Here is a 72,089-nt window from a genome sequence, read left to right on the forward strand (position 1 = left end):
ATATTTTATGAACTTTGAAATCTGTGAATTGGTAAAAAAATAATAATAAATTAGAACCACTTTCTATTTATTTAATTTAAGTAACTTTTTTGTCTCTTTAAAAACATTGTCAAGCTAAGTTTGTAAAACAACATAAAAACAGATTATTAAAACATGAGTATTGCATTAGAACAACATAGCTAGATGTAAAACAATTGGATTGGATTTGAAAATCACTGTTAGTTCAAGTTTAATAACGCTACTCATTTTGCTCCTAACAATTCCAGGCTCACTGTTCAAGCTTAATAAAATGGTTATTCAAAAAGTTTTTACATTCACATTTACATTTTTGTCATTTAGCAGATGCTCTTTTCCAGAGCGACTTACACTTCACTCCCTTCCAAAAACCCTTCCCACTCCACCCCTCTCTTGCCTTTTCTCCACTCCACCCCCCTCCACATACTGCAAGTCCCTTTGCTCCAGTTGTAGCTCAAAGGTTTCCAAAGTGGTCTTTTATGTATCTCCAAGTACACTTTTCCATTTATACAGACCTTTAAGTGCCTGTGTCTCTGGGATCAGGCATATACTACCTGGTGGTCAGCGTACCAGCTGATGTCGTCGCGTGGGCTTGGCCAGAATAATTGGTTTATTCCATTATGGTGCATGCACTTGACCTGGATGTTATCCTCCTCCACATCTATTATGTTTCCTGGGTATGGCTCATTGTCTTAGGACACCACACACCACTGACCAATAGGCTGAGAGTGAATGGCCTCTGGTCGCCAAGGGTTTCAATGGTGGACGCAAATCTTGGAGCCTCTGCAGCTTCTAGAGTTGATATTGGAGCCTCTGCAGCTTCTAGAGTTGTTTATTTTAACTCAAAGCAGGGACAGGCCATGACCCCCTCATCTTTTTGGCAGAGAGGTTATGTCTCTGTACTTGATGTGACCTGGCAACACACATCACTTGATGCAACTTTATTGTGCCTTCCACTGCAGTTCTTGGACGATAAAAGCCCTACGGCTGTAAAGGGTGTTAGCCATGAATTGGAGATTCTCGTGAGTTTTACATAGGCACGTCTCACGGTCAGCTTCCATTGCTGCCACAACCCAAAATGGCCTATAGGTGCAAATGAAAGAGTAGGAGATCGAGTCTTCTCCTGTGTAGATTCTTCATTGTCTGTCAGCAACCTTTTTTGCATCTTCTGTTTGTTTCGCGTGACAGTTTGTTTCTTCCCTGTAGTCATGCGACTCACATCATCCCTTCTTGGATTCAGCAGTCCACACAAAGGTACAAAGATCTCCATCCAGTCTTCGACCAATGATTAATGCAACAGAAGGGTTCTTCTAATGTTTGGATGGACAAGATGATGTCTCAGCATGGCATTCACTTTTGTGCAAGGAGATTTGGAGTTTCCCTTAATGTGTTGTAATCTCTTCTATTTTTCCTTTTCTCTTTCCCTAACAAATACATGTAACCGTTTTAATATCTTAGTTTTTATATATACACTACCGGTCAAAAGTTTTAGAACACCTACTCATTCAAGGGATTTTCTTTATTTTTGTTACTATTTTCTACATCTATGAAATAACACATATGGAATCATGTAGTAAGCAAAAAAGTGTTAAACAAATCAAAATATACAGTTGAAGTCGGTTGGAGTCATTAAAACTCGTTTTTCAACCACTCCACACATTTCTTGTTAACAAACTATAGTTTTGGCAAGTCGGTTAGGACATCTACTTTGTGCATGACAGAAGTAATTTTTCCAACAATTGTTTACAGACAGATTATTTCACTTATAATTCACTGTATCACAATTCCAGTGGGTCAGAAGTTTACATACACTAAGTTGACTGTGCCTTTAAACAGCTTGGAAAATTCCAGAAAATTATGTTATGGCTTTAGAAGCTTCTGATAGGCTAATTTACATCATTTGAGTCAATTGGAGGTGTACCTGTAGATGTATTTCAAGGACTACCTTCAAACTCAGTGCCTCTTTGCTTGACATCATGGGAAAATCAAAAGAAATCAGCCAAGACCTCAGAAAAAAAATTGTAGACCTTCACAAGTCTGGTTCATCCTTGGGAGCAATTTCCAAACGCCTGAAGGTACCACGTTCATCTGTACAAACAATAGTACGCAAGTATAAACACCATGGGACCACGCAGCCGTCATACCGCTCAAGAAGGAAACGCGTTCTGTCTCCTAGAGATTAACGTACTTTGGTGCGAAAAGTGCAAATCAATCCCAGAACAACAGCAATGGACCTTGTGAAGATGCTGGAGGAAACAGGTACAAAAGTATCTATATCCACAGTAAAACAAGTCCTATATCGACATAACCTGAAAGGCCGCTCAGCAAGGAAGAAGCCACTTCTCCAAAACCGCCATTAAAAAGCCAGACTACGGTTTGCAACTGCACATGAGGACAAAGATCGTACTTTTTGGAGAAATGTCCTCAGGTCTGATGAAACAAAAATAGAACTGTTTGGCCAAAATGACCATCGTTATGTTTGGAGGAAAAAGGGGGGCGATTGCAAGCCGAAGAACACCATCCCAACCGTGAAGCACGGGGGTGGTAGCATCATGCTGTGGGGGTGCTTTGCTGCAGGAGGGACTGGTGCACTTCACAAAATAGATGGCATCATGAGGAAGGAAAATTATGTGGATATATTGAAGCAACATCTCAAGACATCAGTCAGTAAGTTAAAGCTTGGTCGCAAATGGGTCTTCCAAATGGACAATGACCCCAAGCATACTTCCAAAGTTGTGGCAAAATGGCCTCAGGACAACAAAGTCAAGGTATTGGAGTGGCCATCACAAAGCCCTGACCTAAATCCTATAGAAAATGTGTGGGCAGAACTGAAAAAGCGTGTGCGAGCAAGGAGGCCTACAAACCTGACTCCGTTACACCAGCTCTGTCAGGAGGAATGGGCCAAAATTCACCCAACTTATTGTGGGAAGCTTGTGGAAGGCTACCCGACACGTTTGACCCAAGTTAAACAATTTAAAGGCAATGCTACCAAATACTAATTGAGTGTATGTAAACTTCTGACCCACTGGGAATGTGATTTAATAAATAATTCTCTCTACTATTATTCTGACATTTCACATTCTTAAAATAAAGTGGTGATCCTAACTGACCTAAGACAGGGATTTTTTACTAGGATTAAATGTCAGGAATTGTGAAAAACTGAGTTTAAATGTATTTGGCTAAGGTGTATGTAAACTTCCGACTTCAACTGTATTTTATATTTTATATTCTTCAAATAGCCACCCTTTGCCTTGATGACAGCTTTGCACACTCTTGGCATTCTCTCAACCAGCTTCATGAGGTAGTCACCTGGAATGCATTTCAATTAACAGGTGTGCCTTGTTAAAAGTTAATTTGTGGAATTTATTTCCTTCTTAATGCATTTGAGCCAATCAGTTGTGTTGTGACAAGGTAGGGGGGTATACAGAAGATAGCCCTATTTGGTAAAAGACCAAGTCCATATGATGGCAAGAACAGCTCAAATAAGCAAAGAGAAACGACAGTCCATTACTTTAAGACATGAAGGTCAGTCAATACGGAATATTTCAAGAACTTTGAAAGTTTCTTCAAGTGCAGTCGCAAAAACCATCAAGCGCTATGATGAAACTGGCTCTCATGAGGACCGCCACAGGAATGGAAGACCCAGAGTTACCTCTGCTGCAGAGGATAAGTTCATTAGAGTTACCAGCCTCAGAAATTGCAGCCCAAATAAATGCTTCACAGAGTTCAAGTAACAGACACATCTCAACATCAACTGTTCAGAGGAGACTGTGTGAATCAGGGCTTCATGGTCGAATTTCTGCAAAGAAACCACTACTAAAGGACACCAATAAGAATAAGAGACTTGCTTGGGCAAAGAAACACGAGAAATGGACATTAGACCGGTGGAAATGTGTCCTTTGGTCTGGAGTCCAAATTGGATATTTATGAGACGCGGTGTGGGTGAACTGATGATATCCGCATGTGTATTTACCACTGTAAAGCATGGAGGAGGAGGTGTTATGTTGTGGGGGTGCTTTGCTGGTGACACTGTCTGTGATTTATTTAGAATTCAAAAGGCACACTTAACCAGCATGGCTACCACAGCATTCTGCAGCGATACGCCATCCCATCTGGTTTGGGCTTAGTGGGACTATAATTTGTTTTTCAACAGGACCCAACACACCTCCAGGATGTGTAAGGCCTATTTTACCAAGAAGGAGAGTGATGGAGTGCTGCATCAGATGACCTGGCCTCCACAATCCCCCGACCTCAACCAAATTGAGATGGTTTGGGATGAGTCGGACTGCAGAGTGAAGGAAAAGCAGCCAACAAGTGCTCCGCATATGTGGGAACTCCTTCAAGACTTTTGGAAAAGCATTCCAGGTGAAGCAGGTTGCGAGAATGCCAAGAGTGTGAAAAGCTGTCATCAAGGCAAAGGGTGGCTATTTGAAGAATCTTAAATATAAAATATATTTTGATTTATTTAACACTTTTTTGCTTACTACATGATTCCATATGTGTTATTTCATAGTTTTGATGTCTTCACTATTATTCTACAATGGAGAAAATAGTACAAATAAAGAAAAACCCTTGAATGAGTAGGTGTTCTAAAACTTTTGACCGGTAGTGTACATATACACACACACAGGAGGCTGCTGAGGAGAGGGCGGCTCACAATAATGGCTGGAATAGAGTGAATGGAATTGTATCAACCACATGGAAAACATGTTTGATGTGTTCGATACCATTCCATTAATTTCATTCCAGCTATTACTATGAGCCTGTCCTCCTCAATTCAGGTGCCACCAGCCGCCTATGATACACACACATATACATATAGTTGCTAATTACATTACAATTACTAATTATAATTTTATATACATTGCAACACAATTAACTTAAATGTAAATAGGCCTAGTCATTGTAATGTAATTAGAAACAAATATGGATCTAAATATACATTAAATATATATGTATTATGTAAATGGTAATAATATTGACATAAGTAATTCATTTTCTATATTTTTTGACAAAATGTCCACCCTGTTAGGTGCATGTTCCACCCTGTAAGGCATATGCACCTAACAGGGTGGAAATGTGGAGGCTAAGCTAGCCATAGCACTGTGAGTGATCAAGATCAAGCTAGCATAATGGTGAACACTTTGAACTTTTCTGTCAAACATATTTAGAAATTCTATAATTGCATAACATGTTCATCTAATGTAGCCTATCAGGGTGGAAATGTAAGAGTGAGACATACTGACTAACATCATGAAACATTAAAATATAGATAAAACCGAGTGTTGATAATTACTTAGCTTTGCACTATTGTTTTTCTTGCAAAAAAAGTATTGACACTTCCTGAATGTGATGTCATTGTCCGAAGGGGCTGTTTTTTAAAGTGGTGTTACTTTTAATTATTTATTTATTTCACCTTTATTTAACCAGGTAAGCCAGTTGAGAACAAGTTCTCATTTACAACTGCGACCTGGCCAAGATAAAGCAAAGCAGTGCGATTTAAAAACAACAGAGTTACACATGGGATAAAACAAAACAAAGTCAAAAATACAACTACAAACTAACAGGGTGGAAAGTGAAATCAGGGACACACAGAAAATCTTAAATACAGTAACAATAAATACAATAATCATGAGAAAAAAAAGTATCGATGATAGATATTTTAAGTAACTATAAAATAATGAATAAATATTTTGAATATGTTATTATTTAATGGCTTATATTTCTAGTAGAAGTTGATGAATAGCACCCGGGTACATGGCAAAAATGCCTACATCCACTGAAAACAAAATGGTCAAAATGCATAAGATTCCCTTTGAGATCCATATCTTTGTGTTTTTATGGTAAAGGACACCTAATTTCATATTTCAAGCCCTTTGGAAGCCACATTTTACACTAAAGAGGTGGTATTTCACACTGACATGCACAGCTGTCTGGGTGAGGTTCTGTCTCAAAGTCTCCAGTGGGTGATGAAGTCCCTTCCATCTATGTAATGTATTACAGGTTATGGACAGGTACAGTCAGGTGGCAGGAGGGGTGGAGTGCATGACACTCCATCCTGGATATGACAGAGTTTCCCTCATGGGTCCAGCAGGCAGAGTTCAATAACTACAGGCAGATGTGAGATGCAAGAGGATGGCACTCTTCTCATACTGAGAGTAGCCTACAGAGTAATATGAGAAGAATGCAATTTCTGAACCTATGTAGTGTTTTGATAACTTTCAAGTGTAACAGTTCCATGTATAATCAACCATTCTCCACATAATATTGTAGAAGCAGTGTTCTGCTAATATAACAATGTGAAAATATTACACTTGTCTTTTATATTTTATTGTAATTCACAGCCAGTACAGATACTGTACCTATCAAAATGTTGTCTGGTGGTGCTGAGGCTACCTTGCCATGTCTTTCCCAATTCAGACATCAGTATCAACCTGTCTTTCAGTCAGATGACTCCATGACCAAAGCCTCTCCTGTCCTCCATCTCTAGAAAAACTAGGTAGAGTTGATGAGTGACACGTATTGAAAGGGTGGTGTTATCTTGTCCATAAATTATGTTTATTGTGGCAGCACTATTTCAGAGTCAGATTCCTGTACATGCAAATGTATTTGGCGAATACTAAACACTTGTGATGTCATGTCTTATTAGTAATCACTTTTTGTCCCTTCTGAAGTGTTTGCCATAGCCAGTAGATCAGCTCCAGGCCCCTCTCATCACAGATACTGTTCATGAAGGAGCATGACTTACAGATCTGACCCAGCTCCTATCATAGGGAAGGAGAGGGAGGGAGAGAGAGTCATGGAAGCCAACAGCAAATACACAGTTGAACATAGCCAATCAGAGATTATGATTCACAAATGCTAGCTAGCTAGTTTGCCTGATTATTTAGCAGGGATCTTACTGTAGCTAGCCAGTTCGAGTTGAAACATTATTCAAAGAAAGCTGGCAACATGCACAAACATATCGTCACGTTTGCTTGATTATGAGCTAGCTTGCTAACGTTAGCTAGCAGGGATCAAACCTGTCTTCAGGTACAACGTTGGCTATGCAAATCTTCCTCTCACATTGCACTATAGGGAGAGGCTATGTATTTACCTAGTTACATCACAGTATCATATCCTAGTATCATAGTGGCATAGCATATCAAATAATGACGTAGCTAGCTAGTTATAAACAAAACTTAGTTACTTACCAACAACACACAATGAGTGAGCTGTCGCCCACTCTTAGCTATGATGTGGGTGTGCCCCAAGGGTCAATACTGGGGCCCCTCCTGTTCAGCCTGTACATTAATGATCTGCCTTCTGTCTGTACTGGGTCTGAAGTTCAAATGTATGCAGATGATACAGTGATATATGTGCATGCAAAGAGCAAACAACAAGCTGCACAAGAACTCACTACTGTAATGGTCCAGGTTACAAAATGGCTCAGTGACTCGTGTTTGCATCTCAATGTGAAAAAAACTGTTTGCATGTTCTTCACAAAGAGGGCAACAGATGCTACTGAGCCAGAAGTCTATGTGTCAGGGGAGAAGCTCCAGGGGGTATCTGATTTTAAGTACCTTGGCATCATACTTGATTCCAACCTCTCTTTTAAAAAGCATGTGAAAAAGGTAATTCAAATAACCAAATTCAACCTAGCTAATTTCCGATTTATACGAAATTGTTTGACTACAGAGGTAGCAAAACTGTACTTCAAATCTATGATACTCCCCCACTTAACATACTGCTTGACTAGTTGGGCCCAAGCTTGCTGTACAACAGTAAGACCTATTCAGTCTGTCTACAAACAGGCTCTCAAAGTGCTTGATAGGAAGCCCAATAGCCATCATCACTGTCACATCCTTAGAAAGCATGAGCTCCTGAGTTGGGAAAATCTTGTGCAATACACCGATGCATGTCTTGTATTCAAGATCCTAAATGGCTTGGCTCCCCCTCCACTCAGTATTTTTGTTAAACAGAAAACCCAAACATATGGCAGCAGATCCACAAGGTCTGCCATGAGAGGTGACTGTGTAGTTCCCCTAAGGAAAAGCACCTTTAGTAAATCTGCTTTTTCTGTGAGAGCTTCCCATGTCTGGAATACACTGCCATCAGACACACACAACTGCACCACATATCACACTTTCACAAAATGCTTGAAGACATGGCTAAAGGTCAATCAGATTTGTGAACATGGTCCCTAGCTGTGTGTTGCCGCTTTCCATGTCTGTTGTCTGTAACTTGTGAGGTGTGGAAACACTTTGTTGCTTTTATGAATTTTGTTTTGCTGCTTTTTGTTCTATGTTGCTCGGTCTGTATGCTACGTCTTGTTTGTCCTATGTTGCTATGTCTGTATGCTATGTCTTGTTCTATGTTGTTATTGTCTATATTGTAATTGTTTTTAATAACCTGCCTAGGGACTGCGGTTGAAAATTAGCCGGCTGGCTAAAACCGGCACTTTTACTGAAACGTTGATTAATGTGCACTGTCCCTGTAAAAATAAATAAACTCAAACTCAAACACCAGTCTCAAGTTTGACGTGACGTTGACACCCCAAGTAGAAGCTACCCTACCAAAGCCTAATACAGTGCCATGCAAAAGTATTCATCTCCCTTGGCGTTTTTCCTATTTTGTTACATTACAACCTGTAATTTAAATGAAATGAAAAAATGAAAAAAAGAACTTGTTTCCAAAAATTATTATAAATAAATAATGGAAAAGTGGTACGTGCATATGTATTCACCCCCTTTGCTATGAAGCCCCTAAATAAGATCTGGTGCGACCAATTACCTTCAGAAGTCACATAATTAGTTAGATTGCACACAGGTGGACTTTATTTAAGTGTCACATGATCTGTCACATGATCTCAGTATATATACACCTGTTCTGAAAGGCCCCAGAGTCTGCAACACCACTAAGCAAGGGGCACCACCAAGCAAGTGGCACCATGAAGACCAAGGAGCTCTCCAAACAGGTCAGGGACAACATTGTGGAGAAGTACAGATCAGGGTTGGGTTATAAAAAAAATATCTGAAACTTTGAACATCCCACGGAGCACCATTAAATCCATTATTAAAAAATGGAAAGAATATGGCAACACAACAAACCTGCCAAGAGAGGGCCATCCACCAAAACTCACGGACCAGACAAGGAGGGCATTAATCAGAGAGGCAACAAAGAGACCAAAGATAACCCTGAAAGAGCTGCAAAGCTCCACAGCGGTGATTGGAGTATCTGTCCATAGGACCACTTTAAGCCATACACTCCACAGAGCTGGGCTTTACAGAAGTGTGGCCAGAAAAAAGCCATTGCTTAAAGAAAAAAATAAGCATGTGGGAGACTCCCCAAACATATGGAAGAAGGTACTCTGGTCAGATGAGACTAAAATTTAGCTTTTTGGCCATCAAGGAAAACGCTATGTCTGGCGCAAACCCAACACCTCTCATCACCCCAAGAACACCATCCCCACAGGGAAGCATGGTGGTGGCAGCATCATGCTGTGGGGATGTTTTTCATCGGCAGGGACTGGGAACCTGGTCAGAATTGAAGGAATGATGGATGGCGCTAAATACAGGGAAATTCTTGAGGGAAACCTGTTTCAGTCTTCCAGAGATTTGAGACTGGGACTGAGGTTCACCTTCCAGCAGGACAATGACCCTAAGCATACTGCTAAAGCAACACTCAAGTGGTTTAAGGGGAAACATTTAAATATCTTGGAATGGCCTAGTCAAAGCCCAGACATCAACCAATTGAGAATCTGTGGTATGACTATTGTTATAAAAATGAACGTGGTACCTTCAGGCGTTTGGAAATTGCTCCCAAGGATGAACCAGACTTGTGGAGGTCTACAATTTTCTTTCTGAGGTCTTGGCTGATTTCTTTTGATTTTCCCATGATGTCAAGCAAAGAGGCACTGAGATTGAAGGTAGGCCAAGAAATACATCCACGGGTACATCTCCAATTGACTCAAATTATGTAAATTAGCCTATCAGAAGCTTCTAAAGCCATGACATCATTTTCTGGAATTCTCCAAGCTGTTTAAAGGCACAGTCAACTTAGTGTATATAAACTTCTGACCCACTGGAATTGTGATACAGTGAATTATAAGTGAAATAATCTGTCTGTAAACAATTGATGGAAAAAATTACTTCTGTCATGCACAAAGTAGATGTCCTAACCGACTTGACAAAACTATAGTTTGTTAACAAGAAATTTGTGGAGTGGTTGAAAAACGAGTTTTAATGACTCCAACCTAAGTGTATGTAAACTTCCGACTTCAACTGTATATTTATATATATGAGTAATGCATAGTTCATAATATATGGTGATATATGTGCAAGAAATGTAATTAAATGCATGTCAAATGCAATAGTAAAAAGGCACACAACACAAACAATTAAGAATGAGAAAATAAATTCCCCTTTGTGAGCTCAGAAAGTCACTGGAAGGTCGCACCTGAAAAATAAAATATAATGTACAAATGACCTCTGTGCACTTATCATCACTATTTGAAAATAGGCTCTTTAAACAAGTTGACAGTAACCCTGAGGATAATGTGACAGAGTCAGTGAAAAGAAAATCCACACAAGATGAAGAATTAGGGGTTAATGTGTGACCACCTAATGAGGTCGGGCTACCTGATTTGGTTGGGCTCCACTGTTAGCAACGGTTCCGTGGGCCCCAGTGGCAGGATAACTAAATTGGCAGGTTATGGATAATTACCGTAGTAGGTTGGGTGAATTAACGTGCCAGGTTAGGTGAATTCACGTGGCCGGTTAGGAGAATTAGGTTAGGAAAAGTGTAAGGGTAGCTAAGGCTTAACTACAATGCACCCTCACCAAATCAGGTAGCCCGACCTAATCAGGTCGTGACAAATGTTCATGAATATCACATTGATACTTACAATGCAGATTCCTTAACCTCCAATGTCAATTTTCAGACTCACAAGTTGGCAGTTGCCCTGTGGATAATGCAGAGACATAGTCAGTGAAACAATTCCACACAAGATGAAGAATAAGGGATTACTGTTCTTGCCTGATGACTCAAACGGAATTCTTCCAATGCTCTATCGTTCGCATACTTCAGTCAGAAACTGCCATCTTTGAAGTAATTTGTGGTTACGTCAAAATGAGGGGTGTTGAACAAAAAAAGTCATCAGCGATTGGATCATCTCTAACCTATCAAAGCAAATGACAAATTTGGAAAACGCTGCCGTGTTCTGGCTCTAGTCCAACCCATCAGTTTCTGGGACCAATCAGACGGTCTAGAATGGATTTCCAATCTAGAAATCGAGGATGTACTCAGATCCAGACTCACTGCGGAAAATAAACTAACGTCCGTGGGCGTGGTGTAACGTTTGGCCGGAGCAAGGAGTTTGGGTAGCCAGGCAATTCATGTTCAGGAACTACCTAGCTAAATGATACAAAAGACTAACTTACATTGGATGTGGTCTGTCCATAGGCAGTTGAGGCTCCAGACCAGAAGGATCCACTGCAAAGAAAAATATGATTATTTTTAGCTATAAATAATTTAGCTAGCTAGCCAGTTCTAGCTATATTGATGTCAGAGAAACATAGCCCTTACTACAAAGCTATCTATCTATCTATCTAGCTAGCCATCAAGCAACACATTCCTTGGTAAGCAACATTTAACATTAACTAGCTATATTTGGCAATTAAATTATATCTAACACATACATGACATTAACTCAGAGCTTTAATATCCAAAATAATTCTTACCTTGGTCAGTCACACTGCATGTTGTGGCGGCAAGCTAGAGGAACTAGCTAGCTAACTAGCTGTGTTACCTAGCTCGGTGAAAACTCTTGCTTGTAGGCAGTTGAGTAAAATATCTTCTTCCTCTGTCACCCGCCAGGTGAAAAGCATATTTTAAATCAATGTTATGATTATATAATCAAATAAAATGCCATTATCCATGAGAAAGCACTGACAGCTGTTCTTCTCCTTCATGTGAAGAAAATTTTAAATTGCTGCCCTGTCAGTTGGAGGCGGGCTGGGGGCGGAGATAGGGAACATTTCAAATGGTGATTGACAGCACGGGAGAAATATATTCTGGGTTCATGTGGTTCATGTGTCTCTTTTCCAAATAAGTTTAGCTAATCTTACTTTGTTTAATAAGTAGCAGGTAGCCTCAATAGCTACCAAACACAGTTTTGGACAAAATTATCCTTTGTAGTAAAGTTTGAAACGAGAATAAATGTTTCTGACTCATATCGATGGGAAAATTTGTTTTTCAAGGGCAGTTAACAATTTATTTTTTAAACCCCAATTTCGTGATATACTTTTGGTAGTTAGGCATGTCCCATCGCTGCAGCTCCCGTACGGACTCAGGAGAGGCGATGGTCGAGAGCCATGCGTCCTCCGAAACACAACCCTGCCAAGCCATACTGCTTCTTGCTGCCAAGCCACACTTCTCCTTGACACACTACTCGCTTAACCCGGAAGCTAGCCGCACCAATGTGTCAGAGGAAACACTGTATAACTGCAGACCGTGTCAGCGTGCATGCGCCCGGCCCGCCACAGGAGTCTCTAGAGCGCGATGGGACAAGGACATCCCGGCCGACCAAACCCTCCCCTAACCCGGACGATGCTGGGCCAATTGTGCACCACCTCATGAGTCTCCTGGTCACGGCTGGCTGCGACACAACTCGGGATCGAACCCGGGTCTGTAGTGACGCCTCAAGCACTGCCTTAGACCGCTGCGCCACTCGGGAGGCGGCCATTGACCTTTTTAAAGGAAATATATATATTTTGCAATTTTTTATAATAGAGTCCCAAAATGTTTTGCATGTCAGCAGTCAAGTTTTCAAAATATAGGATTTTCAAGGAGCAAAGTGTCACTTGCCACATCATCGTGTTGTGTCTTATGTAAGTGGGACCAGGAAGTAACCAGCATGGTTTATCTCTCGCATTTGGTGTTGTGTGTGTCGGCGACACTCACTTGAGATGGGAGGTTATTTATGTTAGTAATAGAGTGTCACCTGTGTTTTCTATTACCATGTTAAATCAGTTTGTAAAGACCAGGGAATCGAGCCCTTCAGATTGAATGATAATATAGAGACTGAGAGTTTTCTCAATTATGCCTCTGGCTGATAATGGCGTTTAATGCATTTGAGACCTGCACTCGTACTGGAAAATATTTTATCTCTCACACAAAAGGACGAGAAGGGTTTTGAAGTGTTAAATCTGCTGTGATGTAGTAATTAGACAACATTAACATTTTAACACACATTTGATAATTGTGTTATCCTCCTCCTTGTTTCTAAGTGATTTCTCCTACGTGGCTGACTCCTATACTGACTAATGTTATCATCACCAAGTAATAAAAGAAAACAATAAGAAAAGACTCCTTCCTGTTCAGAACTACAGCTCACCTTTCTCTAGGATACCATGTTGTGTTGTTAACCAGTAGAGAGGAATTGCCAATAAAACAAATGGTATAAATACACTTGCAACAGTGGAAAGTCACGATACTTTCTAGAAATATACCAAAGACTCTTCACCTTGTCAGTAGTTTCCCTGCACTCCTGGAGGGGTTTGTGTTGGAAGTGTTGTGTGTGTGTGTATGTGCGTCTGCGCTTGCGCGTGTTGTGTGTGTGTGTGTGTGTGTGTGTCTCCGCGTGTTGGAAGAGAGGGGTGCTGTTACTGAGTGGGAATGCCTGGTAGGATGTGTAGGCCTCGGTAACCAAGGCAACCATCTGCTGCAACGCTCAGAATGCTCTTCGGCAGCCCACACAATGTCACCACTGTGACATCCACCCTGCAGTTCTGAGAGAGAGGGGAAAACAAGAGAGACAAGAGAGAGAATGTGTATCCTCAGTGTGTGTGTGTGTGTGTGGGGGGGGGGTTATACACTACCGGTCAAAAGTTTTAGAACACCTACTCATTCAAGGGTTTTTCTTTATTTTTACTATTTTCTACATTGTAGAATAATAGTGAAGACATCAAAACTATGAAATAACACATATGGAATCATGTAGTAACCAAAGAAGTGTTAAACAAATCTAAATATATTTGATATTTCATATTCTTCAAATAGCCACCCTTTGCCTTGATGATAGCTTTGCACACTCTTGGCATTCTCTCAACCAGCTTCATGAGGTAGTCACCTGGAATGCATTTCAAATAACAGGTGTGCCTTCTTAAGTATACATTAACCCCTTCCTGTGTTCTATGTAGATGCAGGGGGACCTGGGCTCCCAGAGGAGTTTCAGTGTGTTGGACCGCCTCCTCCACACACACCCTGTCTGGCTGCAGCTGTCAATCAACGCTGACTCCGCCCTCTACATCCTGCTCAGAGAACCTGTCGGGGTGAGGAGAGCCAATCAGATTATTCCATCAAGTAATTAATTAACTAACCCTCACTCTCAGATGAACTGTATCTGTTTAGTATAGCTTTCCAATGGAGTAGTATACATGATACTCAGGAACTTACTGTACAGTTCACAAAGCACCCTCATAAAACCCAACTTCAGCCTTGACTTACTGTTACTTACTTACAGTGCCTTCGGAAAGTATTGAGACCGCTTGACCTTTTCCACATTTTGTTACTTTACAGCCTTATTCTAAAATGGATTAAAATAATGTTTTTCCTCATAAATCTACACGTGACCTTTTTAGAAGTTTTTGCAAATGTATTAAAAATTAAAAATAGATATACCTTATTTACATAAGTATTCAGACTTGATTTGGAGTACACCTGTGGTAAATTCTATTGATAGGACATGATTTGGAAAGGCACACACTTGTCTATATTAGGTCCCACAGATGACAGTGCATGTCAGAGAAAAAACCAAGCCATGAGGTCGATGGAATTGTCCATAGAGCTCCGAGACAGGATTGTGCCGAGATACAGATCTGGGGAAGGGTACCAAAAGAATTCTGAAGCATTGAAGGTCCGCAAGAACACACTGGCCTCAATCATTCTTAAGTAGAAGTTTGGAACCACCAAGACTCTTCCTAGAGCTGGCCGCCCGGCCAAACTGAGCAATCGGGGGAGAAGGGCCTTGGTCAGGGAGGTGACCAAGAACCCGATGGTCACTCTGACAGAGCTCCAGAGTTCCTCTGTGGAGATGGGAGAACCTTCCAGAAGGACAACTATCTCTGCAGCACTCCACAAATCAGGCCTTTATGGTGAATAAATGCTGAATGCCAAGCGTCACGTCTGGAAGAAACCTAGCACCATCCCTATGGTGAAGCATGGTGGTGGCAGCATCATGCTGTGGGGATGTTTTTCAGCGGCAGGGACTGGGAGACTAGTCAGGATCACGGGAAAGATGAACGGAGCAAAGTACAGAGAGATCCTTGATGAAAACCTGCTCCAGAGCGCTCAGAACCTCAGACTGGGGTGAAGGTTCATCTTCCAAAAGGACAACTAAGCACACAGCCAAGACAACGCAGGAGTGGCTTCGGGACAAGTCTCAATGTCCTTGAGTGGCCCAGCCAGAGCCCAGACTTGAACCCGATCGAACATCTCTGGAGATACCTGAAAATAGCTGTGCAGCAACTCTCCCCATCTAACCTAACAGAGCTTGAGAGGATCTGCAGAGAAGAATGGGAGAAACTCCCCAAATACAGGTGTGCCAAGCTTGTAGCGTCATACCCAAGAAGACTCAAGGCTTTAAACGCAGCCAAAGGTGCTTCAACAAAGTACTGAGTAAAGGGTCTGAATACTTATGTAAATGTGATATTTCCGGTTTTTTCTTTGTCATTATGGTGTATTGTATGTAGATTGATGAGGAGAAAAAAACGATTTAATCAATTTTAGAATAAGGCTGTAACATAACAAAATGTGGAAAAAGTAAAGGGGTCTGAATACTTTCCGAATGCACTGTACTATTGACAGCTCTTATCGAACATTTACAACAGTACTTGTTTAACGGTACATCATTATTTGTTGAAAAAATAAGGAAGGGAAGCGTTGCTAAGGTACACAATAGTAGGTCTTTGGAAACAGAAGGTGCTCTTTGTTACAAATCGTAAATTGGTCATCAAAAGAAAGGAGGACCAAGGCACTCTTCATATAATTAATTAAAATGTCTTTATTTGTATGGCATGTTCAATGGAAACAAAAATTTAACTCCATGCAACCGAAATGCGTTTGGAGTTTTAAAATCTTTGTTTCCATTGAACATGCCATACAAATAAAGGCGTTTTGATTAGGTACATCATTATTGTTCTCTTTGCCAATGTTTATGGATGGCCCCTGTAGACGTTCCTGGTGCGTAAATGCAGCTCAAGCCAGAGGAAGATGTTGTGTGTCAGAGTGACAGCTGACAGAGCAGCGTCTTCCATCAAGGAGTGTCTCATTTGTGAAGAGGACTCAAGTGAGTACCAGACACATACTTGTGTACATCAAAGTAAATACACACATACACTCTAATCCAGTGGTTCTAAACTCCGGTCCTGAAGTACTCTTAACAGCACACATTTTTGTTTTAGCCCAGGACAAACACACCTGATTCAACTCATCAAGGGCTTGTCCGGGGCTACAGTAAACATGTGTACTGTTGGGGGTCCTCGAGGACTGGAGTTAAGAACCCCTGCTCTAAACTAACAATGAAACACTTGAACAATGAAGAATGCTGCCAAATGTTACAAAGCTGTGATTGGTTTAAAACGTTCTGTCCTATCACCAGCCTTTGCCCTGGAGAGCTCCGCCCTCAGCTTCCCAGACCTCTGCCGATTGGTGGCCTTCTACTGCATCAGCAGGTGATTAACACTACCTTTAAACCCGTCTACCTGTCAATAACACTGCCACTGCTTTGGTCTGTTTTCTCGACAGACGATAAATACTCTGTAATGGCACTCCCATTACAAAACAGGGCACCCGCATGCTGTTCTAGCCCACTATGTCTTGGGAACCACCATATAATTTGATCCTAAGGACCTATGTGTGTGTTGTCTCCAGGGATGTGCTGCCTTTCCCTTTGGAGCTCCCAGAAGCCATTGCTCAGGCCTCTTCCCACAGAAAGCTGGAGGCCATCTCTCATATGGGATTAGGTAGGGATTCATTCAACGGATCTATAGCATAGCATTACATTCGCCATTGGATTAAACATATACCTATCCAATTCATTCAGATCTACACAAGTGTCTAGGGGCTGTTTTCTGGACTGGGTCTAAATGTTCAGCACAGTAGGGTATGGTCTTCAAAGCACTTCAATATCAATCTCTTTATGGCGTTAATCAATGACCTATCCTCTGAACACTGAACTATGGAAATGTTCAGTACCTGAATCTGGACTTTCTACTCCTTGTTTTCCCCACATCCCGACAGAGTTCTGGTGTTCGCTGTCTGACACCCAGAATGGACCAGGGGACATGCAGGCTCCACCCACCATCATTAAGGCCCCGCCCAGCACCACCAAGGCTCCACCCATCAGTGCCACCCAGGTCAAGGCAGGTCTGTCCCAGGACCTGTGTTACCTGCTGTCCTGCGGCAGACAGGAGTCTCTCTGCTTCATCAACCCACTCTTCCTACAGCTGGAGGTAATTCCTAAACATAACCATTGGGGGGATGAAAATTATTTCTGACCCTGAATCAGTTTACTTGCCTTCCTCCAGCTCGAGGTTCAAACTAATAGATAACAAAATGGCTGTAAGTGGAAAGTCAGCAATCCCATTGTTTAGGATGGTGTCATCTTGCAGAGTCGACCTTTAACCACAGATCTAGGATCAGTTTACCCCTACCCCCAATCCTAACCATAACCATTAGGAGAGTGAACAAAGATCTGATCCTGAATCAGTGATTATGTCTAACTTCTACCTCTACCTCCTTTCTCTCCCCCAGCAGCAGCAGCAGCCGCAGCAGCAGTCGACCCAGGGGGCGTCACACAAACGCCACCGCTTCAAACGCAGTATGAGGGTCCGTGTCTCCACCGAGAGCTCCATGACTCTGTCTGGTGGTGGTGGTGGTGGGGGGGCTGGCTCGTTCCCTTCCTCGGTCCCAGAGGACCCCCAGGACCAGGAGAGGCTCCAGCCCACCCCCCTCCAGCCCAGTCCCAACCCACACAGGAAGGTCCATCCTGGGGCTGGTGTCCTGAGGAGGACCCCTGCACTGTCCCCGACGTCGGCCGAGGATGAGGATCTCGTGCCAATAAATGTACCGCCACCGGTAAAGGTAACTTTATGAGACTTTATGAGATATGTCTCTCTTTCTTTCAATATTCCTCTGTCTTCCGTTATCTATTTTCTTTCGTCTCTCTCTCTCTCTTTTTCTCCTGCATTGACACAAACTTACATTCACACACTCATCACGCTGACAAATTGATGCATCGTATAAAGATATGACCATGACGCCATCTCCCCAGGCTCCAACAGAACCTCCGGTGGTGGAGGTAGAGGAGGACCCTCCTGCTCCAGAGGAGCCCAGCATCGAGGAGGCGTGCCAGGCCTTGGAGGGCCGCCCGGCCCCCTCTCTGGCCGAACTGGACAGCAGCAGCTCCTTTAGCAGCCTGGAGGAAGAGGAACCTGAACCAGAGGACCAGTTCTTTAAACAACTAAACCCCAACCCCCAGTGCCGCCCGCCCATGGTGCGCTCACGGGGGGGCCACGGAGGCCTGCACAGGATGAGTGCAGCGTTTGTGTGTTTCTTCGCTCCAGAGAAGAGGCTCGCCAGGCTGGTGGAGGAGCTGTCCAGGGACCGGAGGTCGGCAGAGCCATTTATAAACATATAGAGACTTTGGCCAACTTTTACATTGTCTGGTCGCCATGTTAGCACCTTTGAGCATTCAATTTGTTTATTCATGATGAGTATTTGGAATCTTGTTCGAATTCTAGACATTCATTTACATCACATTGTTAAAAATTCAGAGAATTCAGTGCTATTGGTCGATAGAACTGCTGTGGAATTGTGTAGCATCGTGTAAATGCATCATAACGTTTTTGGTATAAACTCTCTCTCTCTCTCTGTCTCTGGAGGTCTGTGTTTGGTTCCCTGGTCCAGGAGTTCATCCAGAGACAGAAAGAGGAGCTGAGAGAGGTCCTGGCCCAGGCTGCCTCCTCATCATCGTCTTTCTCATCGACTACATCCGTGGGGGTGCTCCAGGGGCTGCGGCGCTTCCTCTCCCAGGCCAATTGTTTCCTGCTGGACAGCGGAGAGCTGTCACCCCCCCTAGAGACCCTGGTGCCTGACAATGAGAAAGGTACCTTTTCGACTTTAGTTGTCTAAGTACCAACCACTACTTTGGTAATCATGAGATTGAGAGAGGTACAGAGGGGTCACATAACAGATGACAGAAACACAAATGTTATTAGATGTAAGCAGCATGTCAATTAGATACTATCCATTGGATTTACAGGATATATAATAATGCACAGTAAACCCACCATTACACAGAGGAGACAGTGGCAGAGAGATAATTCTGTCTATGGAAACAACAGACCGCCATGCTAGTAAGATGTGGAGTAGACTGTCCAGAGGATTTTAGTGAAAAGGTGTTATCACCACCATGCTAGTGCGTAGGGGTAGCTCTTCATCCAGTGGAGTTCATATTGTCACTAGGATGTAAAAAGCTTTGCTAGCCAAGCCAGAGAACCCTATCTATCACATTGAGCCAGCCAAAGAGCTCTGTATGTTGCTGGATAGGAGATATAGGGCATACGTTCATTGAGATTTCAGGGGGGAGACTATGGTTGGTGTGTGTGTGTGTGATGATACACTGTTGCCTGGTTGAGCAGTGAGTGTTGAGGCTTTTGGAGAGAGTGGAGCGGACTCCGCTGAATTCAGTTCACCATTGCTTCGATTTGCGCACACACACACATTGCGTCGGTGGAGGCATTTGCATTTTTTTCTCACTCATCATTTATCATAAAAAGATATCACAGTCCCACGCGCACTTGAAGAGCAGCACGATTCTCAGTGGCTCAGGAGGGAGGGAGATAGAGGCAGAGAGGGGGAGAGGAACAGAAAGGTAGAGAGAGAGAAAGGGAGGAAGAGAAAGAGGGAAGATGGGGGCTGGGTATTGATGTACAGTGGGGAGAACAAGTATTTGATACACTGCCGATTTTGCAGGTTTTCCCACTTACAAAGCATGTAGAGGTCTGTAATTTTTATCATAGGTACACTTCAACTGTGAGAGACGGAATCTAAAACAAAAATCCAGAAAATCACATTGTATGATTTTTAAGTAATTAATTTGCATTTTATTGCATGACATAAGTATTTGATCACCTACCAACCAGTAAGAATTCCGTCTCTCACAGACCTGTTAGTTTTTCTTTAAGAAGCCCTCCTGTTTTCCACTCATTACCTGTATTAACTGCACCTGTTTGAACTTGTTACCTGTATAAAAGACACCTGTCCACACACAATCAAACAGACTCCAACCTCTCCACAATGGCCAAGACCAGAGAGCTGTGTAAGGACATCAGGGATAAAATTGTAGACCTGCACAAGGCTGGGATGGGCTACAGGACAATAGGCAAGCAGCTTGGTGAGAAGGCAACAACTGTTGGCGCAATTATTAGAAAATGGAAGAAGTTCAAGATGACGGTCAATCACCCTCGGTCTGGGGCTCCATGCACCTCACCTCGTGGGGCATCAATGATCATGAGGAAGGTGAGAGATCAGCCCAGAACTACACGGCAGGACCTGGTCAATGACCTAAAGAGAGCTGGGACCACAGTCTCAAAGAAAACCATTAGTAACACACTACGCCGCCATGGATTAAAATCCTGCAGCGCACGCAAGGTCCCCCTGCTCAAGCCAGCGCATGTCCAGGCCCGTCTGAAGCTTGCCAATGACCATCTGGATGATCCAGAGGAGGGATGGGAGAAGGTCATGTGGTCTGATGAGACAAAAATAGAGCTTTTTGGTCTAAACTCCACTCGCCGTGTTTGGAGGAAGAAGAAGGATGAGTACAACCCCAAGAACACCATCCCAACCGTGGAGCATGGAGGTGGAAACGTCATTCCTTGGGGATGCTTTTCTGCAAAGGGGACAGGACGACTGCACCGTATTGAGGGGAGGATGGATGGGGCCATGTATCGCGAGATCTTGGCCAACAACCTCCTTCCCTCAGTAACAGCATTGAAGATGGGTCGTGGCTGGGTCTTCCAGGATGACAACGACCCGAAACACACAGCCAGGGCAACTAAGGAGTGGCTCCGTAAGAAGCATCTAAAGGTCCTGGAGTTGCCTAGCCAGTCTCCAGACCTGAACCCAATAGAACATCTTTGGAGGGAGCTGAAAGTCCATATTGCCCAGCGACAGCCCCGAAACCTGAAGGATCTGGAGAAGGTCTGTATGGAGGAGTGGGCCAAAATCCCTGCTGCAGTGTGTGCAAACCTGGTCAAGACCTACAGGAAACGTATGATCTCTGTAATTGCAAAGGTTTCTGTACCAAATACAGTGGGGGAAAAAAGTATTTAGTCAGCCACCAATTGTGCAAGTTCTCCCACTTAAAAAGATGAGAGAGGCCTGTAATTTTCATCATAGGTACACGTCAACTATGACAGACAAAATGAGAAAAGAAAATCCAGAAAATCACATTGTAAGATTTTTTATGAATTTATTTGCAAATTATGGTGGAAAATAAGTATTTGGTCACCTACAAACAAGCAAGATTTCTGGCTCTCACAGACCTGTAACTTCTTCTTTAAGAGGCTCCTCTGTCCTCCACTCGTTACCTGTATTAATGGCACCTGTTTGAACTTGTTATCAGTATAAAGACACCTGTCCACAACCTCAAACAGTCACACTCCAAACTCCACTATGGCCAAGACCAAAGAGCTGTCAAAGGACACCAGAAACAAAATTGTAGTCCTGCACCAGGCTGGGAAGACTGAATCTGCAATAGGTAAGCAGCTTGGTTTGAAGAAATCAACTGTGGGAGCAATTATTAGGAAATGGAAGACATACAAGACCACTGATAATCTCCCTTGATCTGGGGCTCCACGCAAGATCTCACCCCGTGGGGTCAAAATGATCACAAGAATGGTGAGCAAAAATCTCAGAACCACACGGGGGGACCTAGTGAATGACCTGCAGAGAGCTGGGACCAAAGTAACAAAGCCTACCATCAGTAACACACTAGGGACTCAAATCCTGCAGTGCCAGACGTGTCCCCCTGCTTAAGCCAGTACATGTCCAGGCCCGTCTGAAGTTTGCTAGAGTGCATTTGGTTGATCCAGAAGAGGATTGGGAGAATGTCATATGGTCAGATGAAACCAAAATAGAACTTTTTGGTAAAAACTCAACTCGTCGTGTTTGGAGGACAAAGAATGCTGAGTTGCATCCAAAGAACACCATACCTACTGTGAAGCATGGGGGTGGAAACATCATGCTTTGGGGCTGTTTTTCTGCAAAGGGACCAGGACGACTGATCCGTGTAAAGGAAAGAATGAATGGGGCCATGTATCGTGAGATTTTGAGTGAAAACCTCCTTCCATCAGCAAGGGCATTGAAGATGAAACGTGGCTGGGTCTTTCAGCATGACAATGATCCCAAACACACTGCCCGGGCAACGAAGGAGTGGCTTCGTAAGAAGCATTTCAAGGTCCTGGAGTGGCCTAGCCAGTCTCCAGATCTCAACCCCATAGAAAATCTTTGGAGGGAGTTGAAAGTCCGTGTTGCCCAGCGACAGCCCCAAAACATCACTGCTCTAGAGGAGATCTGCATGGAGGAATGGGCCAAAATACCAGCAACAGTGTGTGAAAACCTTGTGAAGACTTACAGAAAACATTTGACCTGTGTCATTGCCAACAAAGGGTATATAACAAAGTATTGAGAAACTTTTGTTATTGACCAAATACTTATTTTCCACCACAATTTGCAAATAAATTCATTAAAAATCCAACAATGTGATTTTCTGGATTTTTTTTTTAATTTTGTCTGTCATAGTTGACGTGTACCTATGATGAAAATTACAGGCCTCTCTCATCTTTTTAAGTGGGAGAACATGCACAATTGGTGGCTGACTAAATACTTTTTTCCCCCACTGTATTAAGTTCTGCTTTTCTGATGTATCAAATATTTATGTCATGCAATGAAATGCAAATTAATTACTTAAAAATCATACAATGTGATTTTCTGGATTTTTGTTTTAGATTCCGTCTCTCACAGTTGAAGTGTACCTATGATAAAAATGACAGACCTCTACATGCTTTGTAAGTAGGAAAACCTGCAAAATCGACAATGTCAGCCCAGTCAGTCAGGCCTGTATACCGCCACATCCCCCAGTTCCTCAGTAATTAAGAATATTTTCCTAAGTAAAGAAGTGGTTGGTGTGTGTTGTGTGTAGGGGTATGTTTATATATAACTGGTACTTTGAGATGTTTGAGATAAGAGTTTGTGCTCAGTGTGTGTGTGCATGTGCACTTGCGTGCGCGTTTGTTGGTGCATGTTCATGCGTACGTCTGTGTGTGCGTGCATACCGACGTATGGGTGTGTGTTCCCCCATGCAGACTTAGCCCTGGAGAAGGCCATGTTTGGCTGTGTGCTGAAGCCTCTGAAGGTGCTGCTTGGCCAGGCCCTCCTCTCCCTCCACAGACAGGACGGCTCCACCCAGCGCCTGGCCTGCAGTCTCCTGGACTGCCAAGAGGGGGCAATGGAGCGCCTTGGGGTGCTTGTGGGCGTGCCTGACACCCGTGGCGTGGAGAGGGTGAGGCAGAAGCTGGCGCTCATGCAGCGCACCCACTCGCCCATAGACAAGATGCTGCTGCTTCTGCAGATGTGCAAGGCGGTCCAGAAAGCCATGGGGGCCCTCCACGAAGGTGGTGAGTGGGCCTTCACTTTGCTTGATTTAATTTAATATAAAGTAGCCAAAATGAGTCATTATCTATTATAAATATAAACATTTTAATAACACAATTTATTTGCCTGTTATAAACTAGGAGCTGTTATCCAATGTAATAATCAATTAACTGTTAAATCTGTCTTGCCATCCTCTTCCTGCTACCAGGACAGGAAGTGAGCTCGGCGGACTTCCTGCCGGCGCTGTCTTATGTGATAGTGATGTGTAACACACCTCAGATCCTACTGGAGGTGGAGTACATGATGGAGCTGCTGGAGCCCTCCTGGCTCACTGGGGAGGGTACGCACTACACCCCTACTACACCTATACCCCGTCCAACTTTAACACACCTATACCTCTAACTACACCCCTAGGGGAGATGGTCAGACTACACACTTACTACAACCCTTAATACAGTACACCCCACAATACACACCTGGTTACACTTTATTGTAACACTTCATTATAAACCATTCATAAGGCATTTACAAAAACATTGCACACCATTTAGTGTTAAGGTTAGGTAAGGGTTAAGGTTAAATAGCGCTCACTTTAGATTAGGGACTGCAAAAATACTTTACTTTGATTAGTAAATGGTTTATAAATGTGGGAGTAATGATTAATAAATGGTTTATTACGGACCATTAAAATAAAGTGTTACCACACACCTTACTTCTACCCCAAAGGAGAGGGTACCACTATGAACTACACCCACTATGAACTACACCCACTATGAACTACTACACCCACTATAACCCTTTCCCTCATACACCCCTCCACCTTTAAAAGAACATGGGGGATAATGAAGATATCTGTGGGTGAATGGATATTTAGATGCCATTCAACGTCACTGTATTGACATTTTGCTGTGCTCTGTGCCCCGATCCCGTCTCCTAGGTGGGTACTACCTGACCAGCGTCTATGCCAGCCTGTGTTTGATCCAGAGCCCGGAGGCGGAGGGGGACCAAGTCCCCCCAGGAGGTCTGACTCGTGAGGCACAGGATGGGCTGAGGGAGTGGGGCCGCAGACGCAGCCTGGAAGCCAAGAGCCACCAGGAGAGACAACAGAACCAGGTAAGACACTACTTCAATCAATCAATCAATGTTATTTTATAAAGCTCTTTTCACAACAGCAGTTGTCACAAAGCTATTTACAGTTCTATTTCAAATACTTGTTTCGATATCTCACAATGGGATTGTCTCAGTGGATCACGTCTGTTGGAGACACCACCCACTGGTTATTCTCGCCTCTCTTCCTTACGGAAGCGATCACTAACCTCAGCACGACTAGATCCCTGTCTTACTACTGAACTGTTCTCAGGCAAACCGTGAGGTTAACACTGCCGAATGTAGGACGATCAGCTCCTGTCGATAGTGTTGGGTACTGACCGTAAGGAAAGTTTTGCTTCGAGTAGAATACATTTTCTACTCATCAGTCTCCGGTGGTAGCTAACGTCACACAGCTAGCTACGCCGCAAGACTTTAGCTAACTTGGCTAGCTAGCTGGAAAGCTAGCTAACCACACTAACAAAGGGCTAGCTCACGCCACAAGGCTTAAGCTAACCTGGTTACAGTGTTACCAATTTAGCGACTTTGTCGCTATATTCAGCGAGTTTTCAGACCCCTCTAGCGACACATTTTCAAAAAAGCGACTAGTGACTTTTTCTGGTGTTATTGGAGACTTTTGGAGACTCTGACGTGAAAGCACGTATCGTTCTTACTCTTCTCAACGAGCAGCGGGTGCTGCCGTGGGCCCCACCCGGGCCCCACCCCCGTCCCAAAGCACTCACAGGCGGCCCAGTCCTCGCGCAGCAGTCCCTCCCAGCTGCAGTCAGAGCAGGGGATGTTCACCCCTCCGCGTCCAGACTGGAAATTAATCACGCATGTGGGAAGCCGCCGCTGGCTGATCCCGCCCTGGCTTACATTCAGGGCGGGATGTAAATGTAGGGTGTTTTTTACTCACTTTTTGTCTCTCCCACGACGTTATTCCTCTCTCCTACAGCGTCCATCACAATTACATGCATCTGGCCAATTATGCAAATTAGGTGATGATGTCATTTAGCGACTTCTAGCGACTTTTAAGACAGCCAATAGCTACTTTTCTTACTGAGGAGTTGGCAACACTGCCTGGTTATCTCGCTGGAAAGCAAGCTAACCACACCAGTATTACTACCTACAACACGGTAATATTGCTAGCTCCCTTCTCTAGTCTAGTTTAACCTTGGTTTACTTGTTTATGTTAACTAGACCGACTGGTTAGCCTCACGGCTCTAACTGCCCTCCACGTGGTTCCCTCCGGGTAGCACTGTGCTAGCTATAGCATGCCTTAGCCACGAGGTAGCTGCTAGCTAGCATTATTGCCTCTAGGCTTGGGTGGTATACCGTATATACTGTATACCGGGGTATTTGGAAAAAGCCACGAGATAGTTTTTCAATACCGTCAAAACTATTTCTTTAAAGTTTTTTAATAAATGTGAATATTTGTAGCTACTTTTAAGTTAATACCTGCAGTCAACTTGTGCAATAACGTTAGGAGATAAAGCAGATTGCGATCTTTATTTCATCTGTCACATTATTATACATTATGAAGCTTACCGTAGTTCCCCAGAAAGGTTGAGCCAGCCACTTGTTTGTTTGTAAACAGCACAACAGGAGAAAGAGGGAGCCGGTGAGCCCATAGTGTTCTATATCTAGAGTGTTCTATAGAATTCACTACTAAATGTTTGCCATCAGATATCTTATAATGGCTTTCTGACAGAAGTCAAAGAGCTCTAGATTAGATATCTGTACAGCTGCCATTTTTTCCCTGTGCTTCCTACTAGCGTTTTTTTTTCTCTTCCATTCTTCTCCCCTCTGCTCCGTGTACACATCCTGCTCTTCCTTCAGAAAAGCATGCATCACAACTTTGTTCCTTTGCACAATTTCTCTTGTTCACTTTCACTTTTATGTGTCCACACTCACTGAAAATCACATTCGTTAGCTATGCTTGCATAACTTTATGAGCTGGATTTAGTTGTCTTTGCAATTCGTTTATGTTCGTTATCGCTTGTTAGAGTTGAGTGATTTCGCTATTAGTTTGTGCAAATTTTGTTAGCATTCTGGTAATAGAGACCCAATGGGCTTTTCTTGTGTTTTTAGCGCCCCCTTGTGTGATATGCCGGTAACACCTTAAATTCCGGGATGAGAGAAAAACTGTATGAAGATATGAGAATCTGGATACTGCCCAAGTCTACTAGCTTCGCGGCTGTAAGCGTTTTCACTGTGCACACCGTACCCAGCATTAGCCACGAGGCTTCTACTAGCTAGCTTATGCCTATCAAAAGCCCAGGGCTTACATGTTGTTTTTACAACAGGTGTCTCTGCATCAGCTATCCCTGTTCTATACAATGGCTACTGCTGCCCCATCCCAAGGCTAGCTGAGCCAAACACTCAAACCCCCACTTTCTTGCGCTTGCGGCTCCATGATTGCAGAAAAGGATTTTCACCTTCTATTTATCAATTGCCTGGGAAGGGAACATGCTCAGGAAGCACTCGACAACCCCGAGTCCTGTAATCATTGTAAATTGCTGACTAGAGCGGGTATCAGGTGGAGGCTAAAATGCTACGTTATCACTACCCCCTCCCTCACCTCGCAGCCACCGACCGAGGTTGAGGCTCAGCCCCCCGTAACCGAGCCAAGCTGAGGCGAGCCCCTCACTGTCTGACGATATGGTGTCGGGAAGGCAAGCTAGGGGATGACGTCAGGATTAATCTCTTGGGTCTCCTCGACTTTGAGACTGAGATTGAGGGTGACGACACCACTGTTTCCCACTCTCAAGTCCGTAGGTCTCCCTGGCCCCAGGACGGAAGAGCCGCAAATCTCCCTCACATGGAGTTTGGGCTCCTTTAGCATTTGCAAGTGAGCCATGGCCAGACTTGGCATCGAGTGGCCAACTCCCTTGGGGGGCCATGACCCCGGAAGGGATCTGTACGAACCATCCCGCATGGCCCCGTTAAACAACTGCTTCCTGCGGTCCCAGCTTGCCTCAGGGAGGCTAGGAGCTTATGGGACAAGCCCCTTACCAGCAAGATCCTGACTAGGAGCTCCCCTAGCCTGGACATGCACAATATGGAGGAATCTGGATTTTGCAACACTCCCATGGTGGAGCCGTCACTGGCTGATTACCTCCACCCCACACGTCGTGCTACTAGCACTATACTGGTACTTCCCTCCTTGGAAAGACGGAGCACTTTTCCGCCTGTATTTTCCCTAAGATGTACAAAACCTCAGCCCTATCAATCAGAGCACTCAACGTGACCTCTTTATTGATGGCCTACCATGCAGAGTTACTGGAGGAGGTGGGGAAGCAACTGGATTTGGATCCTTGAGATGAGATGTGTATGATTACAGATCTAAACCTACGCGCCTCCCGTATTGCCATCCAAGGCTGTGGTCGTATCATGAGCCTGGTGGTGGTGGGAGAAAGGGCACTTTGGTTAAACTTGTCCAGCTTAACAGACAAAGAGAAAGTGAACCTCCTGTGACACCAATACGTTTTTCGGGCCCTCTGTCGCAACCAGCCTTCAACTTCTGCCTGCCCCACAAACCCAGGCCCAGTGGCAGCCCATTGGTCACTGCAACCAGCCCCAGCCTCACAGTGGGGAAGGGGCAATGCGCTGGCCTTAGGGGACCAAAACCCCCTGCGACACAGCAGACTGCCAATACCCAGGTTAAGCCCTTGAACCAGACCAAACCTGAAGGTAAACAGTCCTTTGCTGCGGCCACAACAAGGTTCCGCCTCTTTTTGGGGAATATTGGCAACTCAATTGATAGAAAACCTTACTATCGAGCTAGAGGACAGTCAGTACAGTATTTCCTTACTTCTACTTTCAGGTCCGAGGAAAAATAAAAGAAGGGGGGCGTCGGAGCTCCAGACAGCTATCAGGTATGCCCAAGTCCACTACGCTGCAGAGTTTTTTCCTCCTTTTTATACCCCGTTTTTGGTTCGCACAGTCAGGAATTTGTCTGCTCTACTTCCCCTTTTCAGAAGAGAGCAGCTGGGGATACTTTCGCTCATGATAACCCTCCCCTCCGGGGTAGTGCCAAGACAGACCAGACACATAGCTGCTCTACTGCTTAGGGTTAGGACATCTGAGTAACCAGCATGTTTCCTTCTTCTTTTTAACTCCACCGTTTGGCGGTTTACGTCATTCCACCAGATGCTCTTTCACGCAAAGCCCCGCTCTGTGACACGGTATAGCATATGCTGGAAAACACTATGCTCATATGCCTCAGACACATTGCGAGGTATCCCAGTTAACTGCGAGATACCTCGCAATGCGCAACCGCGCATTGTCACGCCCTGGGGTGCGCATTCCGCGCGTGCTGACCAGCCTGCTTTCCGCATCTATCCAGACTCCATCCCTGCATGGTGATAAACGCACCACTAGGGGTGGAAGCACTGGCACACCCTGTCAAGGGTGATGCCCTACGCTCTTTTCTCCCCTATGCCTGGCACCCTCCACTCTGATAAGTAGAGTGAGATAACAGGCTTATCCCTCATCTTCGAGCCCCTCGATGACCAGGGACGCCCTGGTTAGCAGAGATCACTCTCCTGCTTCACAACCAGTCCTGGTAGCCACCATTACACAGGGATCTTCTGACCCAAGCGTACAGTAAGATTTGCCATGAATCTGAATGCGACAGGCCTGCCACTCAAGATTATTGACGATCCAGAGTGCCAGTGCCCCTTCTACATGCTCACTGTTTGGAAAAACAGGCGGTGCGTTTTTGAGAAGTGCTGTGACCTACACAGATATTTCCTTTAAAGCTCTGTATCCAAGGTTTCTATTCTTCATTGCAGGACCTTTTTGGACAGCGTGAAGATCTCCAAAGGTCTGTTTAGCCTCTATCTCAGCCTGTCATACAGACCTTGACAGTTACACATAGGGGAACACCCTCTGTTATGTCGTTGATGAAGGGTGCGCGTCGCTTACATTCGGTCTCCAAGCCTTTAGCCCCATCTTGGGACCTGTCTATTGTGCATGAGGCTTCCTCACGGCAGCCTCTTGAGCCGCGGGAAAGCGTTGAGATGTAATAAACCTCTTCTAAACACTTTACCATCTGCCCTTATGTCTGCAAAACGAGTAAGTGGGCTGCATGCTGTGTCAGTCCACCATTCGTGCCTACAGTTTGCCCCAGGGTTCTCCTCCCCAAACCCGCCTTTATGCGTAAGGTCAGCGGCAGCTGTGGTTGTCTTGCCTTAGAGCTTGTGGTTTCCACCTGCTGCTCTTCCCGTATACGGAAGAAGAGCGTCTCCACTGTTTGTGTCCAGTATGTGCGTTGCGCATTTGCTTGGATAAAGCGAGAGTGTTGTGTAAGAGCTACCACACCTCTTTGTTTCTTGGGAGCCTCCCTGCAAGGAGGGGGCCCCTATCTCGTTAACAGCTATCCCTATTGTATTGGAAAATGAGGCATTTCTTTACAGGAAATTTGCGTAACGCATGCTGGGCCACCCCTCATATGTTTAGGAGGTTTTTACCGGCTGGATGTCACTGTGCCTTTGTTGGTGCATACTTCCTCAGTGTCGGATCCTCTGAAGGGTGATGCTGTTGGGACTACCCTGGCTTCGGATACTGGAGTTGGCCATATGTATCCCATTGTGAGACATCGAAACAAGTATTTGAAATAGGACCTACTTGTGTAACCCCGGTTCTATGATAATATGATTGAGGTGTCTCACCGCATTTCCCTGCTCGCAAGAGTGCAAGAAAGAGCGGCATGCTTGAGAATGACCAGTGGCCGGGCGAGTGGCGCCTTATGAGGAGAGGGGCTCACCTCATTCGTCATTCGACCTGTCTGTCTCCAATCAGACGTGATCCGCTGAGCGAATCCCATTGTAAGACATCACTCATATTATCATAGAACCGGGGTTACACAAGTAACCCTAAGATACACAGCATAAAACCCCAAAGAGCAAGCAATGCAGAAGCACAGTAGCTAGGAAAAACACCCTAGGAGGCAGGAAGAAACCCAGGAGGAACCAGGCTTTGAGGGGTGGCCAGTCCTCTACTTAACACCAGACCTGAGTTCAAATAGAATTCATTTTCCTTCAAATACTTTAGCTGTGCTGGATTGTGATGCCTGGTGCAATGGAACCAATGGAATAGTCTCAAAAGAACAAACCCCGCCCATCTAGCACTCCAGACAGGCGCACCCTCCTCGTGCTTGTTATTCCCCAAATCCTGACCACCAGTAAACATAGTATGGTGGATAGCTTGTTAATGACGTGTGGTATACTCACTCCCTTCAATTAGCAGCTAGTTCTAACACACTCACACACACCATTCTCCTAGTATTTGATGCGTCCGCAAATGATGACAACCATTCATCAGATGAAATGGTACAAATACTGTGGTTAGCTATTCAGTCACGTGGGCTGCTCACTCTATTCAAATAGCTATAACACAAACACACGCCAACAGATTTGCAGTTCTGCCACTGAGGGAGATCAGTGAGCTAGCTAAGTGCTATGAAGAAGTGGGCGGTCAGATAACATGAAATTTACTGAGCAGCAGCAACCCACTGAAGATAGCAAACACAATATGCACACGGACAGCGAGGAGCTCAGTGACTCTGTAAGTTGCTGCTTTTTAATGTTGTTTAATGATGTGGTTATAATAGAGGTTCATGGGAAATGTGTTGCTGGGGGATGTATCAGGTGTGCGTGTGTGCGTTAAATGGAGCTGGTACTGTAGGTGGTTCTCCAATTATGTAAAACATTTGAACAGTACAGAACATTCAGACAGTGTTATGTGTATTATGGTATGCTGTATTTCCATTTAGTGGAGATGTATATTGTTGTACTTTCATGTATACTAGTTATGTGTAAATGTATGGATTCTTTTTGTCAAGATGAAGGGACAGTATGATTTAATGGAGCTGGTTATATGTATGTTTACAGTGTGTGTGTTTAAAGTATTTGTGTTTAAAGTGGGTGTGTTTAACGTAAAGATATAAAAGTAGAGAATTTGTTAGAATATAAAGACTATACATGTCTATGAATACTGTTGAATAAACAGTGAAGACTCTATGCAATGTAGGCTATTTTGAGAGTGGTTGGTATTGATTTATATTGAGGAATGAGGATTTATGGTATATAGCCTACAGTATGTAAAGCTGTGTTAACAAACAATGTTGAGTTAGTTTGGTTCAAATGAATGGAAGACAATCTGTTATTTTGAACCTCTGATCTTTGTGTGCTTTCTGAAGGCTGTGTTATAAAGGCTGTTTATGTGAGTTAATAAGATGATACATTTTATAACTAATTTTGTGTGTGTGCGTGTTTGTGTGTGTGTGGGGGGGTGCTTGTACGTATGTGTGTGTCTGCTTCTACGTGTGTGTTTCTGCCTGTTTGTGTGTGTTTCTGCCTGTGTGTGTGCAGAGGTGCGTTCGGATACTGTTCCAGGACGGCGAGCGCAGTGCTGTGCGGACGCTGCAGTGGAGAGCCGGCGAGAGCAGTGAGGCCCTGGCCCAGCTCTGTGCCTCCACCTTCGGCGTTTCCGAGCCCCAGGACTACACCCTCTACTGGAGGTCCGGGGGGGAAATGAGGGCCCTTCCCCCCCAGGCACAGCCTAAGGACCTGGCCAGCCACAGCGAAGGAGGCCCCTCTCTCTCCTACCTCCGCACGGACCACGACTTCAGCAAGATGCGGCGGCTGACCCGAGGGGGAGCTGTGGACCTGGGGGAGTCCGTGTGTGAGGAGTGATTGAGGGAAGGATGGAAGGAGAGAGGAAGAGGAAGAGAGGGAAGGGTTCTTCTCGGATCTCAGCGTTTTTCGATTGGTTGATTGATTAAAAAAGCTGTGTTGTGTCTTGGACGTGTTGTCATAACTACAGCCCACACTAAAGACTAAGGGGCAAGTCTCAAATGGCACCCTATTCCATAGTGGAGGTTTAAAGGTAGTGCACTGCACTACATGTCTGTTGAAAGTAGTGCACTATAAGGGGAATATGGTGCCAAATGTAGTGCACTATATGGGGAATATTGTGCCAAAAGTAGTGCACTACATGGAGAATAGGGTGTCACTTGATACAGCCTTAGATAAAGGGCAGGTTGGTTGTCTATTATTCACATCACTTCTGTGCATCAGTCTGCTGCTCCTTGGTTGGAACCATAGAATTAGAATGAATTCTATAAATTCTATGTCTATGTTCGGAACCCTGTTATTGAGGGTTGGGGGGGAGGGAGGGAGGGGGGGGGGGGGGGGGGGGCTAAACCCCTAGCTACCAGTATGTCCTTTGGAAGTATTGCTACTGTACTGTACAAGCAACATACATATTTTTTACAAGACCAAACCTCAATACCAAAGTTAAGAAAGTAAAGTCATACACATAGGAATGTGTGAAGCTTAAGGGATAATATTTTCTTTAATGTAAGATGGACGTGGTTCTTTTGACTTATTTACAGTGTTACGGATATTGGCGTAAATAAGAGCCAATACAAGCAAACGCCATGAAGCCATTTTGTGATTCTGGGTCTGAGGTACTGTTGATGTTGACGCTGCCATCTCTAGTGACGTACTGTCGACAGTTGACAGGCTGGGGGAAAACATTTTAAACATCACAAATAGACAACATGTTTGAGGACTTTTGTTGAATGGCACAATATTTCCTGGTTTTGCCAACTGAATTTCACTTTATGATAAGAAAGGGACATATTTGTCAAAATAATAGCCTTTTTTCTGTTTTACTTTCAATTACTGTTTCTATAGAACTGCTATAACATTCCATGAAAAAGGGAGCTTCTCAGAGAAAAGACAATCTATGTGACAACGGCCAATAAAAATGGGACCATGCTATACCTCATGGTGATTGGTTGAATGTAAAGCCATGGTGACTCCTCCTGCTGCAGGTCATCTTTGTCAACTGACTGTTCAACTTGATGTTATTATTTTCAAAAAACACTTATGATAATGTATTATTACACTAATTGTTTAAAATGTGGAATAGTTATAATATTTAATATGAATCACAAGTTTAAGTATACGAAAGTGAAATATTTTACTTAAAGTTTTCATTGGACGCCGGTTAATTTAAAGACGAAAAATGACACGTTCTCTGAGGACTATTGCATGCTGTTTTAATTTTATGTAAAGAATTTGCGGGTTTCGTATGTGATGCATGTGTTGATTGTGTTGAAAAAGGCAACATTATGGCATTCACTATTTCTTTGAACGTATAACCAATTGCTGTGTTTTGTCCAGTAATACAAAATCGCAATAAAATTGCAATATCTGTTCATAGTGCTGTTACATTATGTATTCTTTGTTTATCAGTGTTTGCTGCCTAAAATATGTACAGTAATATCGTGAAGTTATAATGTAGAGGGAATGTTACAAGTCACCACTGGGAAACAGCTAATTACTATTCTTATATATCAGACAGGTTCTGGCAACCTCAATCCACAACGGTCACAGAATCTTTGAATAATCATATTCTCTACACTGTCAGAATGAAGAAATATGGCTATTTTCCAAATGTGTTTACATAAATGATTGATGACTTTAAAGACACAAAGATATCGTCCAGTACAAAAGGGCTATTCAGTCATCAAAGACGATGACATTCACTTTATTCAATTTGGCATTTAGTCTGTTGTATTTATTTTCATATGCATTTGAAACAATGGCATGACGAACTTCCTCAAAAGGGTTCCATTTGACACAGTGTGAATTAAAATGGTAAAAATATGAAACATTACAATTGTACTATTCTATTGTGTAACTGTATAATTGTTGTATTGTATGCAATACAATATGTCCATTTGACAATGAAAACAACTTGGAAAGTTGACTGTTACGAAGAGGAAAAATGCTATTCTATTTCATGCTTCTTATAACAGAGATTTCTAATCAGACAGGCAATGGCTGGCCCCTATGCATCCAGGAAGGCATTATATTTTCTCTATTACAGCATCACAGTTTTAAACCCAGTAGTCCCATCATATAGTCTTTGTTTTGTCTAGCTGACCACGGCCCCCATTTTATCCACTGTCATATTCATTAGAGCACAACGTTTTCTTCCGTTTGTGCCAAGTCAATACGACCCAGGACTTCCATCTATTGCCGCGCCCCAGTTTGTCCAGCACCCCCAGACCTTGTGTGTGTGTGAGAGAGACCCTAGCTAACCACTATTTCACCTTTATCTCACGCCGCCTCCCAGTTTGTCCAGAACCTTTAGGCCTTTCTCCAGGTACTCAGCCCGGCTCAGCCAGAAGGACTCCTTGTCCTTCATGATGTTGGCCAGCACTGCTCCACCCATGAACACCATGTGTTTACGCCGTGGAGGGTCCTCAATGCGGATCTTAAACTTCTGTACAGAGGGAGGGAACGGGGAAAAGGAGTGGGTCGAAAAACATATGGTAAACTAAAATGAAGGAACAGAACATTTACACAGGTGTGCGTACATATTTGTGTGTAAGCGTCCGTGCATGTCTCTATGTGTCTGTGTGCTTCCACGCATTTGTGTGTGCTTACAGAGAGCTTCTCAGTGTCCCCCTGCAGCACCCTCTCCAGGTACAGCTGTTTGATCTCTCTCTCCAGTCTGGAGGGAAGGCCGGGGTACATGGTGGTGCCCCCTGACAGCACAATGTGCTTGTAGAAGTCAGACCTTCCGGAGGGAGAGGCACATACAACATAGAATCAGACATAAACCATAATGTATGCATACAGTTCTTATTAATTTAATGGGTGGGTGAGGGAGATTGAGGTCATCTAGCTATAGTATAATATTATGGCTTCATATATTTAATACAGCTACCAAACAACTACAATAACCTACACTTACGCATGTATGTAACGACAATATATAATGTGGGTAAAAATGTGTAATATACACATTTATAAACTGGGCCGTTCAAGCCCCGAATGCTGATTGGCTGACAACCGTGGTATATCAGACCGTATACCACGGGTATGACAAAACATTTATTTTTACTGCTCTAATTACGTTGGTAACCAGTTTATGATAGCAATAAGGCACCTCTGGGTTTGTGGTATATGGCCAATATACCACGGCTAAGGGCTGTATCCAGACACTCTGTGTTCCGTCGTGCATAATAACATCCCTTAGCCGTGGTATATTGGTCATATACCACACCCCCTCGTGCCTTATTGCTTAAATATATTACAACTATGTAACAATTATTGTGCAGATCTCTAACTTTAGCATGGGCCCACAGTGTACTGTATTGTATAGCTGACCTGATGCTATAGCCTCCTCCCATTCTTGTATGGCATTAAAACAAACAATAGAAAAGTTTGCTACAACTCATACAGTATGGGACAAGGCTAGCTAGAAGCTTTATGTCCAGCCATTAAACCATGTGGAGACCAGCAGCAGGGTGGTGCATCTCTGACCTGAGATCTATGTCAGCAGCTTGGATGGTGTTGAACAGCAGCTCAGCCACGCCGGCTCCCTCTACGTTGATGAGGTGGGGCTGGAAGAGGGCCTCAGGGGCACCGAACCGCTCCCCTCCCACCATCACCTGACGACCATCAGGGAGCTAGAACAGAGAGAGAGAGTTAGTGAATAATTACAAATTCATACCTCTTTATTTTCTGAAGTATTTTATGTCGTGATAGATTTACAGTAGCTATGGGCATGGGCTAGAGAGATTCATATAAGGTTATCCTGGGTGTCAGATTGTTTCGGAGTTTTGCAACATTGCTACATTGTCGCCTTGCCGCAGTCCGTTTGTTAACAGAGAAACAGATTGCTTCCCAAGCTAAAAGAGCATTGATCACATTCATAACCATTCTCTCTAATTGACATGTGTGGATAGGGTTAGCTTTAGTACCATGTATGACTCCACTAGCACGGTGGTCTCTGTGGCCAGTTTCTGCTCCTGTTCTATGTTGTATCCCACGTAGCATAGTTCCTCCTTCATCATGCGAACGGTCTCAAAGTCAGCCGAGTGGTTGAAGACATAGCCGCGCAGCAACAGCAGCTGAGAGATGGATCAGAGGTGAAAAAATTTAAAGGAGTCTTTTATATTCATCCCCAGAAAGTAATTTTCATTACAAAATAGTCCTATAGGCTATCCATTTGCAAAAAAATTAAAAACAAAATTTTTTTGACAAAACAAAAAGATAAAAATATATAAAAAAAATGTAAACGAAGGAAATAGAAAAAAAAAAAAAAATAAGGAATACATGAAAAAGAAATTAAAAGTATTTTTTTTTTATGATGATTTAGATGAGGGACAGCATAAATATTGCCATATCCACTAAGGTTTCCTTGGATGCATCCCAGATGTCACCCTAAGTAGTGTGCTGCAGAGAGAATAGGGTGCCATTTGAGACGCAGCCCTTGTACACACCTTGATGAGGTAGCGTGTGATGTCACGTCCTGCGATGTCCAGCCTGCGTGTGAGATGGGGGAGAGAGAAGCCCTCGTACACGGGACAGATGTGGGTCACACCATCACCCGAATCCACAACCACACCCGTTAGCAACCCTGGAGACAGGACAGGGCAGGACACACAGGGTCACATAACAGACGGTATGATGGTGACCGACTGGGTTCGAACCTGCGCCCCCACAAGAATGTGTTTTCCTGTGGAGCTAAAGTCTAAGCATTACACTATAGTATGTTATTATATATTACAGGGAGAGCCATGTCTTTGGGTCTAGTCTCCCCTTACCCTGGGCATAGAGTGTGAGCACGGCCTGGATGGCCACATAGATGCCGTGGAACTGGTAGGTCTCGAACATGACCTCAGCAATCTTCTCCCGGTTCTTAGTGGGGTTCATGGGCGGTTCCGTCAGCAGCACCTTGAATCGAATTCAACTTTATTGATCCCCACACAACATCACAACATACACAGAGGGCGGAGGAATGTAAAAACAGTTTTTTAATTTAAAGATGCAATCCTAACGTTTTATGGAATGTCTAAAACTTAATTGGAAGTTTAACAGACTAAATGCACTTCATACCTAGGTCTCTCTTGCAATTAATTTTTATTTTACCTAAATTAAACTAACCTGTATAAAAAGGTTAAATAAAATTTTAAAAATTTAAAATACAATAACTGACCTTGCAGTCTGGGGGACTGATATTGAGGCGCCCAGGGCCAAAGGTGTAGTCCCACAAGTGAAGCATGTCTTCCCAGGAGCGCACTATGCCGTTGTCCATGGGGTAAGACACCTCCAGCATGGAGCGACACTCACTGGCCTCGTCACCCACCATCAAGTCCTAGGTTCAGGTTTGGGGGGTCACCAGGGGAGTTGCTTTAGATTTATTTGATTATTCCGAATTATACAGAGGCTACAGACATGGCACTTCGAGATATTACCTCTATATTGTGATTGTCAGAGAGGGAGTTTACAGTCTTGATTGCTTACATGACACTCAAAGGAGAATATGCACAGCTGAGGAGCATTCATGTTTGGAGAATAACTTTTCCCTTGACACGTAAGAGTCAGTGTTTGTCTTTAGGCTGGAAGTCAACTCTCTCTCCTTATTTAACCTCACCTTAATCTCGATGTTTCCGACCTTGGTGTTTGACCGAATGACGGGCCGACCCACCAACGCAGGGAAGATGTGCTCAGGGAAGTTGGAGCCAGCGAAGCCACACTTGACAAACTGCATGGGAACCAATACAAAAGAAACATGATGTTGGTAGCTTTCACTTTCAATACACTTTCAACATGAGAGGCTAAGGAAAGACCAGTCTGCTGAAAAAGTCATACATTTTTGTGCATTGAGTGGAAACCAAAATGTGATCACAGAGAATGTCACCCATGCTAAACTTCTGCAAAATATTTTCAGTTCAACTTTAAAGGCTGATGTGTCAAACAACTGTATCAAGTCAGCATTAACAACAGTGTGAAATGCATCATGAAATAGTAAATGATACATTTTATTGGGCTATTGCTGTCTATTTACCTGTGTACTTACAACACACACAAAAAAATCCTGTTGTTTTTAAGTAACTTATTGGATGCCAGTTACCTGTAAATTGCAGTTTAAAAAAGGTAGAAAGGTACAAAAGGTACCAAAGAAACGTTGGTTTAACAGTAAGTTTACAGTAATGTACTGTTAAACTGTAAACTTTACAGTAATGTACTGTTAAACCAAAGTTTCTTTGGTATTTACGGTAACATACAGTACCTTTTTTACAGTAACTTACAGGTAACTGGCTGCCAGTAAGTTACTTTAAGAACAAGTTATGTTTTTTACAGTGTATTTCTTTAAATGTCCTAACTTGTCTATGTGGCCAAGACACATTCCATAGCCTGAAGGTGTGCAATACATTCCAAGCATTCCCGCGGGATGCCCACAGGACCTGCGGGCCGTTACAGAGATCATTGCGGCGCGGTCTGCATTTTTTATGCTGCGGGTGGGAGCAGGCTGTCAGAAATATTGTGTTAAAAACACCTCTGTCGTATTATTCACAAACTCTCAGCATTCGCTGCTTCAAGTTCAGTAGCCTACCTCTCCTCTCCTAGTTGGGCGTGCGAGATCAAGTGCGCCTATATGTGTGGTCTCAATTAAATAGAGTAGGCTGCCTACACTGTAAAGCCCAAGGCATTTTTAACTCAAATACTTCTAGTACGTTGAACTCAAAGTCAATGAAAAGTCATTGTTACTTAAAACGTTTGTGGTACTGACTCAAAACTAAATGAGAAGTCACATCAACTAAATGTTATTAAAGAAGCACTATGCAGAAATCGCTCTGCCATTTCCTGGTTGCAAAAATTGTAATAGTTCGCCTAATTTCAGTTTATGTGACAAAACAAGAAAGTTAGTGTAGAGAATCATTGTACCATCTAAACCACTGTGAAATATAATTTCCATAACCAAAAATATTGTATTTTCAGCTGTTTGAAGCTGGGGTTCAAAACCGAAAGTTACATTGAGTGATTGATTGATTCATCTTATGCTACACAGCGATAAATAACTATAATTTTTCTAAACTAATCCAATAATTGAGTTAGATTTTTTGCACCTGTTACTGAAATGGTTGCTCCAGTTTAAATGTCTTAGGTAGTCTCCTTACACTGTTCCTAATCCTGGCAGTCATTATGAATGCAGGTTGCAGGTGAATAAAAAGGTATGTTGGATTTCCTAACTATGGCTGGATTCAAATAGGAATCACACATCACTTTGCAAACCAGCATAATATGACTTGTAGGTAGGGTAGCAAAAGTATGTTACATTTCCCAGGTTTTCTAGTAATCCCGGTTGGAAGATTCCTGGAAATCCTTCAACCAGGATTTTTTGAAAATCTGGGAATTTTGGGAAAGTTACCAGAATTTTGCAACCGCACTTGCAGGCCTGATGTGGCCTGTAAACCATCAGTTTCAGGCCACTGTATTTGGGTAAAGCTAGGCCTCAAAATAAGGCCTTATGAGATATGTAATGTATTGTCATAAAGAGTTTAATTATAATGATGACATTCGCCTAGGAACTCACATTCGCCAAATGAACGAATTCAACAACCATGTCTCTAACCAGGTTTCCATCCAACCTTTTCATGTGAGTAAAGTACATGTCAGAAAATAAACGTCATGACAGGCCTGATGGAAACAGCACATTTTGTCGGTAAACTTTTTAAATGTCGACAAAGCAAAATATGCTAGACAAGGTGGGAACTCTTTGTGTCGGTAAAATTAATTATGCGAGAAATGGCGGTGGAAACGCTTTTATGCGCAAATATTGATATAATAACCATCATATCGAAGTAAACTTGGATTCACACGATGACATGCTGTGGGGTCCTCCCACTATGACTAGGGAAAGCATGCAGTTTATTAGGCTACAGATATAAGTTATCATGATCTTCACAGGGTGGTGAAAGTGCAAGGTGATAAGCTTGATGCTCATTTCCAATAAGGAGCATCAAGCTCATCGCCTTGCACTCTGTTTACATAATGATCGATGCTTGGCTGCCGTTTGACAAATAAAAATTGTCTCGCTCTTTTGTCTATAATAACCTCATCATGTAGGTAGGCTATACCCGCACTGTAGGCTATATGCAACTTGTTGGCTTGAGCGCACGTGCCAATACCAGAGTGGGCACATTCGCTATAACGCAACATTTTTGGAAAAAGCCATAGAAACCCATATTTTTTATTCGGTACATGGGGAATTTAACCGCAAATTTTATTTTTATGTGCACTACATCATCTCTCACAGCTTTTTACCTGCAACAAGTCCATTTGATGGAAACACATCTCTGGTGGGAAAATGCGCATATTGTTTTCATGCAGATTTTAGAATATTCGCATGAAAATCGTTAGGCAATTGGATGGAAACCTAGCTTATGTCATTAAACAAATACTGTCATTGGTGGTAACTCTACAATTCACTCGAAAAGGCAAGGCATACTGGGAAAGTATATTTGAGCAGTGTCTTAGTGGGGACGTTACCCCCCAAAATGAAACTGATACAACTCAAATCTGGACCCCTTACAATGTCACAGTGACTCTATCGGTTTGAGTAGTGACTACAAAATCACTTTAAGTAACTGTACTCAGATATATTAAGTGCATCTGGTTTCCTCCACAAAAAAAAATGTTTATGACAGCACATTGGGGTTTACACTGTATGCATGAGAATCACGTGGCAGTTATCTTTCCAAAGAAATGAACTTAAATATTATTATGCTTAAGTTTACTACAGTGTCTGTAAATAAATATTGATAATGGAAAGAAGGGGAGGGCGCTCAACAAACATGGTTCGAGGTGCAATCCAAAAATGTGATCATCATTGAAAAGGAAAAGGCGCAACCTCCGCAGACCATACTGCAGTTCAGTAGCCTTACATTTACATTTTAGTCATTTAGCAGACGCTCTTATCCAGAGCGACTTACAGTTAGTGAGTGCATATATTATTATTATTTTTTATTATATTTTTTCATACTGGCCCCACGTGGGAAACGAACACACAACCCTGGCGTTGCAAACGCCATGCTCTACCAACTGAGCTACATCCCTGCCGGCCATTCCCTCCCCTACCCTGGACGACGCTGGGCCAATTGTGCGCCGCCCCATGGGTCTCCCGGTCTCTAGTGGCACAGCTAGCACTGCGATGCAGTGCCTTAGACCACTGCGCCACTCAGGAGACTACATCTCCTCTTGGGCGTGCGAGATCAGGTGCCATATGGTCTCAATTAAATAGAGAAGGCTATATGCATGGGCGGAGAAGCACGGGGCAGATAAATATATTTCCAAGGAAATGAACTACCTAAATATGATTAGGCTATAGTTTACTACATTTCCTGGAAATAAAAAGGCTTATTGATCATCCACATTTGTCTCTGTCTGAAAATCATCAAAATCAAAAAGGTATGCTATTTACAAAACGTAGCTCAAAAGAAAGTGCAAGTGTCCGTGCTCTCTCCAACTCTGTTCTCTTCAAACTACTGTACGTCTAGCCTATTGGATGATATAGCCCATTAATACCGATAGATAGCCTAATATAATGGGCCACGTGAGAATCTCTGGTAATATAACCTAGCCTATTTCTTAGATTATTTCTGCGCATTTGTATATTGCCTATAGGGCGCAAAATTGCTGGGACAATAGCTGTCAAACGAGCTGCGTCACACACCTAAAATAACATTGCGGGACTGGGGTTGGGTTCGGGGCCAGTTCTTGCGGCAGCGGGTGGGAGTCGGACAGAAAGCCAGCGTGAGTGGGCGGGTGCAGTATTAAAAGCTGCGGGTGCGGGCTGGAGCGGGATGTAGAAATCAGTCCCGCCTAGACCTCTATTACAAGCACTAGCACCAGCCACAAGTGGAGGCAGGGCAAGTAAGCTCATGTAGTTCATGAGTCTATATTGTACTTCTGCAGGACAGAAAGTTTAAAGGGTCTTCCAATATCCATTTGTTTCGTGCAGATGAACTTAAGAAGCAAGAAGCTTGAGGAACTGAGAATTATCTCAGAAATGATTTGGTTGTGTTCCTTCCTGGGACCTGTCCAATAACAGCTCACTCCAACACATCACCACCATGTATGGCAGTTTGTGTGAATAAGAGGAGTCTGCTGTGACAAGTCCAGACAGATGTGCACTCAAAACAGACCCACAACCCTACCTACTACCTGCACGGAGAGCAGCATTCTACATAGGCTTCTACAACACCATACTTATTTAAGTGACTCTCTGTTACCACATTTAGGAATAAAATGTTGCAATTTTGTAGCAGGATATTAGAAAGTAACTTAACTGTGCTGTTATCAACACAAATACAGGGCCGGCTCTAGCCTTTTGGGGCCCTAAGCAAGATTTGGTTGCAACTGTATAACAGATTTCATTAAATTCTACTTATTTTGCAATGGGGCAGAGAGACATTTTTGTAGTTTTAAAGCAAGTTTTCTGCAGTTCTACAGATATTGCCATGGAGCGGAGAGAGATATTCTTTTTCAATTTCATAACAAATTTCCTGCAATCCTACTCAGATACTTTTTTGCAATTTTAAAGCTAATTTCCAGCTATTCTACCCATTTTGCCATGGTGTGGAGAGAAATGTTTAAAGTTTTATAGCACATTTCCTGCAGTTCAAGGCCCCCTCGGCCATGATTACTACAAGTTTAGATAACTGGCTAGACTAACTTGCCAATCAAAAAATTGTTAGCTGACATGGCTAATTGGGTGACTGTCAGTGACTGAAAAAACATGAGAAAAACTGCTGATTCACAACCAAATTTCGAACTTACTCCTTGTGTACTCTACTATTCTAACTCTCAACTATGGCTGGAGCCTGCCCTGCACAAATACAATTGATTAAGATATAGCCCACATTACTTCTTCCAGGTTGTTAAATTCCAATGATGCATACTCTCATAATTCATTCCTAAATCCTAAAAACATTAGATATAAAACATGTTTTACTTGGTGGCGTAGTGATTTTAAAAAATACAAGTAATTAAAACAACGTTTTGTCGACATATTCACTTACCCCTGTGCCATTGTCACAGACGACAACCTTTCTGCCCTCGCTGTCCATGTTCCACTGATGGTGAGTGAAGGTACCTCTATCTATTCCCTTCTGTCGGGGCTCTCAACCCAGGTGGGCTAGTCCAATTAAGCAAAACTTAATTTATTTTTGAACACACGGGGAAAGATTCGTACAAAATGCAAAATATGAGGGACTTCAGGGCAGCAGCAAATTCTTCTTCCTTCAATAACGTGAAGTGTGGGCGGGGTCGAGACTAGTGGGAGCAGGAGAAAAGACAAGGGGGAGGGGCGAATGGGCATAGGTCTACAGGTAGGCTATGTGTCAATCTCTCTGTCTAGTTGGTGGTCACAAATCAACTCTAATTCGTTCAATTATGAAAAAGTGATGCCGTTTGAGGTAAGCCTTTCAAACCCAGCACATATGAATCCACCTCCCAAACAAACAACCTACGGCTTCTTCCTCTTGACCACTATCGAATATTCGCTCCTTTTCACCATTAAACGCTCATGCATCGTTCGTGCAGACCTCAACAAGAGGTTTGAATCAACATTGTTTCATTTATTCCAAATTCATACACAACCAGACACATTTTTACAAAATACTTATTTTCCAATGAATACATCCCACAACGACGTATTGTATGGTGATATTTATATGGGTATATATAAAGAAAAAACAGTCATATATATGAACCAGGTCGTTATGCTGTCCTCGAAGGTTTATAGGCACATCAAGGAGTTGTGCTTCACGTTCACTCCCCTGGGCTACTTATAAATCTTGCTTTTATATTTCGTAGTTTCATTTCCTTTTTATCCAAATCACTCACTTATTGTTTTGCTCTGAAAGGCAATGCATGTATGAAGTACATCTCTAGAGAGAGCAGTGCAGAGGATTCCACACACTGAATGATGCCTCATACAACAGTGTAAAGAATATACCAGGTTTGAATAATATTATAATGGGGATGTTTTGGACACATCATACAAAGCAGCAAAAGTTTGGGGTCACTTAGAAATTTCCTTGTTTTCGAAAGAAAAGCATTTTTTTTGTCCATTAAAATAACATCAAATTGATCAGAAATACAGTGTAGACATTGTTAATGTTGTAAATGGCTATTGTAGCTGGAAACGGCTGATTTATAATGGAATATCTACATAGGCGTACAGAGGCCCATTATCAGCAACCATCAGTCCTGTGTTTCAATGGTACGTTGTGTTTGCTAATCCAGGTTTATCATTTTAAAAGGCTAATTGATCATTAGAAAACCCTATTGCAATTATGTTAGCACAGCAATAAAACTGGCCTTCTTGAGACTAGTTGAGTATCTAGAGCATCAGCAATTGTGGGATCGATTACAGGCTCAAAATGGCCAGAAACAAATAACTTTCTTCTGAAACTCGTCAGTCTATTCTTGTTCTGAGAAATGAAGGCTATTCCATGCGAGAAATTGCCAAGAAACTGAAGATCTCGTTCAACGCTGTGTACTACTCCCTTCACAGAACAGCGCAAACTGGCTCTAACCAGAATAGAAAGAGGAGTGGGAGGCCCCGGTGCACAATTGAGCAAGAGGACAAATACATTAGAGTGTCTAGTTTGAGAAACAGGCGCCTCACAGGTCCTCAACTGGCAGCTTCATTAAATAGTACCCACAAAACACCAGTCTCAACGTCAACAGTGAAGAGGCGACTCCGGGATGCTGACCGTCTAGGCAGAGTTGCAAAGAAAAAGCCATATCTCAGACTGGCCAATAAAAATAAAATATTAAGATGGGCAAAAGAACACAGACACTGGACAGAGGAAGATTGGAAAAAAGTGTTATGGACAGATGAATCGAAGTTTGAGGTGTTCGGATCACAAATAAGAACATTTGTGAGACGCAGACCAAATGAAAAGATGCTGGAGGAGTGCTTGATGCCATCTGTCAAGCATGGTGGAGGCAATGTGATGGTCTGGGGTTTCTTTGGTGGTGGTAAAGTGGGAGATTTGTACAGGGTAAAAGGGATCTTGAAGAAGGAAGGCTATCACTCCATTTTGCAACGCCATGCCATACCCTATGGACGGCACTTGATTGGAGCAAATTTCCTCCTACAACAGGACAATGACCCAAAGCACAGCTCCAAACTATGCAATAACTATTTAGGGAAGAAGCAGTCAGCTGGTGTTCTGTCTATAATGGAGTGGCCAGCACAGTCACCGGATCTCAACCCTATTGAGCTGTTGTGGGAGCAGCTTGACCGTATGGTACGTAAGAAGTGCCCATCAAGCCAATCCAACTTGTGGGAGGTGCTTCAGGAAGCATGGGGTGAAATCTCTTCAGATTACCTCAAACAAATTGACAACTAGAATGCCAAAGGTCTGCAAGGCTGTAATTGCTGCAAATGGAGGATTCTTTGACAAAAGCAAAGTTTGAAGGACACAATTATTATTTAAATTAAAAATCATTATTTCTAACCTTGTCAATGACTACATTTCCTATTCATTTTGATATATTTCCTATTCAAACTCATTTCATGTATGTTTTCATGGAAAACAAGGACATTTCTAAGTGACCCCAAACTTTTGACCGGTAGTGTACAGTTGTTATATTGTCATAATAGAGGAAGAATGTTAAACTATCTAATCTATATACAAATGTGTAGTGATGATGTGGGATGTCTTTTACAATGGTGGCTAAATGGAAGTGGAACTAAAAGAGTTAGAGTAGAATGAGATTCTGTAGTTCCTTTTTAAGGCAGTGACCTGTAGGCCTATGAGGAGAAATGCAGACCTGTCTGTTCCAATCACTGATCATAAGCAGTTCTGAGTTCACCAACGACTGATCATGTAAGAAACCAACAGCCTACCGAAGGCATTGTTCATTGTAAGGGGCAAATTAAGAAATGGGATTAAAGCTAGTACTCAATGATAGAATACTCAAAAATAGACCCCCTATGACTTGAAACCGGTCAAAACATATAACATTATAATTCAAGTTCAGTATTTACTCTAGCTCTAAGACTGTGACTGTGTATATTATTTATATAAATAATGTGCCTGAGAATAGTTATTGCTGTTATAGAATATGCTATTGCTCCCGACTGACTGACTGACTGACTACCCACGTTCCAGTCAAAATCTACAGGACAAAGAATTCTAGTGGGTATTTCTTTGTACAAGTCAGCAGCACAGTCATACGATACTAAATAACCATGTACCTCACAGTCGTGTGCGATGGTGCATTTTAAGTGCATGTGTTTGTGGATGGTCCAATCCCCAACCCTCCACCCCTCCCCATTCTTCCACTAGCAACCACATCAAGTGTCCATATCAAGTCTTTCGTCAAAGTGTCCAATCCCAACTCACAGACAGATAGTAGTTCTACAGTGTCAATATTGTCTCTATATCTGTGGGGCCGGGGCTTCCTGGCTGAGGACCAATCAGAACATCTCTCTTCAGGAGTCAACCAATTAGGGCCTCTCTCCAGCTGTGCTCAATGACCCAAACCTCAGGATTCAAACTCGCTGTCACTGCTGACAGAGATGTCGGGGGTGGAGGCTCCGGTGCCCAAGGGTTCGGTGCCCGTGCTGCAGTCGCTGGCCTCGGGGCTGCCCGGGTGACGGGGGGAGGCGGCCAGCAGGCGGGGGTGGTGAGCGTGGTGCTCCTGGACAGAACCTTCAGGGGAGCATCCAGAAGGCAGGTGGGTGGGATCCTGCTGCAGTCTGGGAACAGGGTGAAGGAGATAGTGAAGTTAGTTTTAGAGATTCATGGTTGGTTGAAGTGTTACCTAAGTGGTACACTCTGTGACTAATCGTGGTGCTTTTGTCTTGAGGTCTTGAGGTAAAATAATAATAAATTGGCTCACACTCAATAAGCAGTCTTTTGATAAATTGCTTAATTTTTCAATGTAGAACATATTCAACAAGACACAGCAAGTCAAAGGTTCGAGCTGAGTAGCCTCCTCTCTTGCCTTGACTTGAGTCTTGACATACCTGTTCTTTGCCGACGCGGCCCTGTCTCTCTGGCGTCGGTTCTTGAACCAGTTGCCGACCTGTGTGGGCGTGAGTCCCGTGGCCTGGGCCAGGTGCCGTTTCCTGGACGGGTTTGGGTAGGGGTCCTGGAGGTACCACTCCCTGAGCAGGCTACGAGTTCTCTCCTTAGAGACATAAAGGACACAACAATGGTCACTTCCCTGCTTCATGTAACCAACAGTGTTCCTAATAAGCTATATATTTCACAATCAGATATGACATATGCAGTATATGGGTGTGATATCTTCATTAGGCTACTCCATTGATATTGTTAAGAGAAGATCTCCTGCAGGAGACCTAAGCCATGCTGAAAATAATCGTATTAAATTGGATTTAAGGGATAATAATTATAATCTACATTATCAACATAAAGATGCTATACTGTATATTGGCTCAGGATAAAAGGGTTTAGTACTGGAGAGAGGGCTAGGAGCCTTACGATTAGTAGAGGTTTATACTTGTGCGGCAGACAGATTATTTACATGCAGTACCTGACTCTACCACAATAGGGAATGTAACGGGGGAGTAGGGACATTCCACTGACCTACTGTACAATCTATAGCAAAAGTCAGTGCTCAGCCTCAGACCCTTCACCTAATGGTCTTGCACAGGCTTTACCTATTCAATCTTGTCAACAACATCCTGGGCCAGAGAGTGACACACAGGGATTATGTTGTTTCTGTGGAAATGTGACCTGCTCGAAGTGTGTATCTGTCCAGGGTTAAGTCTAAGGCTACTCAGTCAGTCATGGATCTTTTTTTATGCTGTGTGTAGCTACTGTATGTTCTAAAATGACCTATTCCCTTCCCTGACGCAAGTGATTTCATATGATTTTGTTGGTTGAAGTCCATTTAGATTTTTTACATATCAGTGAAGCAACCAAAATGCTGCAATGGTTAACATGAATGGGGATGACTTATGCCTGTGTTTTTTGTTTTCCAAAGATAACTGATGATGTCTATACTGACATCCAAAAGGCAAAACACTGTTAATCCCAACATTTCCCGCTAGACCTAGTGATTGTCATCTTGGTTCCCAGACCACTGCATTTGCGACACACTCATTTCCGTTGGAGTGCAGTTGACTGCTACAGTAGCCTGGGGGGGATACAAAACGGGATATCTCTCTGTTTCACTACTGTTTCACTTCAATAGTGAAAGGGTGCGGTATTCAGTGTAATCGCCTGCTAAGCAAATATCAAAGACACTGGCCATCCAGCACCAAGAAAAGTGGTACTTTATTTTGGCTGTTGTATTATCGTTGTCCTGTCCTCTGCTATTTGTGTAACCAAGTGTAGCCTAGTAGCTAGTTCTACTTTGTAGCATAACCTACTATGTTTATGTTAGTTATTCTTCTGAACTACTCCAAAAAGAAGTTCCCTTGCAGGAAAATAAAGTTATTCAATTCTATCCCAGGCTAGGTGATTGCTCACTGCTGTGAGTTGGTGGAAACTCCAGAGTAAAAGGGAGCTCAGTTTATACTACCACGGGTGGTCTCTGACACGCAAGGCTTATAGCTATCTGACTCCCTCCATGGTTACGTCCCAAATGGCACCCTATTCCCTATGTAGTGCACTACTTTTGACCAGGGCCCATAGAGCTTGGGTCAAAAGTAGTGTACTGTATAGGGAATAGGGTGTCATTTGGGACATAACACATGCACTACAGCCTTTAGCCTATAGCAGCACAGTCCCCATTCAACATGCTCTTATGGAGCTCTTTAACCACAGGATTACTGCAGGTTGAAGTAGCCTGAAATCTAGACCTGATTTGTGCTAACATTCCCCCCCTTGTACTCCGTGTCATATGAGGAATGGATTGTTGTCACAAAAAGACCCAGGCTAAGGTTGAAGAGCAGAGGCATTCACCTATGTTGTTTCCATGTTGAGATTTAGATTTAAAACAAGTTTGAATATACTTTAAAAACCAAATATATATTTTGTGTAGCCTAATGAGTCTTGCTTTGGCTGACGTTGCTTGTTTCTCGGCTATAACATTTAGCCTGTAAGTCATAAGGTTGGTGAAAGTTGGGAAGGCCATTAAAAAAATAATAATAATGTTTTGTGAATCCACACAAAGACGCTGATGCATATTTCCAGTGGTTCAGCAGAGAGACCGTAGACTGTCATGTATTGCTCTGTCACTCAGTAAAGGAAGTGACATGTTCAGCCGTATTACTACAGACAAGATATGTCCTGTTTGACACTTTACCCTGTGAAAAACTTTGCCATCAAACTCAAAGCAGTAAATTGTAGAAAGTGAAACACTATAAAATTACATTATAGAAAATAATTGAATAGGATCTCTGTGGGAAACACCATGGCATTCATTAGTTTCGCTATACACAGTTGAAGTCTGAAGTTTACCTACACTTAGGTTGGAGTCATTAAAACTCGTTTTTCAACCACTCCACAAATTTCTTGTTAACAAACTATGGTTTTGGCAAGTCGGTTAGGACATCTATTTTGTGCATGACACAAGTAATTTTTACAACAATTGTTTACAGACAGATTATTTACAGACAGACACAATTCCAGTGGGTCAGAAGTTTACATACACTAAGTTTACATACACTGTGCTTTTAAACAGCTTGGAAAATTCCAGAAAATTATGTAATGGCTTTAGGAGCTTCTGATAGGCTAATTGACATAATTTGAGTCAATTGGAGGTGTACCTGTGGATGTATTTCAAGATCTACCTTCAAACTCAGTGCCTCTTTGCTTGACTTCATGAGAAAATCAAAAGGAATCAGCCAAGACCTCAGAAAAAAAATTGTAGTCTGGTTCATCCTTGGGAGCAATTTCCAAACGCCTGAAGGTACCACGTTCATCTGTACAAACAATAGTACGCAAGTATAAACACCATGGGACCACGCAGCCGTCATACCGCTCAGGAAGGAGACGCGTTCTGTCTCCTAGATATTAACGTACTTTGGTGCGAAAAGTGCAAATCAATCCCAGAACAACAGCAAAGGACCTTGTGAAGATGCTGGAGGAAACCGGTACAAAAGTATCTATATCCACAGTCAAACGAGTCCTATATCGACATAACCTGAAAGGCCGCTCAGCAAGAAAGAAGCCACTGCTCCAAAACCGCCATTAAAAAGGTAGACCACGGTTTGCAACTGCACATGGGGACAAAGATCATACTTTTTGGAGAAATGTCCTCTGGTCTGATGAAACTAAAATAGAACTGTTTGGCCATAATGACCATCGTTATGTTTGGAGGAAAAAGGGGGTTACTTGCAAGCCCAAGAACACCATGCCAACCGTGAAACACGGGGGTGGCAGCATCATGCTGTGGGGGTGCTTTGCTGCAGGAGGGACTGGTGCACTTCACAAAATAGATTGCTTCATGAGGAAGGAAAATTATGTGGATATATTGAAGCAACATATCAAGACATCAGTCAGGAAGTTAAAGCTTGGTCGCAAATGGGTCTTCCAAATGGACAATGACCCCAAGCATACTTCCACAGTTGTGGCAAAATGGCTTAAGGACAACAAAGTCAAGGTATTGGAGTGGCCATCACAAAACTCTGACCTAAATCCTATAGAAAATGTGTGGGCAGAACTGAAAAAGTGTGTGCGAGCAAGGAGGCCTACAAACCTGACTCAGATACACCAGTTGAGTGGGCCAAAATTCACCCAACTTATTGTGGGAAGCTTGTGGAAGGCTACCCGAAATGTTTGACCCAAGTTAAACAATTTAAAGGCAATGCTACCAAATACTAATTGAGCGTATGTAAACTTCTGACCCACTGGGAATGTGATGAAAGAAATAAAAGCTGAAAAAATCATTCTTTCTACTATTATTCTGACATTTCACATTCTTAAAATAAAGTGGTGATCCTAAATGACCTAAAACATGGAATTTTTACTAGGATTAAATGTCAGGAATTGTGAAAAACTGAGTTTAAATGTATTTGGCTAAGGTGTATGTAAACTTCCGACTTCAACTGTAAATAATCTACAGCCTCTTACCTGATGTACTATGTCTAACCTAACCTTGCAGGAGGGCATTGACCCAATTATCTATTGTCTGAGTTAACAGAGATCAGGGCTGGAGAAAAAGGGAAAACCTTTGTCAGTGACTCAGTGTCATTAGCAACTGAAGAGTTCAGGAACTATTGGGGACTTGATATGTGAAGGTGCCATAATGGGACCTTCTGAAGTTATTTCAGATGTTTCAGTGAAAGAATTTCAAAATATTTTACAAATGATCAATTAACAGTGAGTCAGCCCAGTAGGCTATATAAATTATTGGTTACAGTCAGATATATGTTACGGTTTTCGTTGATTTATCATTTATAGCCAGTTAGTGTAAATGGGCATATATGTATGGTGAAGGTGCGTAACTATAGTTATGGTGCGAAATAATATTACTTACAGCTTGGTGTCTCACCTTAAAGCAGTGCGTCTTCTGCTCGCCGTCCCAGATGGTGCGAGGCAGTGGGAACTTCTTCCGGATGCGGTACTTCTCCACGGGTCCCAGGGGACGGCCCCGGAGCCGTTCCGCCTCGCGGTAATGCGCGTCTAGCCACAGATCTTGGAGTTTCGCGTGAGACTCGCGCGTAAAGCGGTGGCTCTGGAGGATCTGGTAAAGCGCCTCGAAGTTTCCTCCGTGGAAGGCGACCAACGCCCGGGCGCGCATCACTGACTCGTGGCGGTTGAGAGCCTCCCCGGCGGAGCCAGGGACAGCGGCAGGCAGGGACCATAAGAACCGCCCCAGGCGCTCGATGTCGCCGGTCTCCTCGAGGTTCTCGCACACCCGAGCCACTTGTTCCGGGGTGAACATAGGCAAAGGGAACATCTTTCCCCTTTTTCGTTCTTCTCAGACTTTGTCAACAAATAAAATAGTCTATATGATCATATATCTAAAAAAGAAATGTTGGTTCATTTGCTAAATGGACATGGCCAATGGTCATATCATTCCAATTGTCTGGTATGTAGCCCGTGAACCAAAACGCGCGTGAAGTGTCCTTTTACACACCACTGTCCCAGTATGCCTTCCTGTGATGTGGAACTTCAGTTGAATCAAATATAGTTTTGTCAAAATACAAATAAATCTGATTAGCAGCGAGTTCCTTATGTAAATTGTTTCTCCTGTCTTTTCCCGGTATTGGCAAGTTATGCTATATGTGACAACAGTCGCGTCGGAGCCAGGCGCTTCCTGGAGTTCGGTCGGTTCTAGTAGGCTAAAGAAGGAACGCCAGGAGTCAACCTGTATTTATAGCTAGAAACAATTAGCATCTTTGTAGATGTTTTGAGAGGGATTATGCGCCTCGCGGTCATTAGCCACTTAGCGGGGGGGGGGGGGGGGGGGGGGTCATGTGTATAGAGGTGACAGCCTGATCAGATTGTTTGTGTTAGCCGAGGGATACATTGACTGTCAGGATGATTGGGAAGCTAACAACAAGGATATTTAATTGGTCTGATCTGCATGATTGGCCGGCCAGAGGAAATCCTTTTCAGGCCAGGGGAAATTCTTTTCAGGCCAGGGGACAGGGAGGGAGGATGAGGGGAAGAGAAGAGAGGAGGAAAATGTGTGTAATCAAGCGTTTACCCACTAGGCCTGGTTCGTATTTACTAGAAAGTTAAATCACCTAAATATATAGAAGTGATAAATAATCAATAACTGTTCTATAACCAATAGGCCTACTTGGTAATTGGAATAGTAGAATAGTAGCATAACATTGTTGTGTTTATAATAATGTGATAAAATGTTTGGTTTAAAAAAATCAAGATATGACTCTTATGGAATAGTAGTTTACAGTTTGAAAACAAATTATTATAGGTCTTGGGTAAATTGTGCATATATTTTAGATAGGCCTAACCCAAACCTAATTAATTGTATTCATTTTTTGTTGTTTTTTAGCGCTGGTGGATGGATGCACCCTGGCTCACAACATGTATGGGCTATAGATGACAGACAGCTTCACAGCTATAATATATGCTCTGATTTTAATGAGCATTGAATCTGAGCGCCAGAGCTACCGCGCTAAGGCCAGGAAAATCTGCATCTGTATCACAAACCCGGCGGCCGCTTCCATTTGCCCGCAGCGAAATTTCCGAGACACATGTTTGGCAAAGCGACTAAGCATTCTCTCAATGCTCCCGACAAAACGGATCGCCTTTTAATTAAAGTGGACACTGTCATACCGTAGACCTATCCTCCTCCACCCCGGTCGATCCCCGGGTCAGGATTTAAAAAACACCCGTCTCTGGAGGCAGGGTGATGGGGATGGACGACAGTGTTACTCGAGGACACGGTATTACACGATCCTGCTTCAAGGGTTCAATCCCTCTCTGATTTTATTAATCAGTCTTTAGGGGACCATTTTCTTATTAATCCAGATTAGAATAAGCATCTGTCTACGAATGCGGTACAACAATGATAAACTATATGATATGAGTATAGGCTATAGGGAATTGATATATATAGCCTATACAGTGGGGGAAAAAAGTATTTAGTCATCCACCAATTGTGCAAGTTCTCCCACTTAAAAAGATGAGAGAGGCCTGTACTTTTCATCATAGGTACACGTAAACTATGACAGACAAAATGAGAAAAAAAAATCCAGAAAAACACATTGTAGGATTTTTAATGAATTTATTTGCAAATTATGGTGGAAAATAAGTATTTGGTCAATAACAAAAGTTTCTCAATACTTTGTTATATACCCTTTGTTGGCAATGACACAGGTCAAACGTTTTCTGTAAGTCTTCACAAGGTTTTCACACACTGTTGCTGGTATTTTGGCCCATTCCTCCATGCAGATCTCCTCTAGAGCAGTGATGTTTTGGGGCTGTCGCTGGGCAACACAGACTTTCAACTCCCTCCAAAGATTTTCTATGGAGACTGGCTAGGCCACTCCAGGACCTTGAAATGCTTCTTCCGAAGCCACTCCTTCGTTGCCCGGGCGGTGTGTTTGGGATCATTGTCATGCTGAAAGACCCAGCCACGTTTCATCTTCAATACCCTTGCTGATGGAAGGAGGTTTTCACTCAAAATCTCACGATACATGGCCCCATTCATTCTTTCCTTTACACGGATCAGTCGTCCTGGTCCCTTTGCAGAAAAACAGCCCCAAAGCATGATGTTTCCACCTCCATGCTTCACAGTAGGTATGGTGTTCTTTGGATGCAACTCAGCATTCTTTGTCCTCCAAACACGACGAGTTGAGTTTTTACCAAAAAGTTCTATTTTGGTTTCATCTGACCATATGACATTCTCCCAATCCTCTTCTGGATCATCCAAATGCACTCTAGCAAACTTCAGACGGGCCTGGACATGTACTGGCTTAAGCAGGGGGACACGTCTGGCACTGCAGGATTTGAGTCCCTGGCGGCGTAGTGTGTTACTGATGGTAGGCTTTGTTACTTTGGTCCCAGCTCTCTGCAGGTCATTCACTAGGTCCCCCCGTGTGGTTCTGGGATTTTTGCTCACCGTTCTTGTGATCATTTTGACCCCACGGGCTGAGATCTTGCGTGGAGCCCCAGATCGAGGGAGATTATCAGTGGTCTTGTATGTCTTCCATTTCCTAATAATTGCTCCCACAGTTGATTTCTTCAAACCAAGCTGCTTGCCTATTGCAGATTCAGTCTTCCCAGCCTGGTGCAGGTCTACAATTTTGTTTCTGGTGTCCTTTGACAGCTCTTTGGTCTTGGCCATAGTGGAGTTTGAAGTGTGACTGTTTGAGGTTGTGGACAGGTGTCACACTATGGCTCCGGGACTGTGTGTTAGAGCCAGGGTGTATTTCATTTGGTGGTGTTGGGGATGGGTGAGTTTCATTTTGTTTGTGTTTAGTGGTGATTGGTCAATGACTCCCAATCGGAGGTAACGAGTGTCAGCTGTCGGCTCGTTATCTCTGATTGGGAGCCATATATATTCTGTGTGTTTTTCACCTTGTGTTTGTGGGTTTTTGTTCCAGTGTTCCATGTTCCAGTATTTGTAACTTTTGGACTTCACGTATCGTCATTTGTTGTTTTTTCGTGGTTGCTTTATATAAATAAAAGTCATGTTCACTCAACGCGCTGCGCTTTGGTCCGCTCATTTCGAAGACAGTCGTGACAGAAAAACCCACCATCAAAGGACCAAGCGGCGTGTCAAGCGGCAACAGTATCCACCTGTCAAGGATTCATGGACATGGGAGGAGATATTGGATGGAAAGGGTCCTTGGGCACAACCGGGAGAATATCGCCTCCCTCGTGAAGAGCTGGAGGCAGCCAAAGCCGAGAGGAGGTGGTATGAGGAGGCAGCACGAAGGCGAGGCTGGAAGCCCGTGGACGAGAGGCAACCCCAAGAAATTTTTTGGGGGGGGCACATGGCTTGGGCGACTGAGCAGCAGGAGGCTGCCACAAGGCAGATGCAGAAGGCTACCAGGTTAAGGGGGCTGACGGAGGCAGAGAAGGGGCGGATTCAGGAAGCTACCAGGTTAAGGGGGCTACTGGGAAAAGCAGGGAAGGAAGGTGTAGAGGCTCGGCGAGAGGTACTGGGGTGTGTAACCAGTCCGGTCCGGCCCGTTCCTAATCCCGAGGTACAGCCAGTAGTGTGTGTTCCCCGTACGGTACGGCCTGTTCCGGCCCCTCGCACTAAGTGTACGGTGCGCGTCGCCAGCCCGGTTCGGCCTGTTCCTGCCACCCGCACCAAGTGTACGGTGCGCGTCGCCAGCCCAGCCCGGCCTGTTCCTGAGCCTCGTAGGAAGCCTACGGTGCGCGTCGCCAGCCCGGTTCGGCCTGTTCCTGCCACCCGCACCAAGTGTACGGTGCGCGTCGCCAGCCCAGCCCGACCTGTTCCTGCCACTCGCACCAAGTGTACGGTGCGCGTCGCCAGCCCAGCCCGGCCTGTTCCTGAGCCTCGTAGGAAGCCTACGGTGCGCGTCGCCAGCCCGGTTCGGCCTGTTCCTGCCACCCGCACCAAGTGTACGGTGCGCGTCGCCAGCCCAGCCCGACCAGTTCCGGCACCACGCATCAGGCCTACGGTGCGTCCCCCGGGCCAAGCATGCCCTGTTGCTGCTTCCCGCACTAGCCCTGAGATGCGTGTCCTCAGCCCGGTACCTCCAGTTCCGGCACCACGCATCAGGCCTACGGTGCGTCCCCAGGGTCCAGCATGCCCTGTTGCTTCTCCCCGCACTAGCCCTGAGATGCGTGTCCTCAGCCCGGTACCTCCTGTTCCGGCACCACGCACCAGGCCTACGATGCGCCTCAGACGGCCAGAGTCTGCCGTCTGCCCAACGGGGCCTGAACTGCCCGTCTGCCCAAAGCCTGCAAAGCCGCCCGTCTGCCATGAGCCATCAGAGCCGTCCGCCAGACCGGAGCCGCTAGAGCCTTCTGCCAGACAGGATCAGCCAGAGCCTTCTGCCAGACAGGATCAGCCAGAGCCTTCCGCCAGACAGGATCAGCCAGAGCCTTCCGCCAGCCATGAGCAGCCAGATCCGTCAGCCAGCCATGAGCAGCCAGATCCGTCAGCCAGCCATGAGCAGCCAGATCCGTCAGCCAGCCATGAGCAGCCAGATCCGTCAGCTAGCCATGAGCAGCCAGATCCGTCAGCTAGCCATGAGCAGCCAGATCCGTCAGCCAGCCATGAGCAGCCAGATCCGTCAGCCAGCCATGAGCAGCCAGATCCGTCAGCCAGCCATGAGCAGCCAGATCCGTCAGCCAGCCATGAGCAGCCAGATCCGTCAGCCAGCCATGAGCAGCCAGATCCGTCAGCCAGCCATGAGCAGCCAGATCCGTCAGCCAGCCATGAGCAGCCAGATCCGTCAGCTAGCCATGAGCAGCCAGATCCGTCAGCTAGCCATGAGCAGCCAGATCCGTCAGCCAGCCATGAGCCGTCCAGCCGGGATCCGCCAGAGCCGTCCAGCCGGGATCCGCCAGAGCCGTCCAGCCGGGATCCGCCAGAGCCGTCCAGCCGGGATCCGCCAGAGCCGTCCAGCCGGGATCCGCCAGCCAGCCAGGATCCGCCAGAGCCAGCCAGCCAGGATCCGCCATTTAGTCCGGTGCTGCCCCTTAGCTCGGTGTTGCTCCTTATCCTGGTGCTGTCCCTTATCCTGGTGATGCCCCTTAGTCCGGTGCTGCACCTTAGCTCGGTGCTGCTTCTTATCCTGGTGCTGTCCCTTAGTCCGGTGCTGCCCCTTAGTCCGGTGCTGCCTCTTAGTCCGGTGCTGCCCCTTAATCCAGGTGGGTTAGGTTGTAGGGTGGTCAAATGGAGGAGGCTACTAAAGCGGGTAGTGACTATGGTGGGGTGGGGACCACGACCAGTGCCAGAGCCGCCTCCGAGGAGCAACACCCACCCAGCCCTCCCCATTTTTTGGGTTAGGCGCGGTCGGAGTCCGCGCCTTTGGGGGGGGGTACTGTCACACTCTGGCTCCGGGACTGTGTGTTAGAGCCAGGGTGTATTTCATTTGGTGGTGTTGGGGATGGGTGAGTTTCATTTTGTTTGTGTTTAGTGGTGATTGGTCAATGACTCCCAATCGGAGGTAACGAGTGTCAGCTGTCGGCTCGTTATCTCTGATTGGGAGCCATATATATTCTGTGTGTTTTTCACCTTGTGTTTGTGGGTTTTTGTTCCAGTGTTCCATGTTTCAGTATTTGTAACTTTTGGACTTCACGTATCGTCATTTGTTGTTTTTTCGTGGTTGCTTTATATAAATAAAAGTCATGTTCACTCAACGCGCTGCGCTTTGGTCCGCTCATTTCGAAGACGGTCGTGACAACAGGTGTCTTTTATACTGATAACAAGTTCAAACAGGTGCCATTAATACAGGTAACGAGTGGAGGACAGAGGAGCCTCTTAAAGAAGAAGTTACAGGTCTGTGAGAGCCAGAAATCTTGCTTGTTTGTAGGTGACCAAATACTTATTTTCCACCATAATTTGCTAATAAATTCATTAAAAATCCTACAATGTGATTTTCTGGGAAAAAAAATCTCAATTTGTCTGTCATAGTTGATGTGTACCTATGATGAAAATTACAGGCCTCTCTCATCTTTTTCAGTGGGAGAACTTGCACAATTGGTGGCTGACTAAATACTTTTTTCCCCACTGTAGCTTTTCTATTTCAGTCAACAGATCTGGTTCTTTAGGCACATTGCAGATTATTAATTGTATTTATTAGGCTACTGTTTTGTTTAGGGGAATACTGTCCATAGCTTTATGTACCATGATGGCTAGCCAGTATGGTGGTGGAGGTGGGTTGGGGTCAGTTAAGGAAAATACAAGTTGAAAAAAAATGTTTTTTTTATATTCTTGAATTGGAATTTCAATTAATTTCAATTAAATGATGGAATTCAAATGGAATTGACAGCAACCCTGGACAGTTTACATCCATAGTCTCTAGACTAGAGAACCACATGAATACCAATCCAGCAGACCAGGCTTATGGACTTTGTGTGCATATACAGTGAGGGAAAAAAGTATTTGATCCCCTGCTGATTTTGTACGTTTGCCCACTGACAAAGAAATGATCAGTCTATAATTTTAATGGTAGGTTTATTTGAACAGTGAAAGACAGAATAACAACAAAAAAATCCAGAAAAACGCATGTCAAAAATGTTATAAATAGATTTGCATTTTAATGATGGAAATAAGTATTTGACCCCCTCTCAATCAGAAAGATTTCTGGCTCCCAGGTGTCTTTTATACAGGTAACGAGCTGAGATTAGGAGCACACTCTTAAAGGGAGTGCTCCTAATCTCAGTTTGTTACCTGTATAAAAGACACCTGTCCACAGAAGCAATCAATCAATCAGATTCCAAACTCTCCACCATGGCCAAGACCAAAGAGCTGTCCAAGGATGTCAGGGACAAGATTGTAGACCTACACAAGGCTGGAATGGGCTACAAGACTATTGCCAAGCAGCTTGGTGAGAAGGTGACAACAGTTGGTGCGATTATTCGCAAATGGAAGAAACACAAAAGAACTGTCAATCTCCCTCGGCCTGGGGCTCCATGCAAGATCTCACCTCGTGGAGTTGCAATGATCATCTGAACGGTGAGGAATCAGCCCAGAACTAAACGGGAGGATCTTGTCAATGATCTCAAGGCAGCTGGGACCATAGTCACCAAGAAAACAATTGGTAACACACTACGCCGTGAAGGACTGAAATCCTGCAGTGCCCGCAAGGTCCCCCTGCTCAAGAAAGCACATATACAGGCCCGTCTGAAGTTTGCCAATGAACATCTGAATGATTCAGAGGAGAACTGGGTGAAAGTGTTGTGGTCAGATGAGACCAAAATCGAGCTCTTTGGCATCAACTCAACTCGCCATGTTTGGAGGAGGAGGAATGCTGCCTATGACCCCAAGAACACCATCCCCACCGTCAAACAAGGAGGTGGAAACATTATGCTTTGGGGGTGTTTTTCTGCTAAGGGGACAGGACAACTTCACCGCATCAAAGGGACGATGGACAGGGCCATGTACCGTCAAATCTTGGGTGAGAACCTCCTTCCCTCAGCCAGGGCATTGAAAATGGGTCGTGGATGGGTATTCCAGCATGACAATGACCCAAAACACACGGCCAAGGCAACAAAGGAGTGGCTCAAGAAGAAGCACATTAAGGTCCTGGAGTGGCCTAGCCAGTCTCCAGACCTTAATCCCATAGAAAATCTGTGGAGGGAGCTGAAGGTTCGAGTTGCCAAACGTCAGCCTCGAAACCTTAATGACTTGGAGAAGATCTGCAAAGAGGAGTGGAACAAAATCCCTCCTGAGATGTGTGCAAACCTGGTCGCCAACTACAAGAAACGTCTGACCTCTGTGATTGCCAACAAGGGTTTTGCCACCAAGTACTAAGTCATGTTTTGCAGAGGGGTCAAATACTTATTTTCCTCATTAAAATGCAAATCAATTTATAACATTGTTGACATGCATTTTTCTGGATTTTTTTGTTGTTTTTCTGTCTCTCACTGTTCAAATAAACCTACCATTAAAATGACAGACTGATCATGTCTTTGTCAGTGGGCAAACAAACAAAATCAGCAGGGGACCAAATACTTTTTTCCCTCACTGTAGGTTTTAAAATAGAGATTGTAGTCAGGTAAAGAAAGGGTCATGGTTTAGAATCAGGTAAAGTGGTTTAGTCTTGTCGAGCAATCTTTCTACAGAACACAAATATGGGCTTACCAGACAATACAGGCTTAGCTGGAGACCTTTGAGGTCATGATTGATTATAGAATTTAGACAACAGACAAGTAATTCTGACTTTATGCAGAATATAACTGTAATAGTTGAATGAATACTTTATTTTATTGGGAGATTCTCTTTCTTCTTATTTCGTTTTATAACCTCTGAAAATAATTAGTCCAATTGAATGGACTACAGATTTACTACATGGCCAAAAGTAGGTAGACAGAATTTAGACAACAGACAAGTAATTCTGACTTTATGCAGAATATAACTGTAATAGTTGAATGAATACTTTATTTTATTGGGAGATTCTCTTTCTTCAGTTTTCTTATTTCGTTTTATAACCTCTGAAAATAATTAGTCCAATTGAATGGACTACAGATTTACTACATGGCCAAAAGTAGGTAGACACCTCCTTGTTGAACATCTCATTCCAAAATCATGGGCATAAACATGGAGTTAGTCCCCCCTTTGCTGCTATAACAGCCACCACTCTTCTGGGAAGGCGTTCCACTAGATGTTGGAACATTGCTGTGGGGACTTGCTTCCATTCAGCCACAAGAGCATTAGTGAGGTCGGGCACTGATGTTGGACGATTAGGGCTGGCTCGCAGTCGGCGTTCCAATTCATCCCAAAGGTGTTCGATGGGGTTGAGGTCAGGGCTCTGTGCAGGCCAGTCAAGTTCTTCCACACCGATCTTGACAAACCATTTCTGTATGGACCTTGCTTTGTGCACGGGGGCATTGTCATGGTGAAACAGGAAAGGCCCTTCCCCAAACTGTTGCCACAAAGTTGGAAGCACAGAATCGTCTACAATGTTATTGTATGCTGTAGCGTTCCACTTCACTGGAACTAAGGGGCCAAGCCCAAACCATGAAAAACAGCCCCAGACCATTATTCCTCCTCCACCAAACTTTACAGTTGGCACTATGCATTAGGGCAGGTAGCGTTCTCCTGGCATCCGCCAAACCCAGACTGCCAGATGGTGAAGCGTGATTCATCACTCCAGAGAACGTCTTTCCACTGCTCTAGAGTCCAATGGCGGCGAGCTTTACACTACTCCATCAGACGCTTGGCATTGCGCATGGTGATCTTAGGCTTGTGTGCGGCTGCTCGGCCATGGAAACCCATTTCATGAAGCTCCCGACGAACAGTTCTTGTGCTGACGTTGCTTCCAGAGGCAGTTTGGAACTCGGTAGTGAGTGTTGCAACCGAGGACAGACTATGTTTTGCACTACGCACTTCAGCACTCGGCGGTCCCATTCTATGAGCTTGTGTGGCCTACCACTTCGCGGCTGAGCCGTTGTTGCATCTAATGACGGTGCCACGTTGAAAGTCACTGAGCTCTTCTGCACCAGCCATTCTACTGCCAATGTTTGTCTATGGAGATTGCATGGCGGTGTACTCGATTTTATACATCTGTCAGCAACGGGTGTGGCTGAAATAGCCGAATCCACTAAATTGAAGGGCAGTCCACATACTTTTGGCCATGTAGTGTAAGATGTAATGTTCTAAGCATTTACATGTTAGTCATTTAGCAGACGCTCTTATCCAGAGCGACTTACAGTTAGTGAGTGCATACATTTTTCATACTGGCCCCCCGTGGGAAACGAACCCACAACCCTGGCGTTGCAAGCGCCATGCTCTACCAACTGAGCTACAGGGACCAGTTGTAAATGACCAAATACACTCAAAATCCTGTCATATTTCCTAGCTACATTTTATTATTATTTAGTTAAACAACTGTATACATTTTGTGCAGAATACATGTTAAATGGATACATTTCTTTGTCACAAAAAGGTTTACGGCCCCTGATGATGTGATGCTCTAAGCAATTGACTGAGTTGCCTAATTGTGAGTCTGCCACTGTATACAGGAACATTGATATTTGAAATGTTTTTACATTATATCCATATAAAAAATATTCATTTTAACTTCAATATTAACTTCAATATTAAGGTTTAAAATATATAACTGTACTAACACAATGTATAAAAAATGATGTGACAAAATTATTATTTTTCAAATGGAAGTCAACCCAAACAGTCCATAACTCAAGACAAGGGTATAGATTCCCTGTATAAACAGAGGGCAGTGGATGATAGCCTAGCTAGATTATCAGGGCAGTGGGGTGCAGTGTGTGTTTGTGTGTCTGTTGGAAGGGATTGTACTGTGTGTGTGCAAGTGTCTGTGCACACAGCCAGTATAGAGGAGCACAGAAGGGGGAGAAATTAGATGAGCCGGGGGAAGATCATACTTTACCGTTAATCTGACCCTGTTAGGTCTCAGACACTTCCCACGTTTGAATGCACGCTTGCACACACACACTCACTTAAGCACGCACACACACCACACACCCCTCTACCCCTCTACCCCCCTCCCCAAACCCACCAATCTGTTAACACTTTGAGAGCAGACTGAGTGAGATTACCAATCTTCTTAATCATAGATGGAATGAGGAGATTATGATGGTGTGTGCCAGTCAGTATCAGGGGGTGAGGGGTGTTTAAACTGTATTGATTTATTGAATACTGTACATTCTTCTAGAGGCATTGTTTTTATATGATACAACACGATAGTGTGCCAATAGAGCCTGCTAATGTTAATATTCCTGGCTTTATTGTCAAAATTGCACTCTTGCAAGCTGAACCAAACACATTGGAGGCTGAAGAGTGGTCATCAACCTTGTAGCAACATTTCCATCTACATTTCCATTTTAGTCATTTAGCAGATGCTCTTATCCAGAGCGACTTACAGTTAGTGAGTGCATACATTTTTCATACTGGCCCCCCGTTGGGAAACGAACCCACAACCCTGGCGTTGCAAGCGCCATGCTCTTCCAACTGAGCTACAGGGGACTATTTGTCTTTATATTTTTTACCAGATTTATATAGTTACATACTTTTCTGTTCTAATTAATTATGTGACCATATGCACATATCTATCCCCCATACCCCTCTTCCCCTCCCTGCACCTCTTCCCCTTTCTGGACAAGACAAGGGTTGCGTCCCAAATGACACCCTATTCCCTATAGTGCCTATGGGCCTGGGTCAAAAGTAGTGCACCATAGGGATATAGGGTGCCATTTGGAATGCAGCCCAGGACATGATGGTGAAGGTGGAACCCCACTTGGCATAATTAATTAGACTTAAACAAGAAGTCGCCTGCTTAAAAATGAGCTGTTGATTTTGCAAACAGGCAAGGCAGGGGGTGGGGTGTGGGGCCCTGTGGGGTGGGGTATTACCCATCCAACCATGCTGTATAAATCCACAACACAACACAATTAACAAGCAACTGGGTGGAGAACTAATTAGTGTTATCCTTATCTCTGGCCCCAACCCCTTTCCTCCTAAAGAAAGGAGGTCAAACACACACACACAAGCTCAGGAGAACACACACACCAAAACACATGAATTAAGCACACACACTCGCATAAATGCAACACACACAGCGACACACACACACCGAAACACAAACACTTACACACACACACTAATTCCCTCCCTGCAAGTGAAGTAGGGGCTAATTACAAACTCGTTTGCAACTCAATACCAGTATCCTCTCAGACAGGACAAGTGCCCCCCCCCCCTCCCCACTCCCCCCAGCACCGTATGCCCAGGGAGCATTCACCAAACAAACAATATATTCACTTCCCCTTCCGCTGTTGTGATATGCTATAGGAGGAGAAAGAGCTAAATCTCTTGCCTCAAAGGTGAGCACGGATGATTGAGAGTCACTGTGGAGGCAAATATTTGTGGTGGATTGAAAGACAAGGGATGAATCCCCATCTCATTTTAGCACAGTCAAATCTCTTATTTTAACCAGCATCTACCACGTGTTAACAACATACCTGTTTTTTTTGTTTGCATTATACTCAATCTCAGTTGACTGTTTTTAAGAGAGGTACAGTATATTGCAGGATAATACAGTGCATTCGGAAAGTATTCAGACCCCTTGACTTTTTCCACATTTTGTTACGTTACAGCCTTATTCTAAAATGGATTAAATAAAAAAAAATCCTCATCAATCTACACACAATACCCCATAATGACAAAGTGAAACCAGGTTTTTAGAGATTTAATTTTTTTTATAAAAAATAAAAAATTGAAATACATTATTTACATACGTATTCAGAACCTTTGCTATGAGACTCGAAATTGAGCTCAGGTACATCCTGTTTCCATTGATCATCCTTGAGATGTTTCGTCAACTTGATTGGAGTCCACCTGTGCTCAATTCAATTGATTGGACATGATTTGGAAAGGCACACACCTGTCTATATAAGGTCCCACAGTTGTCCCATGAAGTCGAAGTAATTGTCCGTAGAGCTCCGAGACAGGATTGTGTCAAGGCACAGATCTGGGGAAGTGTACCAAAACATTTCTGCAGCATTAAAGGTCCCCAAGAACACAGTGGCCTCCATCATTCTTAAATGGAAGAAGTTTGGAACCACCAAGACTCTTCCTAGAGCTGGCCGCCCGACCAAACTGAGCAATCGGGGGAGAAGGGTCTTGGTCAGGGAGGTGACCAAGAACCCGATGGTCACTCTGGCAGAGCTCCAGAGTTCCTCTGTGGAGATGGGAGAACCTTCCACAAGGACAACCATCTCTACAGCACTCCACCAATTAGGCCTTTATGGTAGAGTGGCCAGACGGAAGCCATTCCTCAGTAAAAGGCACATGACAGCCCGCTTGTAGTTTGCCAAAAGGCACTTAAAGGACTCAGACCATGAGAAACAAGATTATCTGGTCTGATGAAACCAAGATTGAACTCTTTGGCCTGAATGCAAAGCTTCACGTCTGGAGGAAACCTGGCACCATCCCTACGGTGAAGCATGGTGGTGGCAGCATCATGCTGTGGGGATCTTTTTCAGCAGCAGGGACTGGGAGACTAGTCAGGATAGAGGGAAAAATGAACGGCGCAAAGTACAGAGAAAGTACTTGATGAAAACCTGCTCCAGAGCTCTCAAGACCTCAGACTGGGGCAAAGGTTCACCTTCCATCAGGACAACGACCCTAAGCACACAGCCAAGACAACGCAGGAGTGGCTTCGGCACAAGTCTCTGAATGTCCTTGAGTGGCCCAGCCAGAGCCCGGACTTGAACCCGATCAAACATCTCTGGAGAGACCTGAAAATAGCTGTGCAGTGACACTTCCCATCCAACCTGACAGAGCTTGAGAGGATCTGCAGAGAAGAATGGGAGAAACTCTCAAAATACAAGTGTACCAAGCTTGTAGCGTCATACCTAAAAAGACTTGAGGCTGTAATCACTGCCAAAGGTGCTTCAACAAAGTACTGAATAAAGGGTCTGAATACTTATGTAAATGTTTACTTTTAATAAATTAGCAAAAATAAAAAATAAACTATTTTTGCTTTTCCATTATGGGGTATTGTGTGTAGATTGATGAGAAAAAACTAACAATTTAATTGATTTTAGAATAAGGCTGTAACGTAACAAAATGTGGAAAAAATCAAGGGGTCTGAATACTTTCCGAATGCACTGTATATTATTTTTTATAAATGTACCATTTTCTCCCTGTGATATGATATCCACAGCAATAGGTTTTCAAAGACAGACAGATAGCCTTTATGCATTGTAGTTATGAAGCTTTTCATGCTAATGGAAAATAAGATAGTTGTTGAGTAGATTTCAAATGTTTAATCTATTGAAATCCATGTTTTACCATGTTTTACCACGTTGTACCATTTCACCTCAATGACAAGTTACCTAAGTAACGCACATCAAATTTCCAGGAGAAGTTCTACAGAAAATCCCTCCCAACTTGAATTAATGGACAAATTAGCCCACTCTAGTATATATATTTCTATAGCTCCACCTAAGGAAGGTATCACCGTTGCTGTGTGTGAAGATTAGCTTACACAAGGAGATCTCCTCTCGATGGCTAACCAACCAACCAACAATGTTGTCTAATTTAAGCTCTCTGCACTAGAAAATAGACCCAAGGATGGATGGGTGGATGGATCACTCTCAGGGTTTGTTTGCTGGGCTGGTCATTGGCCCTTGTGCTCTGAAACTGTGATTAGTGACTAGCAGCAATGGCTGCTAGTGGTCATGGTGGTGATGTAAGGGGTTAGAACAATAGGAAGGCCAATGTCTGTCTGTCTGTCTGTCTGTCTGGGCCTGGTTGGCTTCACTGTCATGACATCATAGCCCAGAAAACTCACGAGACAAGAAGAGAAGCTTAGAGAAGAGAACAGAGAATCTTAGAATTCTTTGGAATCTTAGAAGCTCTCTGTGTCAAAGAAAGAACACTGTCCACTTCTGGATTCTGTCTGCAACTCAATAGGCACCTCTGTCAAATGTTGGTTTGTGGTCAAAATATTATGACTCAAATTGGTATTGAGTTATATTTTATTTCTACCAATTATACCAATTTCAAGTCTCTACTTCCATAGAGAACTATCTGCTCACCAGTTTGGCCATCATGTCTTTGGTAGAAGAAAAATAATGTGATTTTCACACCACGCAGCCTCTCTGCGATTCCATGATATAACAGGTGTTATTGGAGTTGTTTAGGAATGCTAAAGGACTTAAAGGTAGGACTTATTCTCACCTAATACTTTAATACTCATTAATTCCTGATTCAGTGACTTACCTCTACAGATCCCCCTTCCCCCCTCCCTGACCCACCCTGCCTCAACTGCCTGCCCAAGCCCAGCCACTCTGCAGTGCCGCCAACGGACCCCCCGGGTGGGACAGGTGGATAGAGTGAGGGCTGGGGGAGGAATGAAGGGGTGGAGGGTAGAGGATGATTATTTAAGAGTCCTGAAAGGCTCAGTAAAGTTAGTTTGTTGTGTGCTAATTTTGTCTGCCTTCATGTCATCTAAATGCACTGATAGGAGTGCACTACACACACACTGACCTGAGATCATAAATACTCTTTAGAGCACTGGATAGACTTCAATCATTGATTGATTGATAGTTGCTCATAGAGAGATACGCATTCTGAGACATATTGTTAGCAGCATGGTTATTATTGATTTATTGCAAGAAGTGGAGAATAAGTGGACATAAGCTACCCCAAAAAATCTCAAACAACTTCTTCTAAATCATTTGATTTATTCTCGACTGATGTTTGACAAATGTGACAAACAACCCCTCCCCCAAAAAATTACGAGACCTATTTCCTCTGCTTTTTCTTATGAGAAAATACATGTTGTGTATCACTGTATGTACTGTGTACTGTACCAGAACTGGATGAGCTCCTCTCCTCTGAGACTTAATGCAGATCCTGGGAGCCAAGCTGTGAGGGCCCAGTGAATGTGCAGCCAGTCTACAAACACAGTACAATAGACCAATTGCATCATGTCATCCTTCATCTGTTACTAAATTATTGTGATAGAGGATCTTGCATTAGCGCATTGATCGAGGAGCCAGATTTAATTTAGCTCTGTGTGGCCAGTGTCAGGTCAGTGGGTTCCCGCTCCAAGTTGTTAGTTCCTTGTTGTGTGTGTGTGTGTGTATGCAACTCTGTGTGTTTGCACCTCTTTGTGTGTGACTGTGTGTGTGCGACTGTGTCATAGGGGGACACCCTGTCCTGCCTGCCCCCGTCCGTCTGTTCTCTCCTGGTGAATTGATGCAACAATGGGTAGGAGGAGGCTACAAGCAAGGCGCTGGGCACTGGCGAAAAGAAGGAGGACGGGAGGAGAAGAAGGAGGGTAGGAGGAGGCTATAAGCAAGGCACTGGTGAGGCTCGGTGAGAGGGATTACCTAGATCCGTTCGGCCTGATTTTCTTTCCCCTGGGCGGTGTCACGTCCTATTAGAACTGCCACCGCTAGCTGGATACCACAGGGGTAGAGGGTGAAGGGAGACGTATTAGCGGGATACATTTAAAGCGCAGGTAGCCAGGGCGTCCAAGAACACTCGACTTAACTGGCAATGAGTGATCTGGATGCGTGCATCGGTGGGAGCTTGTTGAGCTTGTTCCGTAAGCAGACAGGTAGCCTGCTCCTAAAGCTGGCATTGATGACTGATAAGCTCACACTCGTTAAGTGAAACGGATGTTTCAGCTCACTCCTCTCCAGGCTGCTCTGCTCTGCTCTGCCTGGTGTTAAGTGTTACCCAAGGTGACAAACGCCAACCTGTTCCTGTCACTCCTTAAGACACAAACATGTCTCATCTTTTTGCTGAAATGCATTTTGGTTTATACTACTTTTCACAGTTACTTTGCATCTTTTTTAACGAAAAGTTGCTTCTAGAGTTTACATCAATCAATGTTTTATTTTATAAGTAGCTCTAGTTATGTTGTAACATGTTGTTGATCGGTCATGACCTGACAGCTTTGTAAAGTGACCTCATAGTGGAATCCAGGTGAACTCATCATTTACATTTTACATGTTAGTCATTTAGCAGACGCTCTTATCCAGAGCGACTTACAGTTAGTGAGTGCATACATTTTTCATACTGGCCCCCCGTGGGAATCGCAGACATGTAACACTCAACAACTACTTCTAGTTAGACAGTATAGGGCAGCTATACTCAATAGGCAGACTTGGTCCCGGATCCAAATCAAGAACAGGGCCCCAAATTGGGGGGGGGGGGGGGGGGACTCAGTCGGGCTTTCAATTTTCTGCTGTTGAGAGTTGTAATAGTACAATGCACAAGGTGCCATTTCGAAATGTACTAGTGCATGGGCAGTTTTCCTCTTTTTATCACATTCACTGACAGACCTTAGAGCTATTTATAACCTGTCAAATGTCCAGTTGATCAACTAGCTCATGTTAGCTAAGTAGGTAAGCTAGGCTAACCACATGGCAAAACGTGTAGAATTGCAGGAAATTAGCTTTAAAGCTGCAAACTGTTATCTCCACCAACAAGAGGAGTGTGAACAGTTTGGGGTCACATGGGTAGTGAGGTGGGGGTTTCTTACAATGCCGATAAATGAAAATATCTATCTGGACCTTTGCCACCTAGGACATTTGTGTGACAGGACCTTCTCAAATATTATTTGAATACCCTGGTATAGGGCATATTTGTTATTTTCCCCTTGCCTAGTTGGCTAATTTTATTTATTTATTACTTACCTCAATGTTGTCTCAATAGCTAGGTTTCCATCCAATTGTCGACAGATTTTCATGCAAATATTATAAAATCAATGTGTGATGACATAGTGCACACAAAATGTACTTTTTCGCTTAAGTTTTCATGTTACGAATAAAACTAATGTTCAATGTGTTTCCATCACATTTTCAACTCTATGGATATTTGTGTTGCGTTAAATAGCAAATGTGCCTCCTCTTGTCTTGGCACGTGCGCTCTAGCCAACAGCTGGCAGATACAGTGCGGGTAGGCTGTGAGGGTAGGCTAGTCCAGGGTTTCCCCAAAGCATCGATCATCATGTCACCAGAATAAGACAATCAACATTTATTGGAAAGGAGCATCAAGCTCATACCGTGCACTTTCACCACCCTGTGAAGTTCAACATAGTTGTTTTCATCTGTAGCCTGCATGGTTTCCCAAGTCATAGTGGGAGGACTACACACCATCACAGCTGTCGTGATTTTTTTAATACGGCACATTACCATATAAAAAAATCACGCCAGCTGTGATGGCAACAGGAAGTTTTGGTACAATTGTATAGATTATGACAGATAAATTGATCATTTGACATGGTGGGATCTTTTTGTGTCTGTAAAGTTCATTATGCAAGAAATGGCGGTGGCAATGCCTTTGGTCCTCTGTAGCTCAGCTGGTAGAGCACGGCGCTTGTAATGCCAAGGTAGTGGGTTCGATCCCCGGGACCACCCATACACAAAAAATGTATGCACGCATGACTGTAAGTCGCTTTGGATAAAAGCGTCTGCTAAATGGCATATTATTATTATATTATTATTTATGCGCAAATATTGATAGAATAACCCTAATATCAAAGTAAACTTGGAGTCACGCGATGTTATGGCGTTTGGTCTTCCCACTATGACTCGCGAAACCATGCAGTTAATTATGTTACGGATTAAAAAAATTATGTTGAACTTCACAGGGTGGTGAAAGTGCACGGTATTAGCTTGATGCTCCTTTCCAATAAATATCGAGGGTCTGATTCTGGTGAAATTATGATCGATGCTTGATTGCAGTTTGACAAATATTCTCACTTTTATCCATAATAATCTCATCATGTAGACTAGCCTACTGCACAGCCTACGCACTGTATCTAGAGCGTTTGGCTAGAGTGCACGTGCTAAAACCAGAGTAGGCACATTTGCTATTTAACACAACAGTTTTTGTGACAAAACTATTGTAGAGTTGAAAATGCAATGGAAACACATTAAACGTTATATTTTTATTCAGTATGTGACAATTTAAGACAAAAAAATATCATTTTGTGTGCACTACCTCATCAAGCACTGATTTTTATCTGCAACAAGTCCGTTTGGTGGAGATCCACCACTGGTGCGAAAATTCGCATATTTTCTTTAAGCATATTTTTTTTTGATATACAAATCTGTAGCCAATTGGATGGAAACCTAGCTATTGATTTAAAATGCACCTTGTGATAACCAGATTGTATGTATTTAACTTGTACTGAATCATTTGCTACAGAGTAATATAATTCAAGTAAACCCAACATACAGAGACACGTTTGAATTCAATTCAATACAACTTTATTTATCCCCTCAGGGGCAATCAATTAAGAAAATCATTGATTTCCAGTCAAGTGCTTTCCAATGGTCAATCAACAGAGGAAGCCGTCATTAGCGCGCAATAAGGTCCTAATGGTGAACCTTTTCAATGACGGTCTGTTCAACATGCTGTGGCCGTAGACAAAAGGTCATTCAGCTCTTAATACTTTAATGTCTGTGTGCATCCCAAATGGCACCCTATTTCCTATACAGTGCACTATATAAAGGGAATAGGGTGCCATTTGGGATGCATCCTATGTCTCTCCAGTCCTCCATAGTTTTGGGGTCACTGCTTCCTCACTCCAATTCTCATCCATGAAGTGACCCGCAAAAAAGCCCCCCTCAAAAACCCCACTAGGCCGGGGTCTCCAGCTTGTCTGGTCTTCCCTCGGTACACATACACGCACGCACGCACACACTCACCCCCCTCATCTGCCTCCTCTTCTCCTTGCACACAGCTAATCTAGTGGTAGGCCCCCTGCTAGCTCCACAGAGGCCAGCCCTAATTGCTCTTGTCGTAAAGCTCCCTGACCAAATAAGCTGCAGCTCCCCGAAGCTGTCAAGATAAACCCCACTTTACCTCACCAAACCTGCTTAATGCCTCTCCTTATCCTTACAACCACCC

General features: G+C 43.7%; 3 protein-coding genes across 4 annotated transcripts; 1 reads left to right on the top strand and 2 right to left on the bottom strand.

Annotated features, from left to right (window-relative positions):
* Positions 1-14,195: 14,195 nt before the first annotated feature.
* rin1b (Ras and Rab interactor 1b) lies at positions 14,196-32,498 on the top strand (the record flags this gene model as incomplete). The annotated part of the gene is made up of 12 exons (XM_084164923.1): positions 14,196-14,327; positions 16,228-16,342; positions 16,655-16,727; positions 16,927-17,018; positions 17,296-17,507; positions 17,809-18,132; positions 18,329-18,666; positions 18,939-19,162; positions 23,424-23,735; positions 23,921-24,052; positions 24,650-24,825; positions 32,175-32,498. 12 exons carry the CDS (start codon positions 14,196-14,198, stop codon positions 32,496-32,498), a joined length of 2,454 nt encoding a protein of 817 aa, XP_084021049.1.
* Positions 32,499-33,135: 637 nt separating this feature from the next.
* LOC311131932 (actin-related protein 2) lies at positions 33,136-43,943 on the bottom strand. 2 transcript variants are annotated; one of them, XM_084165041.1, is made up of 10 exons: positions 43,697-43,935; positions 38,266-38,376; positions 37,828-37,986; positions 37,436-37,565; positions 37,112-37,248; positions 36,590-36,739; positions 36,150-36,295; positions 35,268-35,400; positions 34,931-35,103; positions 33,136-33,330 (listed from the first exon to the last, which is right to left on the bottom strand). In XM_084165041.1, exons 1-9 carry the CDS (start codon positions 43,742-43,744, stop codon positions 34,933-34,935), a joined length of 1,185 nt encoding a protein of 394 aa, XP_084021167.1. In that variant the 5' UTR covers positions 43,745-43,935; the 3' UTR covers positions 33,136-33,330; positions 34,931-34,932. The 2 variants fall into 2 exon arrangements, with proteins under 2 accessions (XP_084021167.1, XP_084021166.1); XM_084165040.1 differs by lacking the exon at positions 33,136-33,330 and having other exon boundaries at positions 33,855-35,103; positions 43,697-43,943.
* Positions 43,944-47,180: 3,237 nt separating this feature from the next.
* Positions 47,181-52,511, bottom strand: six7 (SIX homeobox 7; the record flags this gene model as incomplete). The annotated part of the gene is made up of 3 exons (XM_084165158.1): positions 47,181-47,394; positions 47,665-47,828; positions 52,104-52,511. The coding sequence occupies 3 exons, from the start codon at positions 52,509-52,511 to the stop codon at positions 47,181-47,183; spliced, it is 786 nt and encodes a 261-aa protein (XP_084021284.1).
* Positions 52,512-72,089: the final 19,578 nt, after the last annotated feature.

This window comes from Coregonus lavaretus (genome assembly GCF_964263955.1).
Source record: "Coregonus lavaretus genome assembly, chromosome: 7".
Taxonomy (NCBI): domain Eukaryota; kingdom Metazoa; phylum Chordata; class Actinopteri; order Salmoniformes; family Salmonidae; genus Coregonus; species Coregonus lavaretus.

Coding starts and splice junctions, on each gene's coding strand:
- LOC311131932 (XM_084165041.1), bottom strand. CDS start 43,744: ATGGACAGCGAGGGCAGAAAGGTTGTCGTCTGTGACAATGGCACAGGG. Junction 37,566..37,827: donor TCAGTCCCCCAGACTGCAAG/GTCAGTTATTGT, acceptor ATTCGATTCAAG/GTGCTGCTGACGGAACCGCC. Junction 35,104..35,267: donor GGGACACTGAGAAGCTCTCT/GTAAGCACACAC, acceptor CCCTCTGTACAG/AAGTTTAAGATCCGCATTGA.